This window comes from Nicotiana sylvestris, chromosome 1 (assembly GCF_000393655.2).
Source record: "Nicotiana sylvestris chromosome 1, ASM39365v2, whole genome shotgun sequence".
Lineage (NCBI taxonomy): Eukaryota > Viridiplantae > Streptophyta > Magnoliopsida > Solanales > Solanaceae > Nicotiana > Nicotiana sylvestris.
In genome coordinates this window covers 15651271-15723359 of record NC_091057.1, presented here as the reverse complement: position 1 = coordinate 15723359, position 72089 = coordinate 15651271, and the positions used below count along the sequence as shown (strand labels likewise).

The window sequence follows — 72089 nt, the reverse complement described above, 5'->3', positions numbered from 1 at the left end:
TACTCCAACAAGCCTTTTCCTCGCGAAATGACGTCTGAATGTCTCGAATCTAGCCACAAAGAATTTGCTACAATCAACTCAAGCTATTGGAATCAATTCCATATAAAAATGTTAAGTTCTTAATCAAAAGTCAAAAAGTTAGCTCAAAAGTCAACCCCGGGTCCACATCTCGGAATCCTATAAAAGTTACAAAATACAAAATTTCATTCAACAACGAGTCCAACTATACCAAAAATACTCAAATCAGACACCAAATCGTCACTGAAATTCTCAAATTTAACTCTCCAATCCCTAGCCCAAAAATCCCAACATTTCACCACAAAACACACAAACTAGGTGGGAATTCAATGGGGAAACAATATTATTGAATAAAAGTGATCACAAATGACTTGCCTAAAGAAACCCTTCGAAATCCCTCTAAAAGGTCGCTTTAGTACGAGCTTGAAATGTCAAAAAATGCCAAAATCCTGCAACCCCTTCGAATATATTTTGTCCAGGGCCCTTCACACCTGTGACCAACTTAGCCATATATACGGCTTCGCGGGCGCGACAAAAATTCTCCGCTTCTGCGGTTGACCATGAAGGCCACTACCTTCGCTTCTGCGGACTAGACTCTTCTTCTGCGGAGTCCCACCTACGCAAATCCCTTCGCATCTTCAAAGTCGGCTCCCCTTCCACTTTTCCGCATCTGCGAAGTCTTGCTCGCACCTGCGGGCTCGTAGATGCAGATGCTTTCACGCACAACAGGCCAACCCCATTTTCTGTTCTTGCTTAGCCACCAGCACCTGCGATCAAATCATTTGAAGGTGCGATTACACCAGTAGGAAAAATTCCAGCAATTCTTCAAGTCAAGTTTTTGATCCGCTAACCATCCGAAATCCACCTGAGGCCCTCGGGATCTCAACCAATTATGCCAACACATCCTAAATCTTGATACGAACTTAGTCAAGGTCTAAAATCACATCAAACAACATCATAAATACGAATCGCATCTCAATTCAAGCCTAACAAAACTAAGAAATTCCAACTTCTACAATTGATGCCAAAACCTATAAAATCACGTCCGATTGACCTCAAATTTCGCACACAAGTCATAAATGATGCAACGAACCAATTTGTCATGACCTAGATTTTCCAACATCGGGATCATGATGGCGCCTAACTTTTCAGGTGCTAGGCAAGCCAACAGATAAAGATTTAATATGCTAACCCTTAACCAATTCAGTAAATAACAACAATTAAACCCAAACAGATTAAAGGAGTGTAGAATTTTATAATAATCAAAGTACTTATAACAACTAGCCAAAATCTTGTGTCACAATCCACGAACTTCTAAGAGTCACTACAAATACTGGCTGAAAGAAATTACATCTATTCTCAAATTCAAAGAAAAGAAAAAACTAGAATAACTGGAAGGGGACTCTAGGGTCTGCGAACGCCGGTAGATCTACCTTGGGTCTCCTGTTGGACTAAAGGCAGCAACTCACGCGGGTCAACACGGTCCAATATCGAAATCTGCACAGAAAGTGCAGAATGCAGTATCAGTACAACCGACCCCATATACTGGTAAGTGCCGAGCCTAACCTTAACGAAGTAGTGATGAGGCTAGGACAAGACACATACATAAACCTGTGCAATTAAACAATATACTAATAGAATACAAATAAAAGAATCTAAGTAGTAATTAACGGGAGGGGAAACGTGCTAAGGGGTTGCAAGATAAGAATCATAGCAATAGAGGAATTTAAAATAGCTAGTACACCTTAAACCAATAATAACAAGTAAACACAGCAAACAGAAAATGCACGACATCACCCTTCATGCTTTTACTCTCAACCTCACCAGATAATCAATAATAGTAATGTACACGACATCACCCTTCGTGCTATATCACTCAACCTCACCATATAAGTAATATAAACGTGCACAACATCACCCTTTGTGCTTTATCACTCTTCCTTACCATATAAATAATAGAATCGTGCAAGGCATCACCCTTCGTGCTTTATCACTCAACCTCACAATATAATTAATAGAATCATGCACGGCATCACCCTTCATGTTTTATCACTCAACCTCACCAAGGCAAGAGATACAACGATAAGGAGATAAAATGACAACAACAAGTCTTACTTCAACACTTAGTTCCACCATACCAATCTCAACTTTGAGTAAATGCTCAATCGATACCAAATTCAATAAGACATGATAAGAAATTGCTCAACACGTCAAATAGCTAATCTAAACATGAACAATATGATCAAAAATACGGCATCTACAAGAATAAGACTCACTCACATGCTATGACTCGACAATAATGTGTAGGTACTCATAACCTCACCTATATATTGTCCTCAATATCCAAACACGTAACAAGTAAGCAAATAACACCTAATCCCTCAAGCTAAGGCTAGCCACAACACTTACCTCGCTTTCACGGCCAAACTCAAAGCTCAAACACCGCTTTTCCCTTCACACGATCCTCCGGACCAATAGAATCTAGCAATTATCAACAAAACAATTCAATTTAAGCCTTAGAAACTACCTACGATTGCAAAGAATTCAATTTAGGCCATTTTGGAAAAGGTCAACACTCGGGCCCGCTTGGTCCAAACCTGAAATTCAAACTAAAACCCGATTATCCATTCATCCCTGAGTCTGGATATACAACTGGTTTTTGAATTCGACCTCAATTTGAGGTCTAAATCCCCAATTTTTGAAATCCCTAGTTTCTACCAAAAATACCCTATTCCACCATGAAAATCATAGATTCTAAGTTGAAAACTTGTTATATGAAGTGAATGATTGAAAGAAATGAGTTAAAAATCATTTACCTATGATTTGGGGAAGAAATGACCTTTGGAAAATCGCTTCTTGAGGTTCACATTTTGAAAATTTGGGAAATGAATCAAAAATCCCGTCTAAGTCCCTTTTACATAGCTACAGATGTCGCATTTACGACCTGAGCTTCACAAATGCGAAGCTCGAAAATGTGAAGGTGCTATTGCAATTGCAAAGCCCTTCACAGTTCTGTTGCCTTCGCAAATATGAGGAAAGTTTCGCATTTACGAGCACTGTACCTCGCAAATGCGAGTAGAAGATCGTATTTGTGATTTTGGCCCTTCCCAGACTCCATTCGCAATTGTGAAGGTAACCTCGCAAATGTGAGAACTACTGGTACATCATTTATTTGCATTTGCGATGAAAGCCTCGCAAATGCGGAACGTTCAGAATTCGCAATTGCGATGCATGATCTTGCAAATACGAGATTAGAGGCTTGCAACAAGTTCAGCTATACCAGCAAAATTTTCTAAGTTCCAAAACACCCCGTAGCCTATCCAAAACTCACCCGATCCATCGGTGCTTCAAACCAAAGTGTATAAGGTTTGGCTGAAGCACATGGGAGCCTTGAATAGATACCCTTAGATAGATTTACACTTTGGCTTTCTATTTATTTCATGATGATAGACTAGTAAAAGTGTATAAGGTGAGATACATATAGTTGTACAGTTATATAGTTGATGCACCTTGTAGGTGTGGAGTTATGAGTAGTACCAAATAGAGACAAGGATCTGGTCAGCAGAGTTCTATTATGTAAAGTTCAATTTCTGATAAATGAAATGAAAGTTTATACGAAAATGAGGTTTTGAATTCCTCAAAACACGGAATCGAGCCTAAAACATAAGATGACCTTTTGGGTCATCACATTCTTCTCCTCTAAAACAATTATTCGTCCTCGAACGTACATAGAAAAGTACCTAAGCTGGCGAAAAGGTGGGGATATCTACTTCGCATATCGGACTCGGACTCCGAATGATACATCAAAAACCTTACGGTCGGCATAATGCTTTTGCCTTGATTGAGCTATGCGAAGTCTATCCTGAATGATCTTATCCTTATCTAAGGCATCCTGTAAAAATCTGTACCCAATAACTGAGCCTCCCCCGGCTCAAACCACCCAACCAGCGACCGACACCATTTACCATATAATGCCTCACAGGTAGCCATCTAGATACTCAATTGATAGTTGTTGTTGTAGGCAAACTCCACTAACGGTAAGAACTGATCCCAAGAACCTTCAAAGTTGATAACACAGGCGTGAGGCATATCCTCTAAGATCTGAATAGTATGCTCGTACTGTTCGTTCGTCTAAGCATGAAATGGTGTGCTCAACTCGACCCACGTACCCAACTCATGTAGTACTGCCCTCCAGACGTGTGAGGTGAACTACGTACCTCGACCAAAAATGATAGACACGGGCACACCATGGAGACGAACGATCTCACGGATATAAATCTCTACCAATCGCTCCAAAGATATAAAACTACCACAAGAATGAAATGTGCTAACTTAGTCAGCCTATCCACAATAACACAGACTGCATCGAACTCCTTCTGAGTCCATGAGAGTCCAATAATGAAATCCATAATGATATGCTCCCGCTTCCACTCAAGAATCTTTATCTTCTGAAGCAAACCACTAGGTCTATAATGCTTGTTTTTTACTTGCTAACAGTTTAGACACCGATCTACATATACAACAATATAATTCTTCATCCTCCTCCACCAATAAGGTTGCCGCAAGTCCTGATATGTCTTGGTGGCACCCAGATGAGTAGAATATCGGGAACTGTGGGCCTCCTCTAGAATCAACTCACAAAGTCTATCCATATTAGGCACACAAACGCGACCTTGCATCCTCAGAACTCCATCATCTCCAACCGTAACCTGCTTGGCATCACCGTGCCGCACCGTGTCCCTAAGGACAAGCAAATGAGGGTCATCATACGGCAACTCCCTGATACGCTCAAACAAGGAGTTCCGAGCGATTGTACAAGCTAAAACACGGCTAGGCTCAGAAACATCCAACCTTACAAACTGATTAGCCAAAGCCTGAACGTCCAAGCGATCAAGCGGTCTCTCACCAACCAGAATATATGCAAGGGTACCCATACTAGCTGACTTCCTACTCAAAGCATCGACCACCATATTGGCCTTCCCGGAATGATACAAGATGGTGATATTATAGTCTTTCAATATCTCCAACCACCTCATCTGCCTCAAACTGAGCTCCTTTTGCTTGAACAAGTACTGTAAACTCTTATGATCCGTGAATACCTCACATGACACGCCATATAGATAGTGCCTCCAAATCTTCAGCGCGTGAACAATGGCTACCAACTACAAGTCATAAACATAATAATTCTTCTCGTGAATCTTTAGCTGCCGTGAAACATATGCAATAACCTTGCCACTCTGCATCAATACCGCACTAAGTCCAATACGAGATGTGTCACAATATACTGTATAAGGCCATGTACTTGTGGGCAACACTAACACCGTTGCCGTAGTCAAAGCTGTCTTGAGCTTCTGAAAGCTCGCTTCACACTCGTCTGACCATCTGAATGAGGCACCCTTCTAAGTCAACCTGGTCATCAGGGCTTCTATAGATGAGAAACCCTCCACAAACTGACGATAATAACCTGCCAATCCCAAGAAACTTCGGATCTCTGTAGCTGAAGCAGGTCTAGGCCAGTCCTTAACTGCCTCAATCTTTTTAGGATCCACCTAAATACCCTTTACTAATACAACGTGACCCAAAAAAGCAACTGAACTTAACCAAAACTCAAATTTCGAAAACTTAGCATATAACTGGTTGTCTCTCAAAGTATGAAAAACAACCCCAAGGTGCTGCTCATGCTCCTCTCAACTCCGAGAGTAGATCAAGATATCATCAATAAAAACATTCACAAAGGAATCTAGATAGGGCTTGAACACACGATTCATCAAGTCCATAAATGATGCTAAGGCATTTGTCAGCCCAAATGATATCACTAGAAATCGATAATTCCCATACCAAGTCCGAAAAGCTGTCTTAGGGACATCGGTTGCCCTAATCCTCAACTGATTGGTAAGGAGACCTCAAATCGATATTTGAAAACACTTTGGCACCCTGAAGTTGATCAAATAAGCCATCAATCCTTGGCAATGAATACTTGTTCTTGATGGTGACTTTGTTCAACTGTCGATAGTCTATGCACATCCTAATTGATCCATCCTTCTTCTTTACAAACAACACTGGCGCACCCCAAGGCGAGACACTAGGCCTAATATAGCCCTTATCAAGAAAATCTTGCAACTTCTCCTTTAATTCTTTCAACTCTGTCGGGGCCATACGGTATGGCGGAATAAAAATAGGTTGAGTGCCCGGAGCTAAATCAATGCAAAAGTCTATATCCCTATCAGGTGGCATCCCTGGTAGGTCTATAGGAAATACCTCTAGAAACTCCCGAATAACTGGTACGGAATCCATGGATGGAATCTCCGCACTAGAATCACGAGCATAATCCAAATAAGCCAAACACCCCTTCCCGACCATACACCGAGCCTTTACATAAGATATAACATTTCCCGTAGAATGACTAGGAATCCCTCTCCACTCTAATCGAGGCTACACCAGCAAGGCTAAGGTCACTGTCTAGATGTGACAATCCAATATAGCATGGTAAGGTGACAACCAATCCATCCCCAAAATGACATCAAAATCAACCATATCGAGAAGTAAGAGATCTACACTAGTCTCAAGCCCCCCAATATTAACTACACACGAGCAATAGAAACAATCTAGAATAATAGAATCCCCCACTAGTTTGGACACATACACGGGAGCACTCAAAGAATCAAGAGGTACAATCAAATATGAAGCAAAGTAAGATGACACACACGAGTATGTAGACCCTAGATCAAATAGAACTGAATCCTCTCTACTGCAAACTAAAATAGTAGATAACAGTATAAGATGACTCAGCCTACGACCTGGCCTGGCCAGGATAGCATAACATCGGGGTTGGGCCCCACTACCCTGAATCATATTTCTGGGACGACCTCCTATTGGCTAACCTCCACCTCTAACTTCCTGCCTCCACCTCTAATACCTTGACCTCCACCTCTAGCTGTCTGACCTCTACCTCTAGCTGACTGAGTGGGAGGTGGAACACCCGGTGCCGGGACCATGGCACGAGAACCCTGGTGCTGAGAATTTCTCGATGCTCAAGGAAATTACCTAGCAATGTGCCTCGGATCTCTAAAGGTATAACAAGACTTCGACTGTTGCGGCTGATGACCCTGAAACTGACCCTTATAGCCTGAATAACTACTCTGAAAACTCTAGAGCGGAGGTGTACTGATAGGAGCTGGTGGTGCACTGTAGGCTAGCTAATTGGAATACTGCATATCAGGGTCACAACCACCTAAAGCATCGTGAGAAGTCTGAAGTGTTGAATGAAACGGCCTGGGAGGATGGCCTCTACCAAAAGTACACCAGCCTCCAGATGAGGCCCTACTGAATCCATCGGAGTGACGATGTCTCTTGTAAGACCCCTGATCACTCCCCTGAACTAAAACCATCTCAACTCGCCTGGCCACATTGGCCGCATCCTGGAAAGAAATCTCACTCCTAGTATTCTTAGCCATCTACAATCTGATAGGCTGAGCAAGTCCCTCAATAAACCTCCTCACCCTCTCTCTCAGTGGGGATTATAAGAAGATCATGATGGGCCAAATCAACAAATCGAGTCTCATACTGAGTGATAGTCATATAACCCTGCAGCAGACGCTCAAACTGCCCCTGGTAGTCCTCTCTCTAAGTGACAGGAAGATATTTATCAAGAAATAGCCAAGAGAACTGGTCCAAGTAAGAGCCGGCAACCTAGCAGGTCTGTCCAAACAAAAATCCCTCCATCATTTCGTGGCGGAACCTGACAGACAAAAGGCAGCAAAGTCGACCCCATTGGTCTCCACTATCCCCATATTCCGTAATACCTCATGAAACTATCCAGATAGTCCTGGGGATCCTCTGATGACGTACCGCCATAGTGAGTGGTAAAAATCTTGGTAAACTTATCCAACCTATACGAAGCCTCAAAAGACATAGCTGACCCATCACCAGTATGTACTGCAACACCCGACAAAACTACTCCAACGGGCTAAGCTGCTGGAGTCAAAAACTGAGTAGCCATCTGCTCCGGTGTGAGTAGCAGAAGTCTGGGCTCCTCCCCAAGTCTGATAGACGGCTGGTGCTACCGGGAATATGCCAGTCTAAGCAACACCCTTCATAAGGCCCACTAAATGGACCAAAGCATCCTGAAGCACTAGGGTGGCTATGAACCCTATTGGAACCTGAGCTGGTCCGGTAGGAACAGTCTGGGCCGGAACCTCATCATCAAACTCCACCTGAGGCTCTGGTACTAGTGTTGCTGCTCGAGCTCTGGGATGAGCTCTACCCCTACCTCAGCCTCTGGCACGGTCTCAGCCTCGACCTCTTCCCCTCGTAGGAGCTGCCACTAGGGGCTCTAGCTGTTGCTCAACTGAAGAAGCGGTACGTGTTCTCGCCATCTATGAAAGAACAAGAGTAGAGTGTTCAATTAGCATTGAGAGATCAAATCGCACGACAGAGACGAATATAAGTAAATTTGTTTACTAAAACTTTGTAGCCTCTGGGGGATAAGCACAGACGTCTCTGTACTATTCCCTTAGATCTACTAAGCATGTCTGTGAATTGTCAGACCTAGATAACCTAGTGCTCTGATACCAACTTGTCAAGACCCGAATTTCCCACCATCGGGATCGTGATGGCGCCAAACTTTTCAGGTGCTAGGCAAGCCAACAAATAAAGATTTAATACGCTAACCCTTAACCAATTCAGTAAATAACAGCAATTAAACCCAAACAAATTAAAGTAGTGCGGAATTTTATAATAATACAAGTACTTATACATGACTACCCAAAATCTAGTGTCACAATCCACGAACTTCTAAGAGTTACTACAAATACTGGTTGAAAGACAATACAACTGTTCTCGAATTAAAAGAAAACAAAAAACTGGAATAACTGGAAGGGGACTCCAGGGTCTGCGAATGCCGACAGATCTACCTTGGGTCTCCTGTTGGACTGAAGGCAGCAACTCACTCGGGTAAACACGGTCTGGTACCGAAATCTGCACAAAAAGTGCAAAGTGCAGTTTCAGTAAAACTGACCCCATGTACTGGTAAGTGTCGAGCCTAACCTCGGCGAAGTAGTGATGAGGCCAGGATAAGACACATACATAAAATTGTGCAATTAAATAATATACTAGCAAAATACAACTAATAGAATCTAAGTAGTAATTAACGGGAGGGGAAGCATGCTAAGAAGTTGCAAGATAAGAATCACATCAATAGAGGAATTTAAAAGAGCTAGTACATCTTGAACCGATAACAACAAGTAAACACAGCAAATAAAAAATGCAAGGCATCACCCTTCATGCTTTTACTCTCAACCTCACCAGATAATCAATAATAGTAACGTACACGGCATCACCCTTCGTGCTTTATCACTCAACCTCACCATATAAGTAATATAAATGTGCATGACATCACCCTTCGTGCTTTATCACTCTTCCTCACCATATAAAAAATAGAATCGTGCACGGTATTACCCTTCGTGCTTTATCACTCAACCTCACCATATAATTAATAGAATCATGCACGACATCACCGATCGTGCTTTATCACTCAACCTCACCAAGGCAAGAGATAACAATTATAAGGAGATAAAATGACAACAACAAGTCTTACTTCAATACTTAGTTCCACCATACCAATCTCAACTTTGAGTAAATGCTCAATCTATACCAAATTCAATAAGACATGATAAGAAATTGCTCAACACATCGAATAGCTAATCTAAACATGAACAATATGATAAAAAATGACATCTACAAGAATAAGACCCACTCACATGCTATGACTCAACAAAAACGTATAGGTACTTGTTACCTCATCTATATGTTGACTCAATATCCAAACACGTAACAAGTTAGCAAATAATACCTAATACCTCAAGATAAGGTTAGACACAACACCTACCTTGATCTCACAGACAAACACAATGCTCAAACACTACTTTTCCCTTCACACGAGCCTCCGGACCAATAGAATCTAGCAATTACCAACCAAACAATTCAATTTAAGCCTTAGAACTGCCTATGATTACAAGGAATTCAATTTAGGCCATTTTGAAAACAGTAAACACTCAGGCCCGCTTGGTCCAAACCCGAAATTCGAAACAAAACTCGATTACCCATTTACTCCCTAGCCCGGATATACAATTTGTTTTGGAATCCGATTTCAATTTCATGTCTAAATCCAAAAATTTCGAAATCCCTAGTTTCTACCCAAAAATCCCCTATTCCACCATGAAAATTCTAGATTCTAGGTTGAAATCTTGTTATAAGAAGTGAAAGATTGAAAGAAATGAGTTAAGAATCATTTATATATTATTTAGGGAAGAAATGGCCTTTGGAAAATCGCCTCTTGGGTTTAGGTTTTGAAAATTTGGGAAATGAATCAAAAATCCAGTCTAAACACCTTTTATACAGCTACAAATGTCGCATTTGCAACCTAAGCTTCGCAAATGTGAAGCTCGCAAATGCGAAGGTGATATCGCTATTGCGAAGCCCTTCACAGCCGTGCTGCCTTTAAAAATTTGAGAAAAGTGTCGCAATTGCGATCAGTGAACCTCGCAAATACGAGTAGAAGATCGCATTTGCAATCCTGGCCCTTCCCATACTCCCTTTGCAATTGTGAAGGTAACCTCGCAAATGCGAGAACTACTGGCCCGGCCTTTCTTCGCATTTGCAATAAAAGCCTCACAAATGCGGAACCTATAGGGTTCGCAATTGCGATGCCTGATCTCGCAAATGCAAGATCAGAGGCCTGCAACAAGTTCAGTTATACCAGCAAAATTTTCTAAGTTCCAAAAAACTCGTAGCCTATCCGAAACTCACCCGAGCCCTCGGGCATGCCAAACATACACACAAGTCTTAAAACATCATATGAAATTGCTCGTGCGATTAAATCGCTAAAATAACATCTAGAACTGCATAATTAGCACAAAAACACATGAAATTCGCAAGAACACTTGAAATTCCTATTTTCACAATCGGACGTCTGAATCACGTCAAATCAGTTCTGTTTCTCACTAAATTTCACATACATGACTTAAATATTATATTAAACCTGTACCTAGCTCCGAAACTAAAATATGGGCCCGAAACCAATGAGATCAAACATTAATCAATTTCTTTAAATCATTAGATTTTTAGTCTTACAATTTTCATTAAAAATTTATTACTCAGGCTAGGGACCTCCGAATCCAATTTCGGGAAAACGCCAAGGTCCCTTATTTTACTACGGATCCACCTAGACCGTCAAAATACGGGTCCGGATTCGTTTACATAAAACGTTGATCGAAGTCAACTAAAATCAATTTTTTAGGCCAAAACTTATTATTTCATCAATTTTTCTGATAAAAGCATTCCGGATACGCGCCCCAATTGCGCATGCAAATCAAGGAGGGATAAAAATGAGGTTTTGAAGGCCTCGAAACACAGAATCGAGCCGTAAAACATAAGACGACCTCATCACATTATTCCAACTTCCATAACAAAAAACTGAGCCTGGTAACCACAAAGTCAACTATCGGTCAAACTTCTCAATTTCCAAAACTTCTAATTTTCCAACTTTCTCCATTTCAAGCCTAAATCATCTACGGACCTTCAAATAACTATCTAGAAACACTCTTAAGTCCAAAATTACCCAACGGAGCTATCGAAACCATCAAACTTCATTCCCGAGCCATTTACACATAAGTCAATATCCAGTCAACCTTTTTAACTTAAGCTTGGAACCTTGAGACTAAGTGTCTTAACTCATTCCGAAATATCCCTGGGGCGAAATCAACTACCCAGCAAGTCACATATCAACAATTGAGCATAAAATAAATAGTAAATGGGGAAACAGGGCTACAATACTCAAAACGACCGATCGGGTCATTATAAAGACATTAAGTGGTATTTTCTTCAAGGGGAATAACCACGCGCTGCACTCCTTTTTCCTCAACCAAGAAATGAAGAATTACTATCCTTAACCACCCCACTATCCAAAGCCAGTCATGTGACGATCCGGCCGGTCGTCTTAAGAATTAACGTCCCGATCCCCTATTAACTATTTTTCCCATGTTTATTTCTGCTATTTTGATTTGCCGGGATGTTCGGTTTTGAGTTTCAGAGAGTTTTGGGACACTTAGTCCCTACACGAGAGCATAAATTTTGGAAATTTGACCATAGTCAGAACAGAGTGAAGACGTCCTCGGAATGGAATTCTGATGGTTTTGTTAGCTCTATTGGCTAATTTCGGGTTTAGGAGCGTGTTTGGATTGTGTTTTGGAGGTTCGTAGCTACTTTAAGCTTGAAATGCTGAAAGTCGAATTTTGAAGTTTCCGGTTCGATAGTGACATTTAAATCCAAGGGTTAGAATGGAATTTCGGAAGTTGGAGTAGCTCCGTCGTGTTGAATTTGACGTGTGTGCAAAATTTCAGGTCATTCGGATGAGGTTTGATAGACTTTTTGATCGAAATCGTATTTTTAGAGTTTTGGAGTTCTTAGGCTTGAATACGTGGTTGCTTCGTCGTTTCAATGTTGTTTTAGGTGTTTTAAGGATTGGTATAAGTTTGGAAAATGGTATTAGACTTGTTTGTGCTTTTGGTTGAGGTCCCGGGGGTCTTGGGATGATTTCAGATGGTTGTCGGAAGAATTGGAAGTGGTTTGAAGCAGCTGAAGCTGCTAATATCTGTCATAACCGCACCTGCAGTTGGGTCCCGCAGGTGCGGAGCCGCAGAAGTGGCGGAGCAATTGTAGAAGCGGAATTGGGGAGGATCATCAGGGTTCGCAGATGCGGGAGACTTACTGCAGAAGCGGTACCGCGTCTGCGAATGGGTAATCGCAGGTGCGGAAGCTGGTTTTTAAGTGAAAGGTCGCAGATGCGACCATGTCCTCGCAGAAGCAGAACTGCAGATGCAGTCCCAGGGCCGCAGAAGCGGATTAACTAGGTAGAAACATATAAATACTTGCCTTCGCGAAATTTAGCTATTTTTCACCTCTTTTCAAACGGGAAGAAGCTTAGGGAGCATTTTTCAAGAGGGATTTTTAGAGGAGTTCATTGGGGTAAGGTCTTTGGTCCCTAAACTCGTTTTTGGAGTGATTTTTATCATTAAGCAAGAAAATTTAAGGAAAATCAGTGGTAATTTGGGGGTTAGGGTTTGACTAATTAGAGACCTTTGAGTGATGATTTGAGGGACCATTTGATGTCCGACTTTAGTACTTTTGGTATGACTAAACTCGTGAGAGTGGGAGAATTCTGGAAATGTAAATTTTACCCAATTCTGAGACATGGGCCCGAGGGGCATTTTGGTCATTTTACCTAATTTCGCGTATTAGCTTAGAATTTCTTTGTAAAATCAATTACTTGAAGTTTTATTTACATTATGAAATTGAATTGGATAGATTTGGGCCATTTGGGGTCGAGTACTCATGGCAAGAGAGTGGTTTCGGATTGATTTTGAGCCGGTTCAAGGTAAGTGGCTTGCCTAACCTTGTGTGGGGGACCTTCCCATTAAGATTTGGTATTACTGTTAATTGAAATGCTTTGTACGTGATGTGACAAGTGTGTACTTGTGCTAATTGTTGAAAATTCGGTTTTCATTAAGTAATTACTAGTATGTTTCTTTTCCTGTTTATATTACCTGCATTTAAAGCCTGTTGTTAGCTTAGGAAAGCATGTCTAAGTGTTTTAATTGCCTTATTTGCTCAAACTGCTTTACCTGAATTCTGTGCACCATGCTAGGCTTGAATTACTCTTTTGCCTTTATATGAAATTGACATATCTGAATATTTTCCTGATGCTGCTGTGTAATTACATTTGGGACTACGGATGTGGGATTCCAGTAGTTCCCCCTAGTTTGTTTATTTGGGACTACGGATGTGGGATTCCGGTAGCTCCCCCTTATTTATTTATTTGGGACTACGGATGTGGGATTCCGGTAGATCCCCCTGCGCAGTTATATGGAACTACAGGACTTCACCTGGTAGATTTCCCCAGTAGTGGGTATTTACATTTGGGACTACGGAACGCGATTCCGGTAGATCCCCCCGCACTATGATTTGGACTACGGGACGGGATTCTGGGAGATCCATGGGATATGTATATTTGGGACTATAGGACGGTATCCTGGGAGATCCCCGATTGTTATTTTGGTGCTGAGCCATATTTGTTTCTGTGTTTACCTTGCCTCTGTAATAGTTGTTGTTTCCCTTTTATATCTTGTGTTACTTTTACTGTTGTACTTATTTATATTTTTTTGTTCTACACTGTCGAACTTTATATTTATTTAACCTCAGTAGGGCACTGACCTTCCTCGTCACTACTCGACCGAGGTTAGCCTTGGCACTTACTGAGTACCGTTGTAGTGTACTCGTGCCCTTTCTATGCATGTTTTTCATGTGCAGATCCATGTACTTTGACTCAGTCCTATCATCCTTGAGGCGAGGCGACTGTTCCAGAGACTTCGAGGTATATCTGCCGCGTCCACAGACCGAAGATTCCCTTTCCATTCTATCTTGTAGTGATAACCCTTCTATTTTCTTCTGTTGATATAGACATTCTAGAGTTAGAGCATTTTTATTATATTCGTAGCTTGTGAATCATGGGTTTCCGGGTTTTGGGAAAGTGTATTCGTTTTAAGAATTAATATTGTGTATGCCGATCAACACTTTTAAACGATGTTTTATTACTCTATTTCTATTTTAAATTATTTTCTTCCGCAAATTTGGTTTCCCTTCCGCATCTTAGGCTTACCTAGTCGTAGAGACTAGGTGCCGTCGCGATGGTTCACGGAGCGCGAACCGGGGTCGTGAAAAGTCAAGTCGATAGGGGTAGCTCAAGGGGGAGGCTAGTAAAGCATTTGCTTTAGGCCCCCTAAATTTTGGGGCCCCGAAAATATATTAAATTGTGTATTTACTATCTTATTTTCAATTAGACAATATTGAAGTTTATAGAAAAACAAAAAAGAAATACAAAATTTCTTATAAAAATGGAAAGAAAGACTATCTATTTTTTAACAATAGAAATATTTTAGAACTTTGAATTAAGATACTCAAATCTTTATATTGATAAATAATATTTTTTACAATAAAATTCAAGGTGACGAATTATAAATAAGTGGCTAACATCTTATTAACTTGAATTTTATTACCAATGTGAATATTAATATTATATTTTATAAGATAACTACAATATAGACAAAAAAAGAAAGAAAAAAAAAGAAACCAATATAATATTAATATTATATTTTACAAGATAACTATACTATAGACAAAAAAAAATTGATGGCCCCTTATTAAAATTTAGCTTTGGGCTATGAGTTTTATTGAGATGCCTTTGCAAGTCGGTTTTTTCTCTCTCTTGGTAGATACACCACAAAAAGCTGAAAGCTCTCAGTATGAGAAGCAGAACCTGAATGCTGAGAAACAGAAGCAAAAGTATTTTATAGCTGAAGATGACGAGGGCATGGATCCGAAGGTGAGCGTTATTTTTTTTGTATTTTTTTGGGTGATATTTTTACTGTACTGAAAGTTGAAAAATAACTATATATTTCCTTGAAAAGACATTTTAGAATCTTAAAATTATTTTAATTCGGGCATGAGTTTGATAAGTAATGATATTTCATCAAGACCGAGCACCTGGTAGCGGACCCGACTGGGTTTCCCAAGCAATGGAACTACAATAGTAAGTATCTTACCCTATGCTCTTTATTTTCTTTCATTCTTTCATTTTTGGCTCACTTGCGACTTCCTTGTTTTTTAGCTGAGAGGTGTGCACATTCTCCTGTCTTTGATATTGAAGATTGGGTGGCTCGTGTGTTACCCCACATTGTGGGAGTTTGTGATTGGGTGTCCTTTCACAAGCGTTTTGGACCCAAGATCCCGTCCAGTAAGTGTCACTTGTACTTCAGCTTATTGTTGTTTACCATTGCTCTTTGATGTGACCTCCTTTTGGTGCTAGGTCAGTGAGTATTGAGGAAGAAGGCTCTAGTACCTGCATTTTGCTAGGCTATCGCATCGGCTGAAATGCAATTTGCCTTAGCTGAGTCTGCTCGAGGAAATCGGAATCAAGTTCCGCCTATGAGGGGCTCCGCCCCTCAAACTGTTGACATACGGGATGAGATCTCTTCCCAGCCCATCTATCATCTCGTAGACTAGCCATATTACGACGAGGAGTCACTGTAGAGGAAAAGGCAAAGGGTGGAAATCGGGAAGGCCGTCGTCGTTGATGCCAGACCGGAAAAATTCATCATTTTGGAAGCTAAGTCTGCGGTTACACCAGACGTAGAGACCGTTTTCACAGTCGGTGCCGTTATGGAGAGCGGGCCCTCTGGGATTGAGGGGGTTCGTGGTAGTGGGGAGCTTACACGGACCGTAGAAGGTGGCGTATCATCGTCGGCCTAGGGAAATAGAGCGGTCCCTACGGGAGATGACGACACTAGCTCAGATATCGACCTTGAGAAGGTGCATGCCTTCTTAGAGAGGAATACTTGTGTGCAGTTAAGGATGGAGGGTCCTAACCGGCACATAGTCATTCCTGTGGACTACGACATTTTGGCCAACTCGGAACGGGCAGTGCCGGCCTTTGCTCCCATGTGTGTGGCTTCTAAGAACACGGTGCTACATGCGATAATAATGCGGATCTATCGTTGGGTATATCCAGCATGGCTCTGCGAGTAAGTACCCCCTTCCTTTTTTTGGTTAGGGTTCATTTTGTATGTGCAATTTGCTCACACTAACCCCTCTCTTCTTGCTTGTCAAACTCTTATCATGGGGATCGAGCGTGATCGGCGGGAGGAGCGGAGGATGACCATTTTCAAGAAGATGACCTCCAAGTACAAGGAGTATCGTACTAAGCATCGAATGGTAGTCGACTTCCTTAACCAGGATGGCAAATTTCAGTCACTTCGTGATGGGCTTAAATAGAAAGATGATGAGCTGATGAAGAAATATGAAGAGCTAAGGGGGAAGGAAGATGAGCTTATAAGGGCCATCGGTAGGTTCAGGGAGCTTGAGGCAGCTCTAAAGGCCAAGGAGGACGAGCTCGAGGTGGGAAAGGGGGTGATGGTTGAGAATGTTGACCTTCAGGCGCAATTGGCATCCTTAACAGCTGAACTCGGGAAGAGAGAGGCAAGGGCCGTCGATCTAAGGGGTGAGCTGAGTATCAAGGCCGAAGAATTGAATTGTGTCGAAAAAGGCAAAATGGGCGCTATGGCCGAAGCGGCTGCCCTAGAAGATGCCCTCCGCATTGGCAGGTCTGAGCGGGTGAATGAGGTGGAGACATTGGCGCTAAATATGGCGAGGTTATAAAAAGGGATCCAATGTTTGGAGGTGGAGTTGTTTGGGTTAAATGAGTAGGTCATTGTCTTGAGGGCCGAGGAGGCGCGTCAACAGTCATAGTTGTCTACATCTCATACTTCCACCGATCCCCGTGTGTCGCGGGAGTTGTATGAGATGTGGGTTCATGCCGAGGCTCAACTTGACGTGTATAAATCTTTGAAAGTTGTCGGGAAAGTTTCCAAAGCAGAGCTTGAGGGAGTCCGTGAATATTGTGATTACGACCCTGGCACGCCTGGTGGGGATAAGGATGACGACGCCATGGATAGGCTTGCCTCTGACACTTGGTACAACGATGAGTATGCCGATGGGGATGATGTGGCATGAAGTTGTTGTACTTAGTTTTTGTTTTGATTTGCTATTTTTGTGAGGGCATCTTTGAGCCCTTTGTAAAAAGTGTTGTAATTCGATAGTTGAAATGGAATAGCTCCTTTTGCTAGGTATTTCTTGATTCCTGTTCTCCTTTCTTTTCTTTTCTTTTGCTATGTGGGGAAGACCCTAATTTTTTTATTGTTCGTATATGTTTGATATTGGTAGAGTTGATGATAGACTGACCTGAGGTTTAATATGAAGTAATTCAAGCGAGGTCGAATGCGAAATAATTCAAGCGAGGTCGAATGTGAAGTAATTTGAGCGAGGTCGAATATAAAACAATTCGAGCAAGGTCGAATGTAAGATAATTTGAGCGTGGGCCGATGTGAAGTAATTCGAGCAAGGTCAAAAGTGAGATAGTTCTAGCGAGGTCGAATGTAAGATAATTCGAGTGAGGTCGAATGTAAGATAATTCGAGCGAGGTCGAATGTAAAACAATTCGAGCGAGGTCGAATGTAAAACGATTCGAGCGAGGTCGAATGTAAAACAATTCGAGCTGGTTCAAAAGTAAGATAATTCAAGCGAGGTCGAATGTAAAACGTAAAGTGACTTGGTAAAGTGCGAAGATACCTAGTCCCTTCATCCTTCGGCCTGGAGAAGTAATCGGGAGGCGGGGCGATGAATTATACTTGAACTTCGAGACGTCCCCTTGTTGCCTCATTAAAAACCTCCCCAAGAAAACCCAATTGGGACAAAACCCGGGCGAGGAAAAAAAGTATGACTTAGATGGTGTCCGTTTTCAGAAGTTGAAGTATTTGACGTAGTCAACGGCTTCCTTCTTCATTGTGGGTCAATAATAACCCGCTCAAATGAGGCATTTGAGAAGGGCTCGGTTGCCAGTATGGGAACCACAGTGGTCTTCATGTACCTCCTCAAGGACGCGTCTTGTTTGGTTCGGCCATAGGCATTTTGCCAAGGGGCCTCCAAACATTCTTTTGAATAGGTCATGGTTTATGATGATGTACATGGCCTCTTGCATTCAATGATTTTTGGCTTCTTCTTTGTCTAATGAGAGTACTCCCTCCTACAAATATGTTATAATACGGTTGCATCAGTCCCAAGTCAAATTTACAGAGTGTACCACAAGTTGGTCTATTGATGAGTGGAGGAGGGTGACCAAGTTTTCTTTTGTAATATCTTTGGTGGCCGCTGCTAACTTGGCGAGGCCATCTACCTCGATGTTTTGTGCTCGAGGTATCTGGTCGAGTTGACAATCATCGAACAAGTAGCAGTTTATGAATTTCTGCCTGGTACTTTTGTAGCCTCAATTCTTTGATTTGGAAAGTCCACGTGACTTGGTTGATGACAAGTTGTGAGTCACATATGAGGATGACTCATCGTGATCCGTATTTGAGATCTAGCTTTAGTCCTGCAATTGCGGCCTCATACTTAGCCTCATTGTTAGTCATATCGGGGCATTGTATAGATTGGCGGATGACTTCGCAACCTCGAGTACGAGTCCCAATCTAGATCCTGATGTGTTGGATGTGCCATCGGTGTATAGGACCCATAGGTCGAATAGCTCGGGAAAGGTACGAGTAGTTTTTGCTCGACCTCGGGCCCACTTATCCAATATCCCCGACAGTTTGAGCTTATGTAGGGTGCTCCTTAGGGGGAAGGTCGTCACCACCGATATGGTGTGGCATTGAAAGTAGGGTCTAAGCTTTCATGAAGCTACGACCAATGCCAAGGCTAACTTTTCGAGGTGGGGGTACCTTGTTTAGGCATCGACTAGGGTTTTGTTGATGTAATAAATTGGGGATTGCATACCTTTTGTTTTTACGGACCAATACTGCACTTACTGCGACCTTCGACATGACCAAGTATATCAGGAGGCGTTAGCTCGTTTCTGCTTTGGCCAGTAGCAGGGGCGAGGACAAGTATGCCTTTAGTTCTCTTAAGGCCTCGATACATTCTGAATTCTACTGGAGCTCGTTGTCCTTCTTCAGCATGTTGAAGAATTTGTGGCACATGTCGGAGGATCGTGAGATGAATCTCGACAGGGCAGCTATACTGTTTGTCAGTTTTTGCACTTGTTTCTTGCTGGTTAATACTTTAGGTATTCCCTCAATGGCTTTGATTTGGTCGGGGTTGAACTCGATGCATCTTTGTGATACCAAGAAGCCGAGGAACTTTCCCGAAGTTACATCGAAGGCACATTTTTCGAGGTTCAGCTTCATGCCGTATTGCCTTAGTATACCAAAGGCCTTTTTCAGGTGTTCGATATGGTCCTCCTTCCTTTTAGATTTTACCAATATGTCGTCTATATAAACTTTCATTGTTTTGCCGAGTTGGTTCTTGAACATCTTGGTGACTAACCTTTGATAGGTCACCCCTGCGTTCTTCAACCCAAATGGCAAGACTTTGTAACAGTACGTTCCCTGATGGGTGATGAAAGTAGTATTTTCCTAGTCTTCCTCTTCCATGAGGATTTGGTTGTAACTTGAGTAGGCATCCAATAAGCTTAGCAACTCTTGCCCTGCTGTTGTGTCGATGAGCTGATCGATATGAGGCAATGGAAAGGAGTCTTTCGGGTAGGCCTTGTTAAGGTCCATGAAATCCACGCACATCTACCACTTCCCATTTTTCTTTTTCACCATGACTATATTGGCGACCCATTGGGGTATTTTAATTCTCGAATGGAACCGTTAGCGAGTAGTTTATCCACCTCATCGCTAATAGCCTCATTGATTGCAGCGTTCAATTTTCTTCTTACTTGTCGTACATGGGGTAGAGTAGATCGATCAACTTGTGTGTGGGGATACCTAACATATCTGCATGGGAGAAAGCAAACAAATCGACGCTATCAATTAGAAATTTATAAAATCTACCTGGTTCTTAGAGTTTATGGCCGATGTAAGCCTTTTTACTGTTGTCTAGTTAGACGTGATCGAGGTCTTCTACTATCGACCATGCGGCTTCCACAACGTTGGGGTCCTTGATGACATCTTTTGGTGGGTCGAGTTCGGCCCCCGACTTTTGGTAATTGCTAAGTTTCTGAGTCTGTTCGCCTCAAATGCTTAATATCCCCTACAGAGTAGGGAACTTGATTACTTGATACAAACTGGACGGGATGGCCCTCATGGCGTGTATCCATGGTCGCCCTATGATGGCGTTGTAAGTTGTGTCTTGGTTCTTGACATGGAACGTTGTTTCTAAGGTGATGCCCCCGACCATAACGGGCAGCATTATCTTCCCTGAGGTTTGCTCAACTGCATTGTTAAAACCTGTTAGTGTTATGCAATGTGGTACAATCTTGTCCTCGAGTCTCATTTGTGTGAGAACTCAAGGGTGGATAATACACGTTCCGCTTCCGTCGTCTACCATTATTCTTTTTACATCAGTATTTGAAATATGTAAAGTAATGACAAGAGCATCGAAGTGAGGAAAAGTCAAACCATGGGTATGTGACTTATCAAAGATGATATTGTCTTCGAGGTCATCATACCGTTCGTGGGTGATCGACCGCTTCAGTTTATGTGTGGTAGTAAACTTCAAGTGGTTTATCGATGCTTCATTGCCCCCACCGATGATCATTTGGATGGTGTGGGCGGGGGAGGGTGGTTTTGGAGGGCCTTGGTGTTGTTCTGGTCCGCAACCAAAGTTGGCCCGTCCTCGGTCGCTCATCAGCTCCCTTAGGAGCCCTTGGTGAAGCATGTTCACTACTTCTTGCTATAGTGCTATGCAGTCCTCGGTTTTGTAACCTCGCTCCTAGTGAAATTCATAGAGGTCATTCGACTTTCGGGTACTTAGGTCGGACTTCATTTTTTGTGACCACTTCACCTTTGTGCCAAGTTCTCTAGTGCGTACACTATTTTTGAAGGGGAAATACAAAAATTGTGAGCGGATAAGAGTGGAGGCATACTTCTTTTGTTTCATTGAGTCCTTGTATGCGGCCTGGACGGCCATTCCGTATGTCGAGAAGATGGTGGGATGGTTGTTCTGACATAGGGTTGATGCTTGTATCGGCTGAGGCGTGGACCTGTATGATCTCTTCAACCGTCGTTACGATGGTCTTTCCTCGACTCTGTTTGGAACGATGTTAACTATTGGGTTGGACCGTTGTGGTCATCCTCGTCTGCTCACAACTCGGTGCAATGGGTGTTGTGAATTTCTTCCCAAGTGGTGGGAGGGTATTTTATGAGCATGCTTAATAACTTTCTGGTCGCTCTTGGCCCATTTCTATTCAACCCATTTTGGAAAGCTGCCACCGCCATCCCTTCTGACATATCTGGCAAGCTCATTCTTACCCTATTAAACCGAGCGAGGAAGTCCCTGAGTCCCTCACTAGGCGATTGCCTAATGGTGAATATATCATTCACCCTGGCTTCCGCGTTCTTAGACCCGACATGGGCGGTGACGAACTTGTCAGCCATTTCTTTGAATGTTGTTATTGAATGTGCTGGAAATTGTGAGTACCAGGTTAGGGCTCCCCCCGTCAGGGTTCGCCAAACTTTTTCAGTAACACTGATGGTACCTACTCCTTTTTCGAGTATGTTATTAGAGTACTTGTCAGCCACTCCTCCGGTAATTTTTTCACTGCTGGTGGCGCTTCTTTAGCTGTAGATGTGGAAGCTCCCCTTTCACGTGAAGTGGTTACGCTTCCATGAGGGGGAGGTGAATCACTCCGCCTGGGCGTAGCACTCGGCGTCACATTCTCATTGTCTTCTCTGACATCCTAGTTGATGGTGTTTAAGATGTTGATAGTGACACCCACTATTGCTTTCTATCTTTCATCTCTTTTTCCTGTCATTGTTATTTAGTGCAAACAAGGAAGAGATGGCTGCCCTTTTATGATCTAGAAGAAACTAAAATTTTAACTAAAACCTCCCCACAGACGGCGCCAAATTGTTTGACCAAAAAGTGTTAAGATTTTTGTTAAACTAATTAATGAGGAAATAAAGGGTGAATCTTAGTTAAATATAATAAATTCTAGTTCAAATATTGGAAGATATTGACGAGATAAACAACGTTTGCGAGTATTAAATAGGATATGTGTACTCAATGATTACCAATAAATATTATAACATGAACATGCATTAAATATAGATAATGACAATAAATGTAATAAGAAAGAATCTATAACCCAATTATTATATGATATGGATGATTCTTCCACCTGATAGCAACGTGGAAAGATGAGAAGTGAAGATGGATAAGGAATCTTTGGATCTTGTGAACAAAGATTAAACAATGTGTGCTTGAATAAGATAGTCAGTGAAAAAGACAACTTTTGTATATTCCTTCAGGTCAACCTTTTACAATATGCTCTTATCAAAAAGTCCAGATCCTCCTCCTTGTTCTCTATCACTTCCTATTTATAAGGGATATTCCCAAGAAACCCTAAAAAGTACAAAATAAGGAATATTCCTCGTGTCCATTTTTAAACATATCCTACTGTTATTTCTTTACTCCAATTGCTTGTCCTCGTCAATAATCCTTCTGAGGACAACTCCCTGCTAGTATGACATGGTCGACCCCATCCTCGATCCTATTTATCTACCGTTATCAAATCGACAAATTTAGACCAATACAGTACGTATAACAAAATTTTCACCTTTTATTCTAGATCCTTTTTATCTACCGTTATCAAATCGCCAAATTTAGACCAATACAGTTCGTATAATAGAATTTTCACCTTGTTAGGTATCTTCCTATTGCTTAGCAGTTCTGTATCATTCTCCATTTCAATCATCTTATTTACCTTCTCTGTGTTACATCTTTGTCTATCATGCTAGCTATTCTTTAGGAATATTAAGTCTATATATCTAAATTTTCTTAGGCATCATATCTTTATCATGATTGTCCATATATTTCACTTAAGCCTATAACAAAGTGCGATAAATGGCCAAGATGCCCTAGTAGGTGCTGAGCAGTTCTCCTTATTAGCCAAAGGGTGGCATCTATGTTTGTCTCCGTATTGAATCTTTGTTATCCTTTTATTTTCGTACCATAGACTAGAGATCCAAGAAATGTGAGTATAACAAACTTGTGTAACTTCATGGCTGAAATTAGTGGCATCATCAATAGTTTCATTGCATTGTTGTGAAATTCTAATCATAAGCCTCTTTGTGTTTGCTGAATTGCTTAAGTGATTAAGTTACTTTTTATCTGAGAGGTATTACGTATTGATTCATATGCAGTAGCTTTGAGTTGGTTGCAAAGGAGTTTACTAAATTTCATTGTGGTTTGAAGCGTGGAGATGTTGTCGGAATTGTTGGGTTTCCAGGTTTGGACTCTTTAGATCCTGTTAGTTTATAGCAGATTTTCTCCATGGTAGTTCTGGTTTTGATGTTAAAAAACAAGTTGTGCATGGTGAATACAAAACATTTTCTTGTGTTTACATGCATTAGGTTTCTGGATTTCGCCATAGTTTCTTACATCAAATATTGATGTCTGCACTGTAAAGATCCCAAGCTACAGAAAATGATACCACTTATCTTTAGGTTTGGTAACATATTTTTCTAATTCTTCCTACCTCATACATCCCAAATCATTTGTAGTGTTATCTCATTGTCTTCGTTTGTTGCCACGGCAGAAAACTGAAGCACGGGTCCTCGAAAGTGGCCAAAATCTAGAAATGATGGGTTTTCAATATCTTTGTCTTATATTTTGATGATCTAACAAACTTACTGTAAAGAACCAGATAAGGAACCTGACACACTTGGTACACATTTCTAATGAATGAATTCCAGCCAAAACTCCAGCTAATGTGAACTACTGCAAGTGTAGAAAATAGTGAAACAAAACAGGGACCCGATCCCTTGTGTTTTCCTAACAACAGTACGAAAGTCAACTGTGCACAGCTAGAAAGTGACTGCCAAAGAAATAGTGCACACAATGCAGCAGTTTTGCAGTCACTTGTCCTTTGACCAACCAAGTGCTTACATCATTCAAGTGATGTCATCAAAGCCATTTTAACAAGAGTATTACAACAAAACATCACTTGAACATTTGAGAATTCACTTCAAGTATTCAAGCCTACTGAGACAATGAACTTAATTCTTAAGAGCCTGAAGAACAAAGTTAAACAATAGTACGGACCAATTCCTAAATCCAGTATTTTGTTATCCTTAGTTGAGTTGTAACTTTGTAATTGTTCTTATTGTAATTCCTAAATTGCTTAGCTAGAAGCGTTACTTAGGAACCTTTGTAAAAACCATAAACCCTTTGTGTTTGTATCGTGACTAGAGTTAGTCATGAGTTGAAGTCTTTGTAATAGGTGTATTGCAAAGTGGCTTGTAATAGGTGTATTATGAGTTAGTGAGGGATTAAGAGTTTAATTCCTAGATTGCATAGGTTGTAATCTAAAAGTTGCTCATAGTGAAGTTGAAATACTACAAGTGTAGGTCGTGGCTTTTTATTCCCTTGAACAGGGATTTTTCCACGTAAAACTCCCTATCTTATTTACTTACTATTTTATTAGTATTCTCAGTGGAAACTCATAGAGGACCTAGTACTCTATAGTTTGGTAGACTCATATAAACTATCAATTGTTATTAGAGTGGGTTCCTCCTATCATGCTAACACCTAGGAAGGATCCTTATGGCTGCTCAACCAAATTTTGAAGAAGGTCAATCTACGTATAGACCACCCAGGTTCAATGGGCAATACTATAGGTGGTGGATGAAAAGAATGTATGATTTCATCATGGATGAAGATTCAGAGTTGTGGGATATCATATGTGATGGTCCTTACATCCCAACACAGGTAGTTGGAGACCTTCCATTGACAATGACAAAGACCAGAAAAGAATACACTGATACAGACAAGAAAGCCGTGGAGAAAAATATTTGTGCCAAGAAAATTTTGGTATGTGGAATCGGACCTGATGAATACTATAGAATCTCTGCTTGTGAAACTGCCAAAGAGATATGGGAAGCTTTGCGAACAACACATGAAGGAACCACTCAAGTAATCAATCTAAGATTGAAATGCTCTCTACCGAATATGAACTCTTTAATGAAGGACTATGAATCTATTCAAGACATGCACACAAGATTCACCTCTATCATAAATGAGTTACACTCACTCGGTGAAATCATTCCTTGGAACAAACTAGTGAGGAAGATTCTCAGTATCCTGCCAAGTTCTTGGGAAAGCAAGGTGAATGTTATTACTGAAGCAAAGGACCTACAGGAGTTGACCATCGACGAGCTGGTTAGAAATCTGAAGACCTATGAGATGAAGAGGAAGATAGACAAAGAAAGAAAAGAACCTGGTACTCAAAGTTGAAAGCAATGACTCAAGTGAGGAGGACAGTGACATGGCTTACTTAACCAAAAGGTTTCAGAAGATTGTCAGAAGAAATGGAGGAATACTGAAAATGGGCAACTCTAGAAAACCAAAAAACTATGATCTCTACCACAAGTGTGGAAAGTCAGGGCACTTCATCAAATATTGTCCTCTCCTGACGCAAGAACATTCCAAGTACAACCCTGAGAAAGCAGCCAAGAAGAACTCGGTTCCTGACAAGCACTTAAAAAGGAACAGATCTGTTGACAATGTAGTGAAACAAGCTCTTGTAGCATGGGGAGAATCCTCTAGTGAGTATGAAGATGAAACTGATGTAAGTGAAAACTCCATGATTGCTGTTGAAAGTGAAGAAAATGAATATGATTCAATATTTGCTTTGATGGCCTAATCAGATGATGATGAAGATGATGACAATAGTGAGGTAAATTTCAAGGATGTACAGAGAAATCTGAAATCCTACTCTCCTAAGAAACTCATTTCTTTAGCTAGTGTACTGATTGATGCCTATCATAGTCTTGTGGAGGATAAGGATGCCTTGACCTTAGAGCTAGGAGAAGCTGAACAAACTAGATATGATCTGATAGTGTGTGTAGTTGATCTAAAGGAAACCATTTGTGAGTTGGAGAAAGAAAAATTTGTTTTAACCGAAAAAATTGCCAACATAGAACATGAAAGAGATGACTTAGTGGTGGTAGTTGTTGACCATAAGGAAACCATTGAGAAATTTAGTAAAGAAAAAGAGGCCTTAGTGAAGAGAGTGACTGAGATTGAGGAATAAAGAGATGATCTCTTGGTAGTGATTATAGACCTGAGGGAAACAATAGAGGGACTAGGGACTGAGTCTAAACCTAGAAATTCTGGAAAAGGAAAAGAGGTAGCCAGTGAGGCACACATTAGGCTTGAAAACGAGTTGAAGGTTGTGAGAACTAGCCTGTGTGTTGAAACTGAGAAAAACAAACATCTCCAAATTGAACTGGAAAGAGTAAAAAATTATCTTGAAAAGTCCTTAAAGTGGACCTGATCCTCAGAAGCTATCACTGCCATATATATTAATAATGGTGGAAACAGGCAGGGAATAGGGTTCCAAAGGGAGAAAACCCCTTAGAACCCCCATAGCAAGTATGTTACTATACCGGATAACTGGTTGTGTACCCATTGTGGGAACAATGGACATTTCAAGGAAAATTGCCAAGCCAATGTCTAGTCTATTCAGAAAAACAAAGTGTTTGCTAAAAATGTAACTTCTAAAAAGGGACCAGGTGCCACCCACAAAAAACGTATATTACCTGCATGGACCAAGAGAGCTCTTATTCATCCTCTTGCCTACTACAAGGGACCCAAACTTGTTTGGGTTCCTAAAACTAACTCTTGATTTCCTTGTGTAGGGAATAGTGAAAGAAAGCAGTCAACAATGGTTCATGGATATTGTATGTTCAAAGCATATGACTGGAAACACCATTGACTTCCTTTCACTAAAATCTCTACAAGGATGGAGTGTATCATTTGGCAATGGGAAAAAAGGGTACATTCTTGGAGTTGGAAAAATCGAAAAATCAATCACTCACTCTATTGAGAATGTGTACTATGTCAATAGTCTTAAGTATAGTCTCTTGAGTGTCTCTCAGATCTGTGATAAAGGAAAGAAGGTGGAGTTCTTGTCCAGGATATGTACAGTTACTAATATGGTAACTGGTGAAGTGGTACTTGTGGCCAAGAAATACAAGAACATCTATGATGCTGATTTCGAGTCTATACAAAGTGGTGATCTGAGTTGTTTGAAAGTTGTTGATGATGATGTTGAACTTTGGCACAGAATATTAGGGCACGCAAGCTTTTCTCTTCTAAATAAACTAATTCAGAAGGACCCGGTCCGTGGTCTGCCCATGTCAAAGTTCAAAGTACAGAAAGTGCGTGATGCTTGTGCTAGATCAAAGCATGTGAAGTCCTCTTTTAAGTTTAAAAAGGATGTCAGCACCTCAAAGCCACTCGATCTTCTTCGTATGGATCTGTGTGGCCCCATGAGAGTGCAAAGCAGGGGAGGAAAAAGCTACATCTTTGTGATAGTGGATGACTACTCCAAATTCATATGGACTCTGTTTCTTAGAACAACAGATGAAACCTTTAAGGTATTTGTGGTTTTTGTGAAGAAAATCCAGGTGAAGATAGAGTCTGGAGTAGCATGTATCAGATCAGATCATGGTACAAAATTTGATAATTCCAAATTTGATGAGTTCCGTAATGAAAATGGCATTACCCACAACTTCTCAGCCCCAAGAACTCCCCAGCAAAATGGAATTGTGGAAAGGAAGAATAGAACTCTTGAAGACACGGAAAGAACAATTCTGATCGATAGTGAGATTGCAAAGAACTTCTAGGCTGAAGCTGTCAACACTGCCTGCTACTTGGTGAATAGGTGCATAATCAGATCTCTCCTGAACAAAACTCCCTATGAGTTGCTGAATGGAAGGAAACCCAAGCTAACTCACCTAAGAACATTTGGGTGCAAATGCTATGTTCTCAATAATGAAAAGGATCAGCTTAGTAAGTTGGATGCCAAGAGTGATGAAGGAATCTTTATGGGGTACTCTTCTCAAAGCAAAGCTTACAAGATATACAACAAGTGGACTCAATGTGTTGAGGAAAGTATTCATGTAATCTTTGATGAGTCTTATCCCTCTTGTGAGAAAATATCAAGGATAATCAAGATGGAGAGCCCTTACTAGTTCCTGGTGAAGTCATTGACATGACAAATGGAACAGCAGACATGATGAGCCAAGTGAAGGAGCCAAGTGGAGACAATACTGCCTCTTCCTCAAGAGAACCAGGTACCTCAATTACAACCACTGAAGCTAAAGAAAGAGTGGTCGATGCAGTGTAGGGTACTCCACAAGTACCTTAGAGAAGAACATAAGGGAACCATTTAGATATACCCAGCTCCTCTACAAATGAACCTCAAATTCTCAACTGGAAACACAAAAGCTCTCATCCTCTTGACAACATAATTACCCCTCTAGATTCTGGTGTGCAGACCAAATCAAAAGCCAGAAATTCACTTGCCTTTTCAACCTTTATTTCACAAATATAACCCAAAAATATCAAGGAATCCTTGAAAGATGCAGATTGGATTACAGCCATGCAAATGAGCTGCATCAATTTGAAATGAACAATGTATGGCACCTGGTACCTAGACTCTCAGATCGAACCATTATAGGAACTAGGTGGGTATTCAGGAATAAGCTTGATGAACATGGAAACACTACAAAAAATAGGGTCAGGCTATTAGTTCAAGGTTACAATCAGGAGGAAGGAATTGATTATGATGAGACATTTGCTCCGGTTGCTCGCGTAGAAGCTATTAGAATCCTAATCATTTTTGTATCTCATATGGAATTCACTCTATTCTAAATGGATGTCAAAAGTGCATTTCTGAATGGAATTCTTAATGAAGAAGTCTATGTAAAGCAACCTCCAAGGTTTGAATGTCATGAACATCCTGAATATATGTTTAAACTGGAAAAATCATTGTATGGGTTGAAGCAGGCTCCTCGAGCTTGGTATGAAAGGCCGTCAAAGTGCCTCTTAGAAAATAGTTTCACAAGAGGGAAAATTGACAACACCTTGTTCTTAAAGAAATGGGGAAGGAACCTGTTCATTGTTCAGGTCTATGTTGATGATATCATTTTTGGCGCAACAGCTGATTCTCTATATTAAGAATTTGCAAAACTCATGGGAAGTGAATTTGAAATGAGCATGATGGGGGAGGTGAATTTCTTCTTAGGTCTTCAAGTGAAGCAGTCAACGAAGGGTACATTCATTTGTCGGCAGAAATACATCAAGGAGATTTTGAAGAGGTTTGATATGGAAGCATCAAAGGTTATAGACACTCCCATTGCTACGGCTACTCGATTGGACATGGATGAAACTGGATCTCCTATAAATCAAACTATGTATAGAGGCATTATTGGGTCTCTTCTTTATCTCACTACTAGCAGACCCGATATTATCTTCAGTGTGGGGCTATATGCAAGGTTTCAATCAAATCCCAAGGAACCTCATTTGAAAGGCTGCCAAAAGAGTTTTGAGATACCTTAAGGGAATACATGACCTGGTCCTATATTACCCCTCAGGTGACAGTTTTAATCTTATTGGGTATGCTGATGCTGACTATGCAGGTTATCTTGTGGACAGGAAAAGTACTTCTGGAATGGCTCACTTTCTAGGATCATGTCTCTTCTCTTGGGGCACAAGGAAGCAAAACCCAATGCCTCTTTCAACAGCTGAAGCAGAATACGTAGTTGTTGCCTCCCGTTATGCTCAACTCCTATGGATTAAACAGCAACTGGAGGATTTTGGGGTATTTACTAATTATGTGCCTCTTCTATGTGATAACACCAGTGCACTCAACATGTCCAAGAATCTAGTTCAACGCAAAAGAACCAAGAACATTGATGTGAGGCATCATTTTCTGAGGGACAATGTGGAGAAATGGCTTATCTGTATGAAGTTCTACAGTACTGAAGATCAAATTGTAGATATATTCACCAAAGTATTGAGTAGGGATCATTTTGAAAGAAATAGGGTGAATCTGGGGCTATTGAAGCCTAATTGAGAACCTAATTCCCATCAGTTGGCTATGAAAATACCTTTAGGTAAAATTAGCTAAAGTATTTTCTGGCCAAGTCTAACTCACTTCAATACCGTTGCAGGTAAGCATGCATGATGATTATAGAAGCTGTAGATGCATTGCAGGGTGATAAAAGAGGATTGAAATTTTCAATGACAGGTCAAGAACTTGATTCTTGTATCAAAGGTTAGTAGTTCTATGAATTCTTTAATACACGCCTTAAAAAATTACACATATCAACTGCCATGTCATCCACCTTTTCAGACTCTGCTATCACATATTTTCACTTCAAATCGTTCTATCTTCCTCTGAAATGTTGCAACTCTCCAAGAACAACTACCGTTTCAAAATCGGTTCCCATCTCTCTCTTCATAATTATCCTCTCTCATTAAAACCCCTCTCTTTTCTTCACAGACCATAGTCATCGCTTAGAACTTCTCCAAAGAATTTTCTCTCTATCTCTTCAATGACTGACACAAACTCCAAAATTCCTGCCTCAGTCATCACTAACACTGAAAACACCATTGAGTCCTCCATCTCTGATGAGTCTTTTGTAACTATTCCCGTCCTCATCACTGAAATCACCCCTAACCTAGATTTCTTGTCACTCTCCAGTTCTAAGGTGACTATCTCAGAAACCCCTAAAGTCATTGATCATTCTTCTCTATCTTCTGAGATTCCTATTGATTAAGGGAAAAATGGAGAACAAGGTAAAATTCCTAAGGTCACAGAGGTTTCCGCCATTATTGCTTCAGATTCTGTGGTAGCCATGAAGCCTATTAAGGATTAAATATAGAGACCATCTTTGTGGTATCTGATGATGGAGTCTTACATGAGATGATTTCTGGTGCACCCATGTCTCAGAGGAACGAGACATAGGGACTGGTGGGAGAAAGAGCCATGGTGGATGTTGAAGACTCTGCACCAGCAGAAACTACTGGGCCCTCTTGTGAGGAACCTGACCCCTCTCCGGAGGAAACAGGTCAGGGTTCTCACTCCCAGGCCAGTTCTGCTCCTGCATCTTCTCCTCTATTTGTTGTTGAGCCCTTAGACATTTTAGTCCCTGAGATAAGGTCTAGTGATGAGGAGGATCAAGACAACATTCCTTTTGATGCTTTCATAATCAAGCGAATAGTAGTTTCCAATCCTGAGTTTTTTACTAAGCGACGTACTACTAGGTTGCAAGCAAAGGTAGCCTATGACTCTTCCTTTCAAAAGAGCAGAAAGAGAAGTAAGAATAAAAAGAGGAGACTAGTAAAAGACAATGAAATAGTGTGTGATAAGGCTGTCCCTGTGATGGAAGTTGAGGAGGAAACAATAGAGGAACCTAGTTCCTTAGTGTGAAGGTCCCAGAAGAAGAAGCAATCTACTTTAGTAGCGAATGTTACAACCCCCAGTTCAAAATTAAAGGATGTTGTGAGTGAGCTCTCAATTTCTGATGAGGACGTGTTGGTCAAGTCTAAGGGAAAAGCAAATCAAGTGGTGTGAAGTCTAGTAAGACAAAGCTAGAACCTGTTAAGAACCTATTTCTGTGAAAAGGATGAGAGGTGAAACCAGTTCTGCTTCAGAATGATTAAGGCACCAAAAAGTTCTGCTGGGTTGCACTTTTGACCCAGCAATTTCTTATATGGCTGGTATGAGACAAGTCCTTGCAATGGTTGAGTTTCAACGGTGGGGGCATCTGTTCCAAATGGATGCACCCAAAGTGTATGAGGATGAGGTTCAAAGCTTTTATGTCAGCCTCTTTCCTGTTGATACCGACCACATTTGTGCCTTGGTGAATGAGGTGTATATTGTGTTTGATGTGAGTCTACTTGGGGATATTCTTAAAGTCCCTACTATTGGTGTGTCTAGTGTGAAAGATGTGTGTGGGTCTAACTTCCAGAATGTTGTGGTAAAGGATAATCCAAACCAAAAGGGGGACCAGGTTCATAAGAAGGCATTACTCCCTGTTTATCAGTCGCTCTTCGAGTTGATGAACAAAGTTATGTTACCTCGTGCTAAGAGGAGGTCCATGACTTCAAATTCTGACTTGTTTCTAATGGAGCAACTGGATGGATTTACCCCTATGAACTTGCCTGTTATCATGATCGAACATATGCAGAAGGTAGCAACCTTCAAGGATGGAAATCATGGTCTTCCATATGGGTTTCTACTTAAGCAAGTGTTTAAGTTTTTCAAGGTGCCATTGAAAGAAAAAACTTGAAATGATGTAAGAAATACTTTAAAAACCTCAAAAATAGCACGGATCCAAAGTAGATCTAGGGAGAAACAAGAAAACCTCGAAATGGCATAGGGTTTCAGAGAAACCCTAGAAAATGAGAAAGACTTAGAAAAGGGGCTGGTCCGAGTCGAGATGGACTCATAAGGCTAAGACACGCCGGAGATGAGCCGGAGATGGCCGGATATGGCCGTAGAACTTGAACCGACAAAGGTCCAGGTTCGATTCTTCGTGGTCAAGGCCATGGAACTTCAGTAATCAAGTGTGAGGAGCCTTAGGAGACTGGTGGGTAGTGAAACCACCATGGATTTAGGTCAGAAAATGGCCGGAGAAGGTGAAGGGAGCTCATCATAGAGGCGAGGAGGTGGAAGGTTCCAGAGAGAGCGAGAGATAGAGAGATAGAGACGAGTGAGTGAATGAGAGGGGATTGGGGGGTCATTAGGTTAAAAAAGGAAAGGGCAAACGGGGGCCGTTGATTAAAACAATCAACGGCCACGATTTTAAAATGGGATCCGGGCGGGTTTGTTTAGTTGGGTCTATGTAGGGTAGAAATGAAATTGGGTTGGGAATTGGGGGGTTAGAATTAGGCTGTAATTGAAATCAAAAAGAGGCTAAATTTGAAATAGCCATTTTTTCCTTTTGAATTTATAAAAATAGTAAAAGATGTTAAAAATCAAATTAAAAATACTGGGTTGATAAACAATATGTAGGTATTAATTTAAAAATATTAGGATTGATTTTGTAATAAAAATTGCTATTAAATCTAGAAGTAGGCTAAAATTGCAATTTCGTGCAATTTTAGTTTAAAAATACCAACTGGACTTGTAAAATTATGATAAAATCATGTAAATTATATTTTGACATAAATGTGAGAGTGAAATAAATTATTCACCAAAATGGCAAGTTTTGTGAATAATTAATGGATTTTATAGTGCACAATAGGCCATAGGTCTTAACAATTATTTAAATTGCCAAAATCTTTTGGGGTGCTCATATATGCACACATATGATATTTTGAAAGTGTTTTGAGTATATAAAATATATAGGGAAAAATTGGGTATCAACAGGTAGTACATCAATAATCTCTCAGCTTATTAATGCTCAAAATAGTGCAATTGAGGAGATTCGAAGGTTAAAGGCTAGGAACACTATCCTGGAAGGTCAGCAAACCCAAAGGGTCCCAGAGTCAAATGAGGAGATGGTTTGTTTGACAAAAGAAAATGTTGATTTCAGGGCATAAGTGGAAAACCTGAAAGCAGAACTGCTCAATGAGCAAAAGTCGGTGAATGACCGAATAGACCTAGTTCTCCAAAACCTTGCTGCAGCTTCCAAGCCCTCTACTCCTAGTGCCACCTAAACACCCCTTTCAGTGACCAGATTCTAGATTGTCTATTTTTGTTGTTATAACTTGGCAAATATTTTTGTTTCTTTTGTTTTGATGTGGATGGGATGTATTAGTACTGCTACCAGTTTCAACAGTCCAATTTTGTCTTTGCTTTATAAGCAAAGGCATATGTTTTATATATAAAAACTATCCTCTTTTGTTATCTACATGCTTGAATTCTCTGTTTCTCTTCTCTATCATGTTGTGTGCACAGATGTGGCATGAGTTAGCTAGGCTATACTTCTTTATGATGTTTGTCTGCTTGTATATTTTTAATGATGCCAAAAGGGGGAAGTATAATTGAAACAGGGATTTGATTAAGGGGGAAGCATAAAGTCAGAAGGAACTTATGAAGTTCCTGTTATTTAATCTGGTGTATTTTGTTCCTAAATCCAGTATTTTGTTGTCTTAGTTGAGTTGTAACTTTGTAATTGTTCATATTGTAATTCCTAAATTGCTTAGCTAGAAGCATTACTTAGGAACCCCTTTGTAAAACCATAAACTCTTTGTGTTTGTGTAGTGACTAGAGTTAGTCATGAGTTGAAGTCTTTGTAATAGGTGTATTGCAAAGTGACTTGTAATAGGTGTATTAGAGTTAGTGAGGGATTAAGAGTTTAATTCCTAAATTGCATAGGTTGTAATCTAAAAGTTGCTCATAGTGAAGTTGAAATACTACAAGTGTAGGTCGTGATTTTTTATCCCCCTGAGCAGGGACTTTTCCACGTAAAATTGTCACGACCCGGATTTTCCACCTTCGGGAGTCGTGATGGCGCCTACTCGTAGAAGTTAGGCAAGCCACTAAACATAGAAAATTTCTAACTTTTTCATTTTTAACCGTTTTTAACAATCTGAATTAACAGGTATCTAACATTTAGATATTAAAGATAAATGAAATCAAGCGGAAGACTTAATCTAATATAATAACCAAGACCAACACGATAATGACAACACACATCTCTACCTGGAATCCGGTATCACAATATCACGGACGAACTAAGATTACTACAACAAATGTCTGAAAGAAATACAATCTGTCTCGAAATCTAATGAAAAATGATTACATAATAAAGTAGAAGAGAACGTCGGGCCTGCGGACGCCTGCAAGACTACCTCGGGATCTCTGGATGGACTGAAGGTAGGCTCCCTAAGTTCTACTATCCAAAAGCTACTCCGGAATCTGCACATAGTGCAGACTATAGCATCAGCACAACCGACCCCATATGCTGGTAAGTGCCTGGTCTAACCTCGGCGAGGTAGTGACGAGGCTAGGACCAGACTTCACACAAACCTATGCAGTTATATAATATACAAAGAAAAATAAACAGGAATAAACAATTAACATGTGGAGGGTACATGTTACGGGGGAAATATTGAATCCAGCAAAACTTAAGAGAAATATGAGAGAACAATTCAAGATTTACAACAAAACTATAATAACACTGTTGCGGCGCGCAACCCGATCCCTATCATTTAACACTATTGCAGCGTACAATCCGATCAATTTATATCACTGTTGCGGCGTGCAACCCGATTTATATAACACTATTGCAGCGTGCAACCTATTCCATATATAGTATTGTTTCAGCGTGCAACCCGATCCAACATAACATTGTTGTGGCGTGCAACCCGATCCAACATAACATTTATATACCTTTAGCAACAACCATACCAAGAGTCCCCGCGGGGGATCAACAATAAGCTATACTATCCCGACAAGGGATTCGACAGTAAAAGTAAATACGTCCCGGCGACGGAGAAACAGCTATGACCAATCTTAACCAACTTCTACTCATCTCAGCTAACACCAATACTCAATTATAAGTAATTTCCACGAAAACAAACTTAATCATTGCTCAATATCGAGAATCAACAATTAAAGCATCTGTAGTACTATTTAAGAACACAAAATAAATTGCAATTTAAGACTCACGGTCATGCTCGACACAAACATATAGATACTTGTCACCATGTCTGTACGTCGTACTCAACAAGAATCAAATAGCAAATAGGACACAACTCCTGATCCCTCAAGCTAAGGTTAGACCGAACACTTACCTTGAACTTCCATGACCAACTCAAGCCTCACACACCGCCTTTCCTTTTGAATTTGACTCCAAATCAATTGTATATAGACATAATCGACTTAACAACATCAATAAATGCTAAACAATCCAATTCCAATGCTTAATTATAGCTTTCCCATCATTCTTCTCAAACCGACAAAAAGTCAAAAATTGACCCCGTGCCCGCTTGGTCAAAACACGAGGTTCGGAAAAAAATCCGATCACTCATTCCCCCACGAGCCCGAATATTTTATTTTGAAATTCGACCCCAAAACGAGGTCAAATTCCCAAATAATCAAAAAGCCCTAACTTTACCAAATCCCTAATTTTCTACCCTTAATCTCATGTTTTAGGCCTAGAAATCTAGTGGGTGTTGATAAAAATGGAAGAAAATGAGCTTAGGATTACATACCTATGAAGATATGGTGAAGTTCCTCTTCAAAAATCGCCCAAGAGGTGTGGAGAAGATGAAGTTTATGAAAAATGGTGGAAATCCCGTAATACATTCTGTTTTTGGAACTTAAAATAACTGGGCGAATTTGCTCTATGCGTTCGCGATGAGCTAGGCTTGAGAGACCTTCACATTCGTGGAAATGGGCTCGTGTTCGAGGAGAACTAACTCCTCGAGCCTTCGCGTTCGCGTCCAGGTGGTTGCGTTCGCGTCCAGGTGGTTGCGTTCGCGTAGGTATAATACCCCCCTGCCCAGGCTCATAAGTCATCATGTTCGCGTATGTTGGGTCGCGTTCGCGAAGGGTATCCTCCCTTAGCCTCGCGTTTGCGTCACTAGCTTTGCATTCACGAAGAAGAAATTTGGCACCTGGGTGATTTTCCTTACGCATTCATGAGTGTGCCCACGCGAACGTGAAGAGAAAAATCCCTGGGCACTGAACAGCAAAAACCTGCAACTTTTATGAGTTCAAAAACCTTTCAACACACACCCGAGCCCTCGGGGCTCCAAACCAAACATACGTACTAACTCAAAAACATCATATGAACTTATCTATGCGATCAAATTGCCAAATTAACCCCTTAAACAATGAATTAAACCTCAAAATCAATGAAATATTTTAAAACTTCTTAAAAAATCAAATTTTGCATTTAAGGTACGAATCACGTCAAACGGATTTCGTTTCTTGCCAAACTTCACAGAATTATCTTAAATCACATATAAGATCTGTACCGAGCGTCAGAACCAAAATATGGGCCCGATACCAAAATTTTCTAATTAAAATTCATTTCCAAATCCTTTAAACAATTTCAGAAAACAATTTTCTTTAAAAATTCATTTCTCGGGCTTGGGACCTCGAAATTCGATTCTGGCCATATGCCAAAGTCCCATATTTTCCTACGGACCCTTCGGGACCGTCAAATCACGGGTCCGTATCCGTTTACCCAAAATGTTGACCAATGTCAAATTAATTCATTTTCTAGTCAAAATTTATCATTTTTCACAGATTTTGACATATAAGCGTTCCGGCTACGCACCTGAACTGCGCATGCAAATCGAGGTGATGCTAAAAGAGGTTTTTAAGGCCTTGGGGGAAAAGATCGAAGTCTAAAACAACCGTTCGTCCTCAAACGGATAGAAGAAGGAAGTACCTGAGTCGGGGAAAAGATGGGGATAACGGCTCCGCATATCAGACTCGGACTCCCAGGTCGATGCCTCAGCAGGCTGACCTCTCTACTGAACACGAATAGAAGGAAAACTCTTCGATATCAACTGACGAACCTGTCGATCTAGAATAGCTACCGGATCTTCCTCTTAAGACAAGTCCTTGTCCAACTGGACAGTGCTGAAATCTAACACGTGGGGTGGACCGCCATGATATTTCTGAAGCATGGACACATGAAACACTGGATGCACGACTGATAAGCTCGGTGGAAATGCAAGTCTACAAGCCACCTCTCCCACTCGATCAAGGATCTCAAACGGGTCAATGAACCTAGGGCTAAGCTTGTCTTTCTTCGCAAATCTCATCACACCCTTCATATGCGGCACTCAAAGCAAAACTCGCTCAACGATCATAAATGCTAAATCACGAACCTTGCGGTCGGCATAACTCTTTTGCCTGTACTAAGCTGTACGAAGCCTATCCTAAATGATCTTGACTTTGTCCAAGGCATCCTGAACAATATCCGTACCCAACAACCGAGCCTCTCCCGGCTCAAACCATCCAACCGGAGATCGACATCGCCTACCATATAAAGCCTCATAAGGAGTCATCTGGATACTCGACTTGTAGTTGTTGTTGTAGGAAAACTCTGCTAAAGGCAATAATTGATCCCACGAGCATCCAAAGTCAATAACACAAGCTCAGATCATATCCTCCAAAATCTGAATGGTCCGCTCGGACTGCCTGTCCATCTGAGGATGAAACGTTGTGCTCAACTTAACCCACGTGCCCAACTCTCGCAGAACTGCTCTCCAGAAGCGTGAGGTAAATTGCGTATATCGGTCCGAAATGATAGACACGGGCACACCATGAAGGCGAACAATCTCCCGGATATAGATCTCAGCTAACCTATCAAAAGAATAGGAGACTGCCACAGGAATGAAATGCGCTGACTTGATCAACCTATCAACTATGACCCATACTGCATCGAACTTCCTCCGAGTCTGCGGGAGTCCAACAACGAAATCCATAGTGATCAGCTCCCACTTCCACTCGGGAAGCTCAATCCTCTAAAATGAACCACCGGGCCTCTGATGCTCGTACTTAACCTGTAGACAATTCAAACATCGAGTCACATATGCAACAATATCCTTCTTCATTCTCGGCCACCAATAATGTTGCCGCAAATCCTGATACATCTTCGCGGCGCCCGGATGAATAGAGTATCGAGAGCTATGGACCTCCTCTAAAATCAACTCTCGGAGTCCATCCATATTAGGCACACAAACTCGACCCTGCAATCTCAAAACTCCATTATCACCTAAGGTAACCTGCTTGGCACTTCCATGCTGCAACATGTCTCTAAGGATGCACAAATGGGGATCATCATACTACCGATCACGGATACGCTCCAATAATGAAGAACGAGCGACTGTGCAAGCTAATACACGGCTGGGCTCAGAAACATGAAACCTCACGAACTGATTGGCCAAAGTATGAATACCCAAAGCAAGCGGTCTCTCACTGACCGGAATATAAGCAAAACTGCACATACTGGCCGACTTCCTACTCAAAGCATCGGCCACCACATTGGCCTTTCCCGAATGATATAAGATGGTGATATCATAGTCTTTCAACAACTCCAACCACCTCCTCTACATCAAATTCAACTCCTTTTGCTTGAACAAATACTGAAGACTTTTATGATCCGTGAACACCTCACATGCCACGTCATACAGATAATGCCTCCAAATCTTCAATGCGTGAACAATGGCTGCCAACTCCAAATCATGAACCAGATAGTTTCTTCTCATGAATCTTCAACTGCTACGAAGCATAGGCAATGACCTTGACATCCTGCATCAACACTGCACCAAGTCCAATACGAGATGCATTACAATAAACTGTATAAGGCCCTGAACCTGTGGACAAAACCAACACCGGTGCCGTAGTCAGAGCTGTCTTGAGCTTCTGAAAGCTCGCCTCACACTCGTCCAACCATTTGAACTGGGCCACCTTCTAGGTCAACCTGGTCATCAGGGTTGCGATAGATGAGAACCCCTCCACGAACCGACGATAGTAGCCTGCCAATCCCAAGAAACTCTGAATCTCTGTAGTTGATGCTGGTCTAGGCCAGTTCTTGACTGCCTCAATCTTCTTCGGATCAACTTGAATACCCTCTGCTGATACAACATGACCCAGGAGTGCAATTGAACTCAACCAGAACTCACACTTCGAGAACTTAGCATATAACTGACTATCTCTCAAGGTCTGAAGAACCACTCTAAGATGCTGCTCGTGTTCCTCCCAGCTACGGGAGTATATCAAAATATCATCAATGAAGGCTATCACGAATGAATCCAAGTAAGGCCTGAACACTTGGTTCATCAAATCAATAAAAGTTGTTACGGCATTTGTCAGCCCGAATAACATCACCAAGAACTAATAGTGCCCGTACCGAGTGTGAAAAACTATCTTAGGGACATCGGATTCCCTAATCCTCAACTGATGGTAGCCAGATCTCAAGTCAATCTTCGAAAATACCTTAGCACCCTGAAGCTGATCAAACAAATAGTCAATCCTCGGCCATAGATACTTATTCTTGATCGTAACCTTGTTCAACTGCCGGTAATCAATACACATTCTTATCGATTCGTCCTTCTTCTTAATAGAAAACATTGGCGCACCCCAAGGCGAAAGACTCGGCCTAATGAAACCCTTCTCAAGCAAGTCTTGCAACTGCTCTTTCAACTCTTTCAACTCAGGCAGGGCCATACGATACGGCGGGATAGAAATGGGCTGACTGCCCGGAGCCAAATCAATGGAAAAGTCAATATCCCTGTCGGGTGGCATACCCAGCAGGTTTGAAGGGAAAACCTCGGGAAACTCACAAACAACGTGCACAGAACCAATAGAAGGAACCTCAGCACTAGAATCATGAACATATGCCAAATAGGCCAAACACCCCTTCTCGACCATACGTCGAGCCTTTACATAAGAAATAACACTACGAGTAGAATAACCAAGAGTCCCTCTCCACTCAAAACGAGGTAAACCCGGTAAGGTTAAGGTCACAGTCTTGGCATGACAGTCCAAGATAGCATGGTAAGGTGATAACCGGTCCATCCCTAATATGACATCAAAATCGACCATTTCCAAAAAAAGCAAATTTATACAAGTCTCAAGACCTCCAATCACAACTATAAAAGAACGATGGACTCGATCTACCATAATAGAGTTACCCACCGGTATAGACACATATACAAGGGCACTTAAGGAATCACTAGGTATGACCAAATACGGTGCAAAATAAGATGACACATAGGAGTAAGTAGACCCTGGATCAAATAAAACGGAAGCATCTTTGCCACAAACCATAACAGTACTTGTGATAACTTCATCGGAAGCCTCAGCCTCAAGCCTGGTTGGAAGAGCATAACATCGGGGTCGGGCCCCACCACCTTGGAATACCTCTTTGGGATGGCCTGCAACTGGCTGGCCTCTACCTCTAGTGGTCGGAGCTCCACCTTTAGCACCTCTACCTCCACCTCTAGCACCTCTACCCCCACTTCTAGCTGGTTGGGCAGCCTATGGAATACCTGGTGCCTGAACCATAGCACGAGAACCCTGCTGCTGCGAGTGAGTACCCCCCAATCTCAGACAAGCCCTCCTGATATGACCATACTCACCATACTCAAAACATCCACCTGAGTGTTGCGGCTGAGGAAACTGAGACTGACCCTAGCAACCTGAATGACCACCCCGAAAACTTTGGAGCGATGGTGCACTGATAGGACCTAGTGGTGCACTGTAGGGCTGCTGATCAGAATATTGCATGTGAGAACCACGACCACCTGAAGCACCGTGAGAAACTTGAAGTGCTGACTGAAAGGGCCTAGGAGGATGGCCTCTACCATATGAATCCCTACCTCCAGACAAGGCACCAATGAATCTGACTGAATGATGTGGCCTCTTGTCCGACCCATGACTACCTCCCTGCGACAGAACCATCGCCACTCTCCTGGCCACATTAGCCGCCTCCTGGAAAGTAATCTCACTCCCAATCTCCCTAGCAATCTAAAGACGAATCGGCTGAATAAGTCTATCAATAAACCTCCTCACCCTCTCTCTCTCGGTGGGAAGTATGACAAGAGCATAACGAGCCAAGTCGATGAATCTGGTCTCATATTGGGTAACAGCCATGGAACCCTGCTAGAGACGCTCAAGCTGTCTCTGATAGGCCTCTCTCTTAGTGATGGGGAGAAACTGCTCCAGAAATAGCTGAGTAAATTGCTCTTAAGTCAAAGCTGGTGATCCGGTTTGTCTAGCCAAACAGAAATCCCTCCACCAAATCTTGGCAGATCCAGACAAACGAAAAGTGGTAAAATCAACCCCATTGGTCTCAACTATCCCCATATTCATGAGAACCTCATAACAGCTGTCTAGATAATCCTGGGGATCCTCAGTAGATGCACCGCTGAAAGTAGTAGTAAAGAGCTTGGTGAACCTATCCAACCTCTACAAGGCATCGGCAAACATAGCTGCTCCATCACCGGTCTGAGCTACCATACCCGGCTGAACTGCTCCAACTGGTTGAACTGCTGGAGTCTGAAACTGGGGAGCTACCTGCTCCGGGGTGTGAGTAGCAGGAGTCTGGGCTCCTCCTCCAGCCTAAGACACGACTGGTGCTACAGGAAGCATGCCTGCGCGGGTGACACTTTCTATAAGGCCCACTAGATGGACCAGAGCATCCTGAAGTACTGGGTTAGCAATAAACCCCTCTGGGAACTGAGCTGGACCTACCAGAACTGTTGGGGCCGGAACCTCATCATCAAAGTCAACCTAAGGCTCTGTTGCGAGTGCTGCTACCCTGGGCTAAGCTCTGCCCCTACCTCGGCCTCTAGCACGACATCGGCCTCGCCCTCTGCCCCTCGTGGGATCTACTGCTGGGGGCTCGGGCTACTAGTCTGTGGATGAGGAAGTGCGTGTTCTCGCCATCTGCAAAAGAACAGAGTAGAATTTCAATTAGCATTGAGAAACCAATCCGCACGATAGGAAAGAATAAATGTGGAATGTTTCCTAACTCTGTATTCTCTGGGGTTAAATACAGACGTCTCCGTACCGATCCCTCAGACTCTACTAAGCTTGTCAGTGAATTGTGAGACCTATGTAACCTAGAGCTCTCATACCAACTTGTCATGACCCAGATTTCCCACCATCGGGAGTCGTGATGGCGCCTACTCATAGAAGCTAGGCAAGCCACTAAACATAGAAAATTTCTAACTCTTTCATTTTTAATCCTTTTTAACAATCTGAATTAACAGGTATCCAATATTTAGATATTAACAATAAATGAAATCAAGCGGAAGACATAATCTAATATAATAACCAAGACCAGTGCGATAATGGAAACAAACATCTCTACCCGAAATCCGGTTCCATAATATCACGGACGGACTAAGATTACTACAACAAATGTCTGAAAGAAATATAATCTATCTCGAAATCTAATGAAAATAGAGTACACAATAAAGTAGAAGAGAACACCGGGCCTGCGGACGCCTGCAGGACTACCTCGGGATCTCTGGCTGGACTAAAGGCAAGCTCCCCAAGTGCTACCATCCAAAAGCTGCTCCAGAATCTGCACATAGTGCAGAGTGTAGCATCAGCACAACCGACCCCATGTGCTGGAAAGAGCCTGGCCTAACCCCGGTGAGGTAGTGACAAGGCTAGGACCAGGCTCCAGATAAACCTGTGCAGTTATTTAATATACATTGGAAAATAAACAGGAACAAAAGGAAATATCGAATCTAGCAGAAACTTAAAAGAAATATGAGAGAACAATTCAAGATTTACAACAAAACTATAATAACACTGTTGCGGCGCGCAACCCGATTCCTATCATCTAACACTGTTGCGGCGTGCAATCCGATTCATTTATATCACTGTTGCGGCGTGCAACCCGATCAAATATAACATTGTTGTGGTGTGCAACCCATTCCATATATAGTATTATTGCGGCGTGCAACCTGATCCAACATAACATTGTTGCGGCGTGCAACCCGTTCCGTATATAATATTGTTGCGGCATGCAACCCGATCCAACATAACATTTATATAACTTTAGCAACAACCATACCAAGAGTCCCGGGAATGGATCAACAATAAGCTACACTAACCCGGCAAGGGATTCGACAGTAAAAGTAAATACGTCCCGGCGAGGGAGAAACAACTATAATCAATCTTAACCCAACTTCTACTCATCTCAGCTAACACCAATACTCAATCATAAGTAATTTCTATGATGAAGTTATGGTGAAGTTCCTCTTCAAAAATCGCCCAAGAGGTGTGGAGAAGATGAAGTTTATGAAAAATGGTGGAATTCCCGTAATATATTCTATTTTTGGAACTTAAAATAACTGGGCGAATTTGCTCTATACGTTCGCGACAAGCTCATTGCATTCGCGATGAGCTAGGCCTGAGAGACCTTCGCGTTCGTGGAAATGGGCTCGCGTTCGCGTCCAGGTGGTCGCGTTCGCGTAGGTATAATACCCCCTCCCCTGCCCAGGCTCATAAGTCATTGCGTTCATGTATGCTGGGTCGTGTTCGCGAAGGGCATCCCCCCTTAGCCTCGCGTTCACGTCACCAGCTTCGCGTTCGCGAAGAAGAAATTTGGCACCCAAGAGATTTTCCTTACGTGTTCGCAAGTGTGCCCACGCGAACGCGAAGAGAAAAATCCATGGGCACTGAACAGCAAAAACCTGCAACTTTTATGAGTTCAAAAACCTTCTGAAACACACCCGAGCCCTCGCGGCTCCAAACCAATCATACGTACTAACTCAAAAACATCATATGAACTTATTTATGCGATCAAATCGCCAAATTAACTGCTTAAACAACGAATTAAACCTCAAAATCAGTGAAATATTTCAAAACTTCTTAAAACATCAAAATTTGCATTTAAGGTCCGAATCACGTTAAACGGATTCCGTTTCTTACCAAACATCACAAAATTATCTTAAATCACATATAAGACTTGTACCGGGCGTTAACCAAAATACGGGCCCGATACCAACATATTCTAATCAAAATTCATTTCCAAATCCTTTAAACAATTTCAGAAAATAATTTTCTTTAAAAATTCATTTCTCAGGTTTGGGACCTCGGAATTCGATTCTGGGCATACGCCCAAGTCCCATATTTCCTACGGACCTTCCGGGACCGTCAAATCATGGGTCCGGGTCCATTTATCCAAAACGTTGACCGAAGTCAAATTAATTCATTTTATAGTCAAAATTTATCATTTTTCACAGATTTTCACATATAAGCTTTCCGACTACGCGCCCGGACTGCGCACACAAATCGAGGTGATGCTAAAAGAGATTTTTAAGGCCTCAGAATGCATAATTCAATTTAAAAACAAGTGGGTCATCACAAAAACTCCATGTCTTATTTACTTACTGTTTTATTAGTATTCTCAGTGGAAACTCATAGAGGACCGGTACTCTATAGTTTGGTGGACCTATATAAACTATCAAGAAACATATGCGTTACAAAATTATCTTATGCTTTTATTTTTTTTCAAATTGCCTTGCCTTCTTCCCATTTCCTTTAATAAGGTTTTATGCCTCTGACCTGTTCTTGTTGTTCATTTGTTCTTTATGTCCAGGAACCACGACATAGACAGTGTTATTTGGATTTCATGCTAAACTTAGAGGTTGTTTCCACTGGGATTCAATTGTTATGTTGGAAGCTTAAATATTTAATCTTTTCATGTTATTTGTTCTTTCATAGTTTTATCTTACTGACTATACATGAACAGGGATGGTGAAGCTAACAAATATCTCATAGATGCTATTGCAAAGTTTGAGATCGAATGTCCTCCACCTCAAACAACAGCTAGATTACTTGAAAAAGTAATTTTTTTCCTGCCGTTGCTGTCAATTTCTGTAGATGCAACGTAGAAATTTGCTCTTCACTACTGGTCCGCTTATACTATATCTTTTGTGTCCTTGCTTGTAATACTTCTCTCTAGTGGGATATTTTTGATGTTCGAGAATCTTTCAGTTCCTGGGCTTTGTTTTAAGATGAATGAAGGAGACATGTGTTAACACTACTTTTGTTCTCAACCATCCCGAGATAATGAGTCCTTTGGCAAAGTGGCACAGATCGAAACGAGGCCTGACAGAACGTTTTGAATTGCTTATAAACAAGCATGAAGTATGTTGTCTTTCAAACTGTTTTTAGCACTCCCAACGCAAGATGTAATGTGCTTCTTCTCTGCTAAATAACTTGACAGCTTTAGTTGCACTGAATTGAATGACCCTGTTGTCCAACGCCAGCGTTTTGCTGATCGTATCTGTACAAAGTGTGCATCCTGATGGTGTTTGTGTTGTGTTGTGTTCATCCTCTTGTATCATTTCTCTTATGCAAAACTAATTTTAGCATAATTGCTGTCAACTCAGGACCCTCACTCAGGTGATGATGAAGCTATGGTACTGGATGAGAACTGTTGTACGGCTCTTGAGTATGGATTACCTCCTACTGGTGGTTGGGGATTGGGTATTGACCGACTTGTAATGTTGTTGACAGATACACAAAACATCAAGGTTTGTGCCTTGAGTTGTTTTCTCTGTTAGCAAGAAATACCAACTTATTCCAATCTATTTAGGAAGGTCAGAGTATCCCACATTGGCTGAGGGAATGGACTGTTGAAATGACCACTTTGTTCCAATCTATTTGGGTATATATAGTTGAACTCAAGGGTCATCTTATTTTAACTAAGATGAAATGATCATTCAGTTCCAATCAGTTGTTTCACATCCATTTCTAAATGAATAGTTAGTAATATCCATGTTAGTGGCTGTTGACCAAGCAGTGGCTTTGGGTGACCTACTTTTCGAATACAGTTTACTAGGTTGTTCTTGGGTGGGTTTGTGGGATGGGGTTTATCTTGGTGAGCTGTAGAAAACAAGTAAATGTGCTTGTAAACTTAGGCTATGATGTTATGTTTGAGCTAAGTTTTAGCTGTCAGTGAAACATATAGTATTTAAAATAATCATAGAGATAAATGTTGTTTATAACATTATGTATGTGAAGTCGATCTTTCTGTGGTGGAATAATATTGAGAAGTAAGAGAAGAATGAGTGCTGCTAGAAGTTGTTAAAATCCATGGGTGACTCCTCTGAAAATGCTTAGAGAGTTGAAGTAGCACAGGTTTCAAAAAGAATACTACTACAACAACAACAACATACCCATTAAAGTTCCACTAGTGGAATCTTGGGAAGGTAAAGTAATGTACGCAGACCTTACCCCTACCCGGAAGGATAGAGAAGCTGTTTCCGAGAGACCCTCGGAGGTTTCAAAAAGAATCTTGAGAATATATCCTTAAAAGGGCAGGGAGAGTTACATGATATTGCATTGTTAAATGGCAAGGGACTTGGGGAATTTTTACGTCTTTTACAGGGAATAAATTGGACAATGTCCAGAACTGTGGTTGGATGCTTGCTTGGCGTGAACGGTAGCTATAGAAGAAAAGCTATAAAAAACTTTTTCTCAATAACCGTGAAATCCCGTGGCACATACAGTTTGAAACTCAGTGTCTTTAATAAATTTTGTTGAGACATGGAAGTAATTTGATGAAATTGTTTGTATAATTTTAGTTTAGTTTGTTTGATTTTCATATAAGTTTTTTATTTTTCTATATTAATTGGCATATTTGGTGTAGCTTTCAAACAACGAAAATATTTTATTAACTTTCTTCAGTTTAAAAGTATGCTGTTTTTACTGGAATTTTATAATTTAACAAATCTATAAGTATAAAGTAAAATTTCTTAAATTAAATAGATAAATTATCCTAAAAATAAATTTCAAAAGACAACAGACTCATACAACCTTCGAAGAATTGCACTTGCCTTTTATAGTTATACTATTACTAATCATGAAAAGATTGTTTAAGAAAATTTCAACTTATGGTTCAACAACTTCGTCGTAAAACCAATAAAAGCTAGGATGACAACACCGTAGCAAAGCATCCACAATCGTTGTGCACCCCTTAAACGATTCTATGTCGACAACTAAAATGTTCACCTGGGAGACAATAACTTTATGATGCAACTTCTATTTTTTCATGTTAATTTCATTGCATTTGAAAAAGATAAGTGAAACATGAGACTAAGATGTCGAATTTGATAGAAACATTTACTAAATTACTAGTTGGCGGAGCGCTATAGTGTTCTAAGTAGAGGTGGAGCCAAAATTTCAATTTTATGGGTTCTTAATTTTTACACGAGGATTTCATGTGTTAATAATTGAGTTCTTAATTCAATTTTTTTTACATATTTAATAAAATTTTTAACATAAACACATTGTTCGAGCAAAAATTAACTTTTAGCTCCGCTCCTGATCCTAAGTGTGGTTAGGCGAACATTCCCTTTGCCAAAAAATAATTCTCTCTATATATGGTAAGTATTACAATTTGTGAATATTTATTAAAATTCAGATCAAGTGGAAAGTTCTGAGTTTGAACCTTGTTTGACTAAAAGGGTTACAATCTTTTTGGACAAAGCAATCAAAGATGAAGGGGTAAATCGTAGTTGAAGATAATTATCTCTAGACTAATAGTAGGTAAGGAGAAGAGAGTTGCAAAATTTCTTTGTATTCAAGATTATTTTATTTTTCGAGTGTCCCCCCCCCCCTACAAGATCTCTTTTCCCCCTTATATACTAGAGAGAAAACATTTAGAACTATAAGAAATGAAAAATACAAAGAATATTCGACAGAATATTCTCATTGTCTCCTAATGGGCTTACATTTCTACAAGGGTCGTACAGTTTCTGCTTTTGCCTTAGGGTCGTCTTCCTTGGGACGCCGATTCGAAGATACTCGGTCATTGGTCGTACTCATCATAGGTCGAAGTCAGTCAAATTTGGACCCATACAGTTAGTCCCTCCGCTTGTCGGGGTCGCAGCCGGATGTGTCCTTGATGAGTGGACCTTGTGCATTCTTTTGGAGAAATTTGACCTTTGGGAACGACATGACGTGGCCAACGGGGATTGCTCATCGTATTCAGCAAGATATCGTGGTACACTTCTCCGGGAAATGATGTCAACTTTGCGTGTGTCATCATTGCGCGGATTTTTGAGGTAGGGGCTGACGGCTTAGTGCTTCGATTCTTGTGCTACTTTGAAGTCTGTCGCCTCGGTTTTGGCGCCTCCCAATCCTACAAATAGGTGAAGGGTTTGATTTTTTGAAAAACTTTGGTCATTCCTCCTCTGGAATACCTCTTTCGTTATTCCTTGTTTGCTTTCATCTCTTTCTTCTCTTCTTTCGATCTTCACCCGAAGCTTCTTCTTCTTTCCTCCTTTTGTGTTGATACTCCTCCATAAGATATTATGTCGAGGTCTCGTTATTCTCGCGAGGAGGTTCCTAAAGCTGCCCCATCATCAACGATGCCTCCTTCTGATAGTGGAGACGTGGTGGTAGAAGAGAACAACAACCCTCCTATAGTGGAGGAGCTACTACGGAGGCACCCCTTTTCCCGGAGTGACTTCCTCAGAGATCCACCTCCCACTCCGAACCCCATATTTTCTGAGATGGAGAAGGTCCATATTGATGCCCTTCGTATAAAGTATAGCATTCCTGCTCATGCAAAAATGGTTCCAGCAGGGAGAGATTACGTGGACGTCCATAAACCTAGGTACTATGCTTTCTACGAGTACCCTTTTATGATCGGCTACACCCTTCCTCTCTTCCCCTTAGCAAAAGAATTCTATAGATTTTACCAAGTTTGCCCAGCACAACTTTTGCCATACACGCTCAAGGTACTTTTACTGTTGACTAAGTATGCAGAGTTGGCAGAATGTAGCATTTCCGTCCATCACCTTTTGCACCTGTTCACGCCTGGCTTCCTCAGGGGTACCATGATGCATTTGAGGCTTCATGGTATGAAAGGGCTGGTGGTCGGGACGGATGACTAGGCGAGCCACAAATTTTGGCACAAGTATTTCTTTGTCAAGATCGAACACGTTGTTTCTGACTCCGCCAGATTTCCAGAGCGATGGAACAGAACTCGTAAGTGCCGTCATTCGTTATGTTCCCCTCTCTTCTGTAATTACTGTAACTTTTACTTACTCGCCATTTTACAGCTATGGGCCGCCCGTCTCGCCCCATTGTGGGTATCAAGGATTGGGTAGCCCGCTTGTTGCCTCATGCAGCAAAAACTCGGACTTGGCCTGCCTTCGTGCAGCGTTATGGTCCTAAAGTTTCCTCAGGTAAATGACTTACTTACTACTTCGTTGGCCATGCGACCTTGCTTAATAGTATGACCTTTTGTAGTGACAGGCCGGGGAGCTTCTAGGCGGAAGGTGCCAGTTCCCACCTTTAGGCAAGCTGTTGCTACTGTGGACACGTAGTTTATCTTGAGCGAGTCTATTCGGGAGGGTCGTCCTCAACCTATTCAAGTGGGAGATTCGTCTCGAGTTGTGTCCACGAGGGAGGAGGCTTCTTCGGTACTGGCCTCACATCCTTTGGATAAATCTTCTAATGGGGACGAGCCGTTGGAGAGAAAAAAGAGGAGGCTGGAGCTGGAGAAGGGCGTGGCTACGGACGCCAATGGCAACAGAGCATCCCGGACGACCCTAGTGCCTGTATTCATGGCCGATGCTATTTGGTCGGGGAGATCTCCCCAAGTGGAGAGAGTTGGCCCGGGAGCCGGTTTAGTATGCTCCGTTGAGGGTGGTGCATCGTCTAATGTTGGAGGGCCTCATGTCGAGGATGGCGGTTCGGGTTTGGATATCTACCCAGAGGATATTAATGAATTCGTGGATCTCCATACCCATGTGGAGGTTAGGATGGACAGATCCGACCGTCACGTGGTAGTCCCGGGGAACTATAACTTGCTACTTAATAGCGAGCAGGTGGCGTCGGCCCTCGCTGCTCTATGTGCTGCTCCTGAAAGCAAGATGCTTGGAGCAAGGAGCGACATGAAGTTATCTTAGAAGGTCGCTGGTATGGCCATGCAGGTAGGTACCTCTCCTCTTTTGTCGTTGGATCGGTAAGATAATCGTTGTTCTAAGAAGATGTCTTCTAAGTATCAGCAGTATCGTGCTAAGCATCGGGCGATGTCCAACATTTATCATCAGGATCCTGAGTTCCAGGTGTTTCGTAAGGGGCTCAAGCAGCGGGAGGACCAATTGGAGCGCAAGATAGAGGAATTGAGGGAGGGGGATGAAGAGCTTGTAAAGGCTGTCGCCCACAATAGTGAATTGGAGGCCTCCCTTAAGGTGAAGGAGGATGAGCTTGAATTGAGCAGGGGTGACGGCTGAGAATGCCGACTTGCAGTTGAAGGTGGCCGACTTGACCGCCGAGTTGAGTGCTAAGTTAGCGGAGATTGATGGTCTCAAGGGCGAGCTGAACGTCAGTGCCGATAAGCTGGCAGCAGCTATTTCTGAATCGGTATCTGTGGAGGATGCCCTCCGTATTTCCAGGTCAGAACTGACTGGGGAGAGGCAAGCCTTTGGTCGTTAAGTTGCAGGGCTCGAAGGGCGTGTCAAGGAGCTGGAGGTGGAGTTGGCCACATTGAAGGGACAAATGGCCTCGCTGAGGGCGGAGGCAAGTCAGTGTTCTCAGCCTTCTACGTCTCATGCCCTAGCTGATCTGGGTGTGCCTCCCCCCCCCCCCCCCGTTCGTACGATTTGTGGGTCCATGCGGAGGCTCGACTTGAGATGTATAAGTCTTTTCACGCCGAGGGCAGGGCTACTGAGACGGAGGTTCATGCTATGCACGCCGAAGCTCGTGCAGCTCGTGAGTCATGCGGGTACGACCCCCTTACACCAGACAGGAAAGGCATCAATTCTAATGACGCGAATCACCTTGCTTCAGATTCGTGGTATGAAGACGCTTACCCCGCTGGGGATGATGTGTAGTCCTGGCTTGTATTTACTTTTTGTTTAGGAATTTTTGCATGGGTCGTGTTTGGGCTTGTTTGAAGGGGCAAATGTAAATGATATTTTGCTGTAATGTAAAATTTTTCATTTTCATTGTCTTGCTTTTTCCTGCATTTGTCGCACATGATATCAACGCCTTTAGCTATTGGGATATTGCTTCGACCTGTTGTCGAAGTAGAATCTCGTCGTAGTTCGAACGAGGTCGAACTTATATTTTCGTCGATGGCCTTGGACATTAGGATGTTGCTTCGAATTATCATCGAAGTAGAATCCCATCGTGGTTCGAACAAGGTCGAACTTATACTTTCATTGACAGACTTGGCCATTGGGACGTTGCTTCGAACTGTCATCGAAGTAGGATCCCATCGTGGTTCGGACGAGGTCAAACTTATACTTTCATCGATGGTCTTGGCCATTGGGATGTTTCTTCGAACTGTCGTTGAAGTAGAATCCCGTCGTGGTTCGAATGAGGTCGAACTTATATTTTTGTCGATGGCCTTAGCCATTGAGATGTTGCTTCGAACTGTCGTCGAAGTAGAATTTCGTCGTGGTTCGAACGAGGTCGAACTTATACTTTCGTCGATGGCTTTGGCCATTGGGATGTTGCTTCGAACTGTCGTCGAAGTAGAATCCCATCGTGGTTCGAATGAGATCGAACTCATACTTTCGCCTATGGCCTTGGCCATTGGGGTGTTGCTTTGAACTGTCGTCGAAGTAGAATCCTATTGTGGTTCGAACAAGGTCGAACTTATACTTTCGTCGATGGCCTTGGCCATTAGGATGTTGCTTAAAACCATCGTCGAAGTAGAATCTCGTCGTCGTTTGAACGAGGTCAAACTCATACTTTCGGCGATGGCCTTAGCCACTGGGATGTTGCTTCGAACTGTCGTCAAAGTAGAATCCCGTCGTGGTTCGAATGAGGTCGAACTTATACTTTTGGAGACTTGATCGTATTCCTATAGGAAGACGTCACATGTCAACTAGTGGAGATCTGGTTCGAATGAGGTCGAACTTATACTTTTGTCGATGTCCTTGGCCATTGGGATGTTGCTTCGAACTGTCGTCGAAGTAGAATCCTGTCGTGGTTCGAACGAGGTCGAACTTATACTTTTGTCGATGGTTTTGGCCATTGATATGTTGCTTCGAACTATCGTTGAAGTGGAATCCCGTCGTGGTTCGAACGGGGTTGAACTCATACTTTCATCGATGACCTTGGCCATTGGGATGTTGCTTCGAACTGTCATCGAAGCAGAATCCCGTCATGGTTGGAACGAGGTCGAACTTATACTTTTGGATATTTGATCGTATTCCCGTAGGAAGACGTCACAAGTTGACTAGTGGAGATTTGGTTCTGCACATACAATGGAGATTCGATTTCGTTCATACAATGCAGATTTGATTCCGTACATACAATGGAGATTTGATTCCATTCAAACAATGGAGCTTTGATTATCTATATGTAGTCCCTTCATAACTTCGATCTAGAGATCATATCGACGGGTCGAGGTGATGAACAACGTGTCGATCCTCAAGGCGTCCCCCTCGCCACCTCGTTAAAAACCTCCCCGGGAAAACCTGATTCGGACAAAACCCGAGTGAGGGAAAAAGAGTACGACTTAGGTGACGCCTTCTTTTAGAAGTGGAAGTACTTGAGATGGGCGACGTTCCAGTTGTTTTGGAGTAGTTTTCCTTCAATTGTTTCTAGCTAGAATGCTCCTTTGTTTACTGCTGCTACGATTTTGTATGGTCTGTCCCAGTTTATTCCCAATTTTCCCTCTTTAGAGTCCTTTGAAGCTTGTGTTTTAGCCTTGAGGACGTAATCTCCGACTTTAAGCGGTCGTACCTTGGCTCTCTTGTTATAGTATCTTTCTACTTGCTGTTTCTGGGCTACCATTCTTATGTGGGTCATGTCTCTTCGGACGTAATCTCTTCGTTGTTCAACTTCATCTAGATCTTGTAGTCTACTTTTTTCGTTGCATGTTCCGCTCTCGTTGGAGTATCTCAAACTGGGCTCCCCGACCTCGACGGGTATGACTGCGTCGATCTCATAGACCAGTGAATAGGGTGTTTCTCCTATGCTGGTTTTTGGCGTAGTGTTGTATGCCCATAATACTTCCGGTAGTAGTTCATACCACAACCCTTTAGCTTACTCAAGCTTCTTTTTCAATATGTTCACTATTACTTTATTAGATGATTCGGCTTGACCATTGGCGGCGGGGCGTAGAGAGTATCCATTTGATGTGCCATTTTTCAAAAAACTTGGTCGTTCTTTTTTCTATGAACTGAGGTCCGTTGTCCCAGATGATCTCTTTGGGGATGCCAAAACGGCATATAATGTTTTTCCATATGAAGGCGATGATCTTCTACTCGCGTATCTGAGTGTATGCACCTGCTTCCACCCATTTAGAGAAGTAGTCAGTCAAAACCAAAAGGAAGCGTACCTTACCTCGTCCTGCTGGGAGGGGGCCGACTATGTCCATTCCCTATTTTATGAATGGCCATGGCGAAGTGACGGAGTGAAGGAGTTCCCCTGCTTGGTGTATCATAGGGGCGTACTTTTGACATTGTTCACATCTCCTGACATAGTCGGCGACTTCTTTTTTCATGGTGGGCCAGTAGTATCTGGCGCGAATGAGGCATTCAACGAGGGAGCGGTTTCCCATATGGGCGCCACAATGCCCCTCGTGTACTTCTTCTAGTACTCTCCACGTTTGATGTGGCCCAAGACATTTGGATAAGGGGCCGCCGAATGTTCTTTTGTAGAGATCGTCGTTTACTAGGTTGTACCGAGCTGCCTACACCCGGAGTTTTTTGGCTTCTTTTTTGCCTTGCGGGAGTTTTCCATCCTGCAAATAGGATACGAAGTGGTTACGCCATTCCTAAGTTAGGTTTATAGAATGTAACTCGACGTGGTCTATTGTGGAATGGAGTAGGGTGACCACGTTTTCTTTGCCGATATTCTTGGTGGCTGCAGCTAGTTTAGCGAGGTCATCCGCTTCGATATTTTGTGCCCTGGTTATTTGGTCGAGGCGGCATTCATCAAACTCCGACAGAAGTTTGTGGATTTCTGACTGGTATCTTTGTAGCCTCTACTCTTTGATTTGGAAAGTCCCGGTGACCTGATTCACCACGAGTCGGGAGTCACAGTGGAGGACAAGTCGTCGGGCACCATATTTGAGGGCTAGTTTCAAACCTGCAATCACAGCTTCATACTCAGCCTCGTTGTTAGTCATCTTGGGGCATCGTATGGACTGGCGAATTACTTCGCCTGTAAGGACCTTGAGGACGAGTCCTAGTCCTGAGCCCAAGGCATTGGAGGCACCATCGGTGTAGAGGACCCAGATGTCGGTGTGTGTAGAAGTGCAGAGTGCTTCCTATTCTACCTCGGGCAATATTTTCGTGCTGAAATCAGCGACGAAGTCTGCAAGCACCTGCGACTTGATGGCAGTTCGTGGTTGGTACATTATGTCATGCTCGCTTAGCTCTATGGCCCATTTGGCTAGTCTACTCGATAGTTCGGGTTTATGTAGGATACCCCTTAGGGGGAAGGTTGTCACCACTTTTATAGGGTTACATTGGAAGTACGGTCAAAGCTTCCGTGAAGCTACGACCAATGCTAGAGCTAGTTTTTCAAGGTGAGGGTACCTCGTCTCGGCATCGATTAAAGTTTTGCTAACATAGTAAATTAGAGATTGCGTACCTTTATTTTCACAGACCAAGACTGCGCTTACCGCAACTTCGAAAACTGCTAGATACACAAGTAGGAATTCACCTGGATCTGCTTTGACGAGCAGCGGTGGTGAGGATAGACATGTTTTCAGCTTTTCAGGGCGTCGATGCATTCACTGTTCCATTGTAGCCCGTGGTCTTTCCTTAGTACATTGAAGAATTTATGGAATCTATCCGAAGATCGTGAAATAAACCTTGATAGGGCAGCTATTCGTCCCGTCAACTTCTGCACCTACTTTTTGCTGGTCAGTATTTCCGGTATTGTGTCGATGGCCTTGATTTGATCCGGGTTGACCTCGATTCCTCTTTGCGACACTAGAAAACTGAGGAACTTTCCAAAAGTCACGCCAAAGGCGCACTTTTCGGGGTTTAGTTTCATTCTGTCTTGCCCTAGTATTTCGAAGGCTTCCTTCAGATAACCAATGTCATCTTCTTTCTTTCCTGACTTTATTAGCATGTCATCGATATAAACCTCCATTGTTTTACCGAGTTGTTCTTTGAACATTTTGGTGACTAATATTTGATACATGGCCCCCGCGTTCTTGAGCCCGAATGGCATTTCCTTGTAGTAGTACGTACCTTGGTGAGTGATGAAAGTGGTCTTTTTCCTGATCCTCTTCAGCCATTAGAATTTGATTATTGGCGGAGTACGCGTCCAAGAAGCTTAGCAGTTCATGGCCCGATGTTGCATCGATAAGTTGGTCGATGTGAGGTAGCGGGAAAGAGTCCTTCGGGCATGCTTTGTTCAAATCGGTGAAGTCGACGCACATTCGCCACTTCCCGATCTTATTTTTGACCATGACCACATTGGCGACCCATTGGGGTTATTTCGATTCTCTGATGGAACCGTTGGTGAGTAATTTATCAACTTCTTTGCTGACCACCTCATTTATCGTGGCATTGAATTTCCTCCTCATTTGTCGTACCGACGGATAAAGCGGATCGACATTTAGCTTGTGTGTGGTGATCTCCCTTGTGTGTGGTCGTCTTGCAAGCTTCTACAATGTCCGGATCTTTGATGGCCTCTTCTTGTATGTCGAGCTTGGTGCCCGACATGGCTGATTGCTATGCTTCCGCGCTTGCCTCTTTTAGTTGTCTGGTGTATGTGCAATCCTGGGCGATCCGATAGCATTCTTGGGCGGTCCGTGGCTCGCCTCGGATGCTGAATATCCCCCATGGGGTGGGAAATTTGATCACCTAATTGAAGCTTGAAGGGACGGCTCGCATGGCGTGTATCCATGGTCGTCCTATGATGGTGTTGTAGGCCGTTTCTTGGTTCATGACGTGGAACATCGTCTCCAGGGTAACCCCTCCTGCTTGGACAGGTAGCACTATTTCTCCGAATGTCCGCTCTACTGCATTATTAAAACCCGTTAGTGTTATGCAACACGATATTATCTTATCCTCGAGCCTCATTTGCACGAGAACTCATGGGTGAACAATACACATGCCGCTTTTGTCATCCACCATGATTCTTTTCACATCAGTGTCAGCGATGCATAAATGTATAACCAAAGTATCATAGTGAGGAAAAGACAAACCGTCGGTATCTGACTTGTCGAAGATGATACTATCTTCGAGATCATTATACCGTTCGTGGGCGACTGTTCGTTTGAGTTTGTACGTGGTAGTGAACTTCACATGGTTGATTACCGTATCATAGCCGCCTCCAATGATCATTTGTATTGTACGCGCTGGTGATGGTTGCTTTGGAGGTCCTTGATATGGGTCGTGTCCTCGAGTGAAGTTGGCCCTTCCTTTGTCTCTTAACAGTTCTTTCAGGTACCCTTGGTTCAACATTCTAACTACTTCTTGCCGAAGACCTATGCAATCTTCGGTCTTGTGTCCTGTTTCTTGGTGGAACTCGCAGAGGACGTTTGACCTCCTGGTGCTTGGATCTGATTTCATCTTTTGCGGCCACTGCACCTTCGTGCCCAGCTTCTCCAGTGCGTACACTATTTCTGAAGGGGAAACACATAAATTATGAGCAGATAGTAGTAGAGGCATACCTCTTTCGCTTCGGAGGGGTGCAGTGTGTTGTGGTACAATGTCTATGTGTTGTGGAGGGGGCGGGTTAGATGTTCGGATATATGGCTGATTCCTTTCGCGATTGAAACGTGGTGGTTGATCTCGTCGCCCATCGCTACGTCGATCTCTCTTTGTCTCGGCCTGGACTTATGTTAAGCGTTGAAGTGGGCCGTTCAGGTCGTCCTCGTCTGCTCTCACTTTGGTGCAATAAGCGTTGTGAATCTCTTCCCATATGGTAGGGGGTACTTCATGAGTCTGCTGAGTAGTTTTTTGGTTGCCTTTGACCTGCTCCTATTTAACCTATTCTGAAAGGCTGCGACTTCCATCCCTTCTGATACGTTCGGTATGCTCATCCATACTCTGTTGAATCGGGCCAAGAAATCCCGAAGTCCCTCTCCCGTCGTTTGCCTAACGGCGAAGATGTCATTGACCCTAGCCTCAGCCCTCTTTGCTTCTGCATGAGCGGTGGTGAATTTATCTACCATTTCTTCTAACGTCGATATTGATCATGCTGGTAGCTGGGAGTACCATATCAACTCTCCCCCTATCAAGGTCTCGCCAAATTTTTTCAACAGCACAGACGATACCTGTTCTTTTGATAGATCATTGCCTTTTACTGCGGTAACATAATGGATTAGGTGATCTTCCGGGTCTGTGGTCCCGTCATATATTTTTAAGTATGGCGGCATCTTGAAGGCTTTGGAATAGGATGAAGAGCAGCCCCTTCGCTGTAAGGGTGTTCGACGAATCGGCCTACGTCGCGTTTCGGTAATAGCTTTAGAGCTCCTGGTATTTTATCGACCCTCTCCTGATGTTCCGTTATTTGGTCGCGAAGTGTTTTGTTCTCATTTTCCATCACTTCCATTTTCTTTAAGATGGCCATGAGTGCAATATCACCTACGTTAGTGATGGTGTGGGTATTACCTGCTCGTGTAATGCTTGACTCATCGGTGGTAGCTGGGATTTCTTAGTTGGTATGCCTTTGACACCTCCCTGAGTGGGTTTCTCGATCGTGTTGCTCAAAGCACTTGTCAACCATTCTTCCAGCAACTTTTTGACTGCTGGCGGTGCTTCCCCCATGGTGGATATCGAGGCTCCCCTTTCGCGCAAGACCGTTAAATCTTCGTGTGGAAGATGTGAGATCTCCCCCTCAGGTATAACTTTTGGCGTTGTATTCCCATCATCTTCTCTACCGGCTTCATCGATGGAGTTTAGGAGATTGTTCGAAACGTCTGCTATCGCCTTCAGCCTCGCTTCCTTTCCCACCATTGTTGGTTTTTGGAGGTTCGAAGAAAGGTGATCACTTTTAGGGATCTAGATAAGAACTATGATTTCAGCTATGAAAATCCCCACAGACGGTGCCAAATTGTTTGACTCAAAAGATTTTAAAACCTTTTTGGACAAAGCAATCCAAGATGAAGGGGTAAATCTTAGCTGAAGATAATTATCTCTAGACTAATAGTAGGTAAGGAGAAGAGAGTTGCAAAGTTTCTTTGTATTCAAGATTTTTTTACTTTTCGAGTGTCCCCCCTTACAAGATCTCTTTTCCCCCGTATATAATAGAGAGAAAACTTTCAGAACTATAAGAAATGAAAAATACAAGGAATATTCGACAGAATATTCTCATTGTCTCCTAATGGGCTTATATTTCTAAAAGGTTCGTACAGTTTCTGCTTTTGCCTTAGGGTTGTCTTCCTTGGGATGCCGATTCGAAGATACTCGATCATTGGTCGTACTCATCATAGGTCGAGGTCGGTCAAATTTGGACCCATACAAACCTCTCTTTTGACATTTATTTACCTACTCAATTTTTAATGACTCTTTTTGATGGAACACTATACGTAGCGGAGCAATCTTAGTATCAAAATCACATGTAATTTGGACAATTAGCATATTACGAAGTTTTCAGAGGTTACCACTTGAAGCGTGAACACAACTCTTCTATCACGTGAACCTTCAGTTCCACATCATCTCAATAGAATCTTCATGACCCACACAATCACGATCCCCAAACGTTCCACGATTTTTTACTGTGTTACCCAAATAATATCTGAAAATAGTAATTTCGTGTGGGCGAAATTTTCTAGGAAAAAGGCTGAAATTTTTAGCCTCCTTCTCCCCTTCTCCTAAAAAAATTCCTTTATTTCCTACTATTAAGACATACTAGGGATCACAGAATTTAACTAACAAGGCTTCCAATTATGGAATTAATTATAATTTTTGAAATTAATATTCACCATAATAAATTACGAATTATTTCACTAAAAATTCGTAATTTCACTCCTTACTCAATTTCAAAATTCATCAATTAAATCTTCTTTAACTTCCCAGGTTAATATTCATATACTAATCAATTAAATTAAATTACTGACTATTTAATTTATTGATATTTCCTTTAGACTTTTGCTTAAATTATTGTAACAACCTAGCCGGTCGTTTTGAGGGTTGTAGCCTCATTCTCTATTTACTGCTCATTTTATGATTTATAACTACTATGTCAGTTGTTGGGGTAGTTGATTCGTGTCCGGAGAGGTTTGGGAATAAAGTGAGACACTTAGTCTCAAGGTTGGGAGCTTAAGTTGAAAAGGTTGACCGGATGTTGACTTATGTGTAAACGACATCGGAATGGAGTTTTGATGGTTCTGTTAGCTCCATTGGGTGATTTTGGACTTAGGAGCGTGTCCGGATTGTTATTTGGAGGTCTGTAGTTGAATTAGGCTTGAATGGCGAAAGTTGGAAATTTAGAAGTTTGACAGAGAGTGGGCTTTGTGGTTACCGGTCTCGGATTGGGGTTTCAGGAGTTGGAGTAGGTCTGTATTGTCATTTATGACTTGTGTGCAAAATTTGAGTCCAATCGGACGGGATTTGATAGGTTTAGGCATCGAATGTAGAAGTTAGAAGTTCAAAATTCATTAGGCGTGAATCGATGTGCGATTTGTGGTTTTACCATTGTTTGATGTGATTTGAAGGCTCGACTAAGTTCATATCATATTTTAGTACATGTTTGTAATTTTGGTTGAGGTCCCGGGAGCCTCGGGTGGAGTTCAGATGATTATCCGATCAAATTTGGAGTTATAAGGGGTGTTGTAGCTAGAGTCTTCTGGTGCAATCGCACCTGCGGAGCTTGGTCGCAGGTGCGAGTTGTGATATGCAGATGCAGCCAGGAGTGAGGAATTCTGTTACCCGCAGGTGAGAAGGATTGTTCGCACCTGCGTGGTCACAGATGCGGAAAGGTTGAGCGCAGAAGCGTAGGGGCATCGCAGGAGCGGGGAGATGGTCGCACTTGCATTTGCGCGGAAGTAGAGCATGATCCACAGGTGCGAATCTGGATTTCAGTGGATCATTGTAGAAGCGGATGAATTGTCACTTCTGCGACACTGCAGATATGGTTATGTTTTCGCAAGTGCGGAAAGCCTGGACAAAAATATAAACGTTCAGTTCCTAGGGTTTTATCATTTCTTGATTTTTGCAAACTCGAATTTGGGCGATTCTTGAGAGGGATTTCGAAACGATTTGTGAGGTAATTCGTTTGTGGTTAATTTTATTCAATAATTATGTTTCCCCATTGAATTTCCCACCTAGTTTGTGTGTTTTTGAGGTGGAATTTGGGAGTTTGAGGCTAGGGATTTGGAGAGTTTAACTTGGGGATTTGAGTGACGATTTGATGTTGGATTTTGGTAAATTTGGTATGGTTAGACTCGTGGTTGAATGAGTTTCCGGATTTTGTTACTTTTATTAGATTTCGAGGCGTGGGTCCGTGGGCCGATTGTTGAGTTCACTTTTTGACTTTTGATTAAGGACTTAGTATTTTCTTATGGAATTGATTCATTTAGCTCATGTTGATTACATCGAATTGTTTATGGCTAGATTCGAGATGTTCATAGGCCGATTTGCGAGGCAAGGGCTTGTAGCGGAGTGATTCGAGTTGCTTGAGGTAAGTATTTATTTAAACTCGGTTGAGGCACCAGTTGTCTGAATTGTTGTGATAGCCATGTACTTTTAAGTGTGCACATGCATGGGGATGATCCTATGTGCAGGCACCGAGATTGTATATTCATGTTTGAGTTGTGATCGAGATCCTATAAACCCATAAATTGTTAAGCTTCAAGCTTCGATATCTATCATGTGGTAACAGTTTATGTGATCTAATTGACCCATGATGAGTCTATGTAGAGGTTTAATCCCTGAACGAATTTGATAAATGCTTTTCATTTACGAAATTGCCAGATTGAGCTACGGTAGCACACTTTTCACATGCCTACACTTTAGCATATTATTTATACCGGTCCAGGGATAGGAGAATCATATTTTATCCGTTATATACATGTATACTTGCTTATTGCTCCTGTATGAAATTTTGGACTGGGCGTGTGACTATGCCGGGTGGATTATGTTATTGGCACGTGAGTTGACCGTGTACCACGTGACTTGTCCGTGCGGATCAATGTGATGATATTATTGGCATGTGAGCTGTCCTTGCGGATCCATATATTGATATTATTGACATGTGAGTTGCTCGTGTCGCACGTGAGTTGGCCATGCAGATTCTATTGTTAGCACGTGAGTTGTCCGTGTAGCACGTGAGTTGTCTATGCAGTGTTTGGAACTTGTATTTTCTTGATCATTTATCTGATTTATGTAATTCTTTCCTCTACATGCCATAATACTGTTGAGTAGGGTATTTGAGAACCAGTGCACATGCACACACGGATATTTGTATCACGAAGCCTTATATGCTAGCCTTAGACGTTATATTATGCTAATCAAAAAGGGAAGGATTACACTAAATTAACTAGTGGCCTTAGCAAATTTAAGCTTCTCTTACCTTGCCTTATTTATTTGCGATACTTATTGAGTTAGTTGTACTCACACTACACCTTGTACCTGGTGTGCAGATCCAGGCATTTCCAGGCACGGCGGTTGTTGATCGCAGAGTCTAGTTATTTGGAGATCATCGAGGTAGCTGTGTGGCATCCGCAAACCTTGATCCTCCTTTCACTATTTTTCAATTTTATGTATTTAGTCTTACTTTTGAGATGGTGTACTAGACTATGTTGGCAAATGTTTGGTATATAGTATTGCTTAATACTATGATAGGCGCCATCACGACGGGTCGGTTTTAGATCGTGACAAGTTGGTATCAGAGCAAGGTTACATAGGTCTCACGAGTCATGAGTAGGTTTAGTAGAGTCTTGCGGATCGGTACAAAGACATCTGTACTTATCTTCAAGAGGCTGTTGAACCCTTAGGAAAACTTCACATTCTTGTATTCTTGTCGTGTGGATTTGTTGATTCGGTAACTAAATTTTTGTAATTATATTCTCTCACACATGATGAGGACACGTGCTACCAGCCAGGATGGATGGCCACCAGTACCACTAGCTAGGACCATGAGAGGCCGGGGTCATGGTAGGGGCCGCGGTAGGGGCAGCGGTGAAGCTTATACAACAGCTAGAATAGCACCTACAGATCCATTAGTTACTCCAGCTTAGGAGCAGGTACCAGATATGGTTGAGCTAGTGGGGCCAATTCAGGCATCAGTTGTGCCCATTATGATTCCAAGCCTTCAAAAGTCTTTGGCTCAGATTTTGATTGTGTGCACGAGCCTTGCTTAGGCGGTTTCTGTTTCGGCCGCAGCAGCCACTTCTCAGGTCGGGGGAGGTACTGAGATTCCCACCGCTCGTACTCCAGAGCAGGTGATGTAAGAACTTCAGACATCGGGGGTACTACCAGCCCAGCCGGTTATAGTTGCTCAAGCCCAGGTGGGCCCCGTTATGACTGATGATGAGCAGAGGAGACTAGAGATGTTTGGGAGGCTCCAGCCTCCATCATTTAGTAGGGCTGAGTCTGAGGATGCCCATGACTTTTTGGATATGTGCCAGTGGATTCTTTGCACGGCAGGTATTCTAGAGACCAGTGGGGTCTCATTCACTACTTTTTAGGGGGGTTGCCTTCAGATGGTGGAGGCTTATGAGAGGTGCAGGCCGGTCGGTGCAGCGCCACTTATATGGAATGAGTTCTCTGTTCTCTTCTTATAGAAGTTCGTGCCACTCTTGCAGGGAGGAGCTGCGCAGACTGTTTGAGCAGCTACGTCAAGATGGCATATATGTGGCCTAGTATAAGGTGAGGTTCTCAGAGTTTGCTCGTTATGCAGTTTGGTTGGTTCCCACTGATAGGGAGAGGATTAGGAGGTTCATTGATGGCCTCACAATCAGTTGCGGTTTCTTATGACTCGCGAGATGGCATCCGGTGCTACATTTGACGAGGCAGTTGATATTGTTCGGCAGATAGAGATAATCTGTAGTTAGGAGCATGAGGAGAGGGAGGCCAAGAGGCCTCATAGCTCAGGTGGTTTCAGTGGTGTTTCTTCTGGGGGCAGTCTTACCACTGCACGGGTCGTCCTTATAGGCCGCTCAGACGACTTGTCTAGCTTATGGTGGTGCATCAGTTATCCACAGTTTTTACAATGCCCGCTTAGGCCAGTCTTCATTTAGTGCACTACCAGCCCAGAGTTCTCACCATGCCTTCTGCTCAGGTTTCTATAGGTAGTTCCATGCTTAATTGCTACCTGATCGACATTATTTCACTTTGTTAAAGGTATTAGTTATTTCGTAGCTTCGTTGACTCCTATTAATTGCTTGGGCTGGTTATAAGTACTTTCATGATATATTCTGGATTGGTCTCGCTTAGTAGTATTACTTGTGTAAAGTTTCATAGTGTACAAGCTTCCTAATTGTTTGGTTGGAAGTTAAGCCTTGAGAAGGGTTATGTGATTTGAATTGAGAAATTGATGTACGTATTGAATAACTGATACTGATATGGTAGGATCAGGTTACGCGCCGCAATAGGTGTAATAAAGGTGAATTGAGGTGTAATAAGGGTGAATTGAGGTGTAATAAGGGTGAATTGTGGTGTAATAAGGGTGAACTATGAATGTGATTATTGTGATATGGTGGGATCGGGTTGCACGCCGCAAACATTTATTTATATTATGATGTTTATGTTAATAAGAGTAAATAAGGGAGGAATATGAGTTGTACGGTGGGATCGGATTGCACGCTGCAACAACCTATATGTTTATACTTTTCCTTGTCTGTTTAAGCTGTATGGTAGTCTTAAATTGCACTTAAGGATTTGTAGTAGCTGAACACTGATGATATGCTTCGAGGACTATATTTGCTTCTTGCAAGTTACTGCTCTATTTTATCCTGTCTTTCTTTCTGCTTTTATTATATATTGTATGCAGGTTATATTGTGATTTCCTCGTTGTAGCCTCGTCACTCCTTCATTGAGGTTAGGCTCGACACTTACCAGTACATGGGGTCGGTTGTACTGATACTGCACTCTACACTTCCAGTGCAGATTTTGGAGCTGGTTCGAGCTGACCGAGAGGTTGGCTATAGGATTTATCAGCTAGGAGACCTACGGTAGACATGTCGACGTCCGCAGGCCCTGGAATCCCTGTCTATACCTCATACTTCACTGTTTTCTTTATTTTTCAAACAATTGTATTTTCTTTCGGACAAATAGTTGTAGTAAAATCATACAATATTCGTGAATTGTGACTCCAGATTCTGGGTAGTAATGGTATATAATCAAAGTTGTTATTTATTTACTTTCGCATTTACTTCGACTTGTTTTAGCTTGCTTATTGTTAACCACTGAAACGTAAAGGAATTGGCTAATAAATCTCTAATGTTGGCTTTCCTAGCAAGTGTGATGTTAGGCGCCATCGCGGTCCCGATGGTGGGTATTCCGGGTCGTGACAAAGTTAATAATATTAGTCTATGCCACACCAACTAATCTACATCAAGTTGATTCTTCAAATTAAAATATCTCTATAATTTGATAACAATATGTTGGTATGATTATATGCTAGGACCAAATAAAACAGGTGTGATGTCAAGCTAGTACAGCAAACATTGAACGATAATAAATCAAATAACAAAAGATAAATACACCAAAAGAGGCACAAATATTTAACGTGGTTCGGCCAATTGACCTACGTCCAAGACGGAGATGAGCAATCTATTATATAAAATAGAATACAAAATATTGAGAGAACAATGATCGGATCCAACCCTACACAACTACAGAGTGACAAGAGCAGTCGATGCAGCTTTTACCCGAGAAGGTCGGAATCGAATCCACATGGAACTAATATAATGTTTGGAGTAGGATTTCTATCTAATCTAGCAGTGTGTAGTGCTCTTGATTACACTTTCAATCATTCTTGTTTGTTTTTTACTTCTAAGTTTATACTAATGATGCACAAAATTAAACTAAGTAGATATTTTTGTAAGGCTTTCTAAATGGATAAAGAGGCACTAGGGAAGTGACTTACTCCTAGTGAATATCTAACGGGATCTAGAACTTAGGGCAATAATGTTATAAGAGTCTAAGATCAATTGCTAATTAAGCTACAAAAATTACTCAAAATAGACAAAAATCGGCGTTCACACGCTCAGCTAACATAAGATGACCTAAAAATTAGAAAAAGTAGTATTTATACACAGCTAAATTTTTCAGACAAAAATTCCCCTGACGGAGGTACTGCTGACAGCGGAAAATGGACCGTTGCAGTGGCGAGGTTACCGCGGATCGCGGTAAATGGACCGTTATCGCGGTGGAGGCACCGCTGCCGCATAAAAGCACCGCGGTCAGCGGTGACTTGAAAAGCCTCAAATATCATCTCTCAGAACCTTGCCACCGCGGACCGCGATAAAAGGGCCGCTGTTGCAGTAGGTCCTTCGCGTCCGCAGTGGATTTTCCACTGCAACGGTCAATTGACTCAACCTTTACTTGTGTAGGTTTCACTCCTTTTTAGCTGGTTTTGACTTCTTTATCCCTGTTTGACCAAACACTGCACTCAAGCATAATAAGTTAGCTTTTTGAAATACTTGTACACACTTTTAATGCAAAAATCAAGCAAAAAGGAGCATAAAACAGATTAGAATCCCTAGTTATCAACTCCCCCAAACTTGAGCTTTTGCTTGTCCTAAAGCAAACAAAGTAATTCCCACCTTCTCAAGATAAAAGAAAGAAAAATTCAGCTGTCCTAAAGTAACCTCATCAAGAATCAATTGGGACTAACAATTACCCTCAACTCAAATGCATTATCAACAATACACGACCTTTTAGCACCATGGCTATAGTGTGACACAAAAGCATCAAGAGTTGACTCAACTCATCAAGAAAACTCTTTCTGTTACATTGGTCGCTGTGGAACCCAAACTCATACTCCTCAACTCTCCATAAGCAAACCTCACTTTTAGATTGCAGCACTTAGAACGAGGATTGTAGAAAACACACTCATCTCTCTCAAAGGAAGGTCACAAGTTCGGCTCTAAGTACCATAAGTGTGCCCCTTATGTGAGTCGCCACTAATATAAGCTCACCCAACTCAAGATTATATCGGGCTTTTGTGGGAATGTAATGAAGGTTTTTGGTTCAATGTAGGATATATTGGTCTAAGAAGGTTTCATTTTCCCTTAAGCACTTCATTTGCTTCATTTTAGCACACATTTTCTTGACTCTTTGAGTCATTTACTTCTTCTTTAAGGGATAGAGAGACACACTGTCACTATTTATTGTTCAGTTCAATCTTTTTTCTCCTTTCTAATCTTTCCATGCCTTTCATCTTTTACTTTTATTGAATCTCTTCATTTCCTCTATATTGTTCACTTTCTTTTTGACTTTTTGGCTTTTCTTTCTTTTTCTTTTTGCCTTTCCTTTTCTTTATTTTGTACCTTTTATCACTTTTGCATTCCTCGTCTCTCCCCCAAAACTTATGCTTTTGCCTTGTGTTAAGGAAAGATAGGGTGCCAAGAGAGGATCATTTTAGAATGGATAAAGGCTTGTAACATGGTTATTGAAAGAATAAGGGCTATGGCTCAATGAGGTTGACTAGGGATATCATCATTGGTATTCTATGGATGTTTTCAAGTCTCAATTAGGATCAAGGAGAGTCTATATTCACTTCTCAAGTCATGCTTCACTTAGGATTTTGCCTAGACAAATATTCAGGGCAAGTTCTAGACTCATTGGCACGGGACTTGGACTTGCAAATCAATACCTTACCACACAAGCTATAGGATTGCTAAAGAGTAGAGTCGGGGGCCCACAACAACCTTATCTAAGACTTAAGCAATACAAATGGTTTTGAGAAACCACTTGATGATTGTTTCTCAAATAGTCAACACAAGAGTCTCAAGGTCATAACTATCACCATCATATACACACAAATTTGTTTTTAACCATAAGGTCAAAAGTGAATATGTTAGGCCCAAGTGAAGCTTTGCTTGAGGCACCATTGCTCACTAACTACTATTTACACAAAAATAAAAAGAAAAACAGACTCAAACCCTTAAGAAGGTTGTCATGTCATCCATCATCTGGAAGAGCCAGCCGGTTCACACAAACTCCACCTTTGGAAAGAACCGTGGCATTAAGAAAACCAAAGGCTTATTGATCATTGAAACTTGTAAAATAAGAAGATACGAACCAAAAAAGAAGCTATTAAATGGAATAAGAATCTATACTATTAAGGAAAATTGCAAAAGAAGTTATGAAGTAAAATGCGAAAAATAAAGTGAATATGTATAAAAGGGGGTTTAGATGAATATACATAAGAGAGAATGAATATATACATGAGAGAGTAACTTTATATATAGACCAAGATAGAAAAATAACGAAAAGTTAATTAAAGGGTAAAGTTATATACATACCAAAAGTGAAAAATAAGCATAAATAAAGAAAATAGTGTCATATTTACAAACCAACTACCAAATCAAAGTAGGGTCACCCCCTCAAATGAAAGCTAGCATTGTCCTCAATGCTAACTAACCAAAAATAAGTTCAAAAAGAAAGATAGAGAATAAAGAAAAATCCCTATGGATCCTCCGTCTGCATGGGGTCATGTGGTAGCAAGGGGCCTTGTGACTGGATGGGGTCCTGTGGCTGGGCACATGGATCATCTGTCTCGGGGTCCTATGGCTAGCCAGAAGCAACTCCCTTCGTCTCCTCAAGCTTAATCTCTACATCATCCACCTGGGGCATCACTCTCCTCCTCTTGGGCGCTCTCTCAATCTAAGGCTCCTAGACCTGCTATGTCTAGACCGCTGGAGGATGATCATGCAATAGTAGCTCCAAGGGTAGGTGATCAGTTGCCTTCATCTTCTCCACCTCTTCCCTCAAATCCCTTAACGGACTCCTTCGAGGCCCGAGTCTTCTTCAGCTTCTTTGTTGACTTGCTCAGCTCCTGAAGTGTTTTGCCTTGAACTGCTAGAGTATCCATTATCAGCTTTTGGTTATCCAGGAGCTTCTTCTGGTTGTCCAGAAGCTCCTTGAGAGTTTCCTCTACCGAAACTGGCACCTGTGGCTGTGAGGGCACTGACTAGGCTGCCACTGAACTAGATAGCACATACAGCTTAGAAGTTGTTGCACGCATCCAATTGTTGATACTGGAGAGTGTTTGGCTCAATCTGTGGGCAGTCAATGGGTATGATGAGGAAGATGGAATATCTGGAGGCAAGGAGGTAGATAGTCCGGAGGCAGGATCTGGTATGGCAGTGGAAGGCTGAGAAGTAGTGACTACCACTACTGGCTCTTCAAATTGGCTAGTAGAAGTAGTGGCTTTGCCCTTGGATTCCTTGGCTTTGGAGTTTTCTGGACCCTTGAGGCTGTACCATGAAAAGAGCATCTTGGCTTTCACCTTCACGTCAAAGTTTATTTTCTCCACCTCCTGATATTCCAAGTACATGGTAAGGAAGTTCGAGAAGGGGTATGATTTATCACCCTCATTGACCACCCTGTTGATCACCTTATACATAACATTCCCGACATTGATCGGGAACCCCTCCATAATATCTGCCACTAATATCGCCTGGGAGACCGGTAAGGTGTTTTCATGGGTAGTGCGGTCTAGCCTATGGCATACAAAAGTCTCCCACCCCTTCGCCTCAAAATTTAGGTTTTTCCTCCAAATAGGAACCCCTGTTGTCAACCATGTTGGGGTGGTGTCCGGTATAGCCAGGTATGATGCCAACCAGGGGCGGGATGCCTCATCAAGTGCCACCTTCTCCAAGTACAATGTTTCATCTTCCTCATTGAAGCCCAGGTATTCATTGATTGTCTTCCCATCAAACTTCACTTTCAAGTTTCGTACCTTAGTCAATTTTATATCCTTCTTGATGTCGGAGGCATTGGCGTAGAACTCCTTGACTAAGTGCTCATTTGCATCTGACACCCTGCTAGTGAAGTAATCCCACGCCACTTGTTCATTGAATTGCTGTTTCACGTTGGGGTTGTGAGGTAGAAGGTCCCGCTCTATGAACTAGCGCCCATGAATAAGTGACCATAGAGGCCACCACTCCCAGAACTTGTGATATGCCAGCTCACTAAAGAACCTCTTTTGCCATATTTTGGGGTTTCTAGTTCTTTCCACACCCCCGGTTTGGGTCACACCCGCTCTCTCTTCATTTGGTACCCTAACATCTACATCCTGTCCAGGTGACGAAGGTGTAAGTGATGTTGAAGCTGAACTATCACTGCTCTCTATTGAGCCCTCAAACGACTCAGAAGAAATATGAACTGAAGCACGAGCAGTAGGAGAGTCTAGAGGTGCAGGTACATCTCTCAACCTATATCTCTCTGGGAAGTCGGGTACATACTCTGGCACTGAATCAGACTATGATACTTCCCGGTAGGGCATATACTCACTTCCCTCAGAATGGGAAGCAGCTCTATCTATAGCTTTGATTTTCTTTCTCATCTCCCCAGTTGCTTTTCGAACTGCCGGGGTCAACATTATTTTCCCTCGTCCCTTACCCCGGGAGGACTCTACTCTACCCTTTTATTTGTCATTGCCTCCTCTAGATTTACCCTTTGTCTATAAGTATAATCAGTTAAAATTTGTTAGTGCAAATACTAGAAGAAGCAGTGCAGAATACCAGTTGACAGTTCAAGAACAAAATAGCAGACCGCGGAAAATGTATCGTGGTCACGAAGGCTGCACCGCGGAAAATGCATCACAACCGCAGAAGTGTGGGACTCAGACTACCTACTCTCTGATTAAGTAGCACTGTGGACCGCGGAAAAAGGAGTACGGCCGCGGTAAGTTCACTACGGAAAAAGGAGCACAGCCACGGTATGTGCACCGCGAACTGCAAAAAATTAACTACGGTCGCAGACCCTCAAATGTATCTCTCTGAACTTTATCATCAGGGACCGCGAAAAATCCATCGCGGCCACGGAGAGGCACCGCTATCAGTGGAAGTTGCTACCGCTGACCACGGTTATCAGGACTTAGCATTCTCAGATCAAACAAATGACCGCAGACCGCGAAAAAACAACTGTGGCCGCGTAATTCAAATTAGGGCTCAGCAGACCTAGGGTTTCTAGTTTTCATGCATTTTAGCATTCACATCAACATTATCAATCCCACTAGGTAGTTAATAATCATTTCTAACTAATTGAAACCTAATCTAATTAACACTATGGAACCCTAAGTCAAAATTAAAAGGAAAAAGAGGAAGAAGAAGTAAGAACTATCAGTTTAAAAGTAAATAATTATAAAAATAAAGACTAAGGAATGAGTGGATTTACCAGATGTGAGATGAGTGGTGAAAATGCAATCTAATTCTTGTGTTTGTACAACTAGGGCGTGGATGAACAGTAGCGAATGTAGTTGCAGAGTTAAAAGGGCGAAAAGTGTAAAAGGGTCTAGGACTGCCTATTTATAGAAAAGACCCAGGGTCCACACAGTCTTACCTACCGTGACCGCGGTAAATCACCGTGTACCGTTGTTGTGAAGTTTAGAAGGGCTGTAATTTTGAGACCACCGCGGACCGCGAAAAATGCTCTGCAACAGCAATAAGCCACCGTTGATCGTGAAAAATGCACCGCAGTAGAGGTTGAAACTTTAGAGAACCTACATTTTGGACCTTTTAGCACCGTTGACCATGATCAATTTCCACCTCCGCGGTAAGGCCATCGCGACCGCGAAAAATGGAGCGCAGCAGCGGTCCAAACTTCAGAGAGTGCCAAATTTTTCCAGCTTAGACCTGCACTGCATCAAACATCCCTATACATATCTCACAACCAGTTAGTCCAAAAACAAATCCTACACTAAGAAGAAAATAAAAAAAAACAAAGAGAAAAACACATGGGTTGCCTCCCAAAAAGCGCCTGATTTAACATCGCGGCACGATGCAGGTTACAATCAATCACTTCAGATGGACTATTGCCACAACGTGGATGTCATCAAACTTGCCAAGATAGTGCTTGACTCTATGCCCATTAACTCTGAAGATTTCAGCATTTTTGTTTTTAAAATCAAGAGCACCAAACGAAGTCATAAGCACCACCTCAAAAGGTCCACTCCATTTTGACTTAAGCTTTCCCAGAAACAGTCATAACCGGGAATTGAACAAGACAACCAAATCACCCACTTTGAACTTCTTGCCACCAGCATACTTGTCATGTATGTACTTCATCTTGTCCTTAAACAAGGACGAACTGGAGTAGGCATGAAACTGGAA

At 42.0% G+C, this 72089-nt stretch overlaps 2 protein-coding genes across 2 annotated transcripts; one reads left to right on the top strand and one right to left on the bottom strand.

Annotated features, from left to right (window-relative positions):
* Positions 1 to 25230: 25230 nt before the first annotated feature.
* Positions 25231 to 25920, top strand: LOC138890612 (uncharacterized). Its single transcript, XM_070174016.1, has one exon. It carries the CDS (start codon positions 25231 to 25233, stop codon positions 25918 to 25920), a length of 690 nt encoding a protein of 229 aa, XP_070030117.1.
* A 31029-nt stretch (positions 25921 to 56949) lies between these two features.
* LOC104212043 (uncharacterized) lies at positions 56950 to 57429 on the bottom strand. Its single transcript, XM_009761223.2, has one exon. The coding sequence runs from the start codon at positions 57427 to 57429 to the stop codon at positions 56950 to 56952; it is 480 nt and encodes a 159-aa protein (XP_009759525.2).
* Positions 57430 to 72089: the final 14660 nt, after the last annotated feature.

Coding starts and splice junctions, on each gene's coding strand:
- LOC138890612 (XM_070174016.1), top strand. CDS start 25,231: ATGGCTGCTCAACCAAATTTTGAAGAAGGTCAATCTACGTATAGACCA.
- LOC104212043 (XM_009761223.2), bottom strand. CDS start 57,429: ATGAAATCAGATCCAAGCACCAGGAGGTCAAACGTCCTCTGCGAGTTC.